Here is a 60948-nt window from a genome sequence, read left to right on the forward strand (position 1 = left end):
CAACATGGTGAAACCCCATCTCTATTAAAAACACAAAAATTAGCCGGGCATGGTGGCGTGCTCCTGTAATCTCAGCTACTGGAGAGGTTGAGGCACAAGAATCACTTGAACCCACGAGATGGAGGTTGCAGTGAGCTGAGATCGTGCCACTGCACTCCAGCCTGGGCAACAGTGACACTCCATCTCAAAATAATAATAATAATAATAACAATTTTTATGTAATTGTAGCTTACTACTCTATTAATTGGGTTTAAGTGAATGCACTGGTTGTGGTAACATTCCTGCCAGTTTTCTTATAAATCTGTCTGCTTAATTCTAGGTGTGTGGACTTGACTTTACAAATGTTAATTTCTGTAGGCCGGGCACAGTGGCTCATGCCTATAATCCCAGCACTTTGGGAGGCCAAGGAGAGAGGATCACCTGAGCCCAGGAGTTGGAGACCAGCCTGGATGACATAATGAGACCCTGTCTCTACAAAATACTTTAAAATTAGCTAAGTATGGTGGCGCATGCCTGTAGTTCTAGCTACTCGGGAGGCTGAGGCAGGAGGATCACTTGAACCTAGGAGCCTGAGGCTGTACTGAGCTGTGATTGAGCCACTGCACTTCAGTCTGGGCAACAAAGCAAGACCCTATCTCTAAAAAAAAAAAAAAATACAAAAATATATGAGGGAAGCTGCTACACCTGGTCAACCAATGGTACATTTAACCTAACATTCTGCATAGAGAGGCAAGTTTTGTTAAACATCTTGACAGGCATCCCTGATATCAACTTTAAATTGTCAGGAAAGTTTTCCAAAATATCCATTCTTTGTGCTCTCATGGCCCTGCGTTTATAGAACCTATCCCTATGGTTTCTACTGTCCTAACTCCCCCACTAGAATCCTGGTCTTTTTCAGTGGGAACCTGTTCATATTTGTATCCCACCACCTTTTGAGCAAAGCATGTTAATTAATAGGCACTCGTTGAATTCCAATTTCAATCAGTTCAGAGAACTTATTAGCATTTGTGAGATCCTGAGCACTGAGCTAAGCATTGTTGAAGAAAACGAGCCATAGTCACTGCCCTCAAGTAACTTATATCCTCGGAGTGACAACATAATTAAACTAGAGACCCAGATACAAACTATGGCAGATTAAATATGGAAGGTTGAATATTCACATTTCTCTTCAAACCCCTTGAAGCTCCACTGACATGTTAGTAAAGAAATACCAGGCCGAGCGCGGTGGCTGAAGCCTAGCCTTTAATCCCAGCAATTTGGAAGGCCAAGGCGGGCAGATCACTTGATGCCAGGAGTTCGAGACTACCCTGGCCAACACAATGAAACCCTGTCTCTACTAAAAATACAAAAATTAGCCAGGCGTGGTGGCATATGCCTGTAATCCAACCTACTCGGGAGGCTGGAACAGGAGAATCGCTTCAGCCTGGGAGGCAGTGGTTGCAGTGGGCCGAGATGGCTCCACTGCACTCCAGCCTGGGTGACACCGTGAGACTGTCTCAAAAAAACAACAACAACAACAACAAAAAAAAAAACCCCAAAAAACCCCAAAAAAACAAAATACCAAAGCCTAAAGCCACGATATAAAGAAAACTTGAAAGAAGACCATCAGCAAACAGGATTTCAACAAAATGTTGGAAATGTGTAACTACCTAAATAGCCTGGAGAAAGCTAAAAACCTAAACTTGCAGGCAGAATGTCAAGAAGTAAGTTAATTCTCTGTATAGAACACCAGACAGCCTCGGGAAATGTAGATACCAGGAGGCTGAGGTGCAGGGTACAGCTGAAAATAGGAGGGTTTAGTTAAAAATGTATATAAAGATCTGTTGGAATGCAATTCCCCCCCCACCAAAAATGCCAGAAGATTGTCCTCTCCCCCAGCACAACAGAAAGAAGGAAGCTCACTCTCTAGAGAAGTTGAACCAGGGAGGCTGTGGACTCAGGGACACCACACACACAAAGATGGGGTGAGTCGCCTTGCTGAAAACAGGGAAATAAAACCTACAAACTGAATGTTAAGATTGCCTAACCCCATCACTTCTGAGAAAACTGGCAGCCAGACTTATGTAAACCTGGCAAAAAATTAGAGAACTCCTTTCTAGGGAAACCAACCAATTCAAAAGAAATGTTATAAAACCACATTGGGTCTACACTACATAAAAAGGTCTATAGATTCAATACAATCTCTATCAAAATATCAATGACATTCTTCATATTAATAGAAATTTTTAAAAATCCAGAAATTCATATGGAACCACAAAAGAATTTAATCTTGAGCAAAGAGAACCAAGCTGGAGGCATCACACTACCTGACTTCAAAATATACTACAAAGTTATAGTAACCAAAACAGCATGGTCCTGGCATAAAAGCAGACACATAGACCGCTGGAACAGAATAAATAGCTCAGAAATAAATCCACACATTTATAGCCAACTGATTTTTGACAATAGTGCCAAGAACACACAATGGGGAAGAGACAGTCTCTTCAATAAAAGGTATTGGGATAACTGAGTATGCACGTGCCAAAGAATGAAATTAGACCCTTATCTCATACTATATTCATAAACCAACTAAAAATGGATTAAAGATTTAAATGTAAGACCCAAAACTATGAAACTACTAGAAGAAAACAGGGGGAAAGCTCCATGACATTGGTAGGGGCAATTTTTTTTTGGATATGGCCCCAAAAGCATAGGCAACAAAAGCAAAACTATTTTTAGATAAATGGCATTATGTCAAACTAAAAAAGTTCTGTACAGCAAAGAAAACAATTAACGGTGGCCAGGCACAGTGGCCCACACCCATAATCCCAGCACTTTGAGAGGCTGAGGTGGGTGGATCACCTGAGGTCAGGAGTTCAAGACCAGCCTGGCCAACATGGCGAAACCCCGTCTCTACTAAACATAACAAAAATTAGCCAGGCCTGGTGGCGGGCACCTGTAATCCCAGCTACTTGAGAGGCTGAGGCAGGAGAATCACTTGAACCTGGGAGGCAGAGGTTACAGTGAGCCAAGATCATTCCACTGCATTCCAGCCTGGGTGATGGAGTAAGACTTTGTCTCAAAATAAAAATAAAAATAAACTAAAAAAGACATTTAGAATTTGCCTAATGAAATGACTAGTTCCTGCCCAATCACACCTTGGTGAAACCCATTGATCTCTAAACCCTACCAACACGCACAAGGTTTTCCAACACGTTTTAGTTTCTCACTCAAGTTGTTAGAATACCAATGCCCACCACTCATGTGAGGAAATCCTCTGACATGAGTGACAGATTCCAGAGAAAATTTGGGAAACAAAAACTAAATAAAAAATAAAACATGCCAGGGGCGGTGGCTCATGCCTGGAATTCCAGCACTTTGGTAGGCCAAAGTGGGTGGATCGCCTGAGGTCGGGAGTTTGAGACCAGCCTGACCAACATGTAGAAACCCTATCTCTACTAAAAATACAAAATTAGCTGAGCGTGGTGGCACATGCCTGTAATCCTAGCTACTTGGGAGGCTGAGGCAAGATAATCGCTTGAACCTGGGAGGCAAAGTTTGCAGTGAGCCGAGATCGCACCATTGCACTCCAGCCTGGGTAATAAGAGGAAAACTCCGTCTCAAAAAACATATATATATAGTATCTGAATAATAAGAGAAGATATTGGTCTGTGAATAGAAATATTTCATGTAAAACATCCATTTGGAGAATTAAAATTCAGAGAGCTTTACACACACACACACACAGACACACACACACACACACACACACACACACACCATAGGGTGGGATCAGCACATCAAAGACCTTTTTTTGTTTGTTTCAGACAGGATCTTTCTCTGTTGCCCAGGCTGGAGTGCAGACACGCAATCACAGCTCACTGCAGTCTTAACCTCCCCAGGCTCAGGCGATTCTCCCACCTCAGCCCTCTGAGTAGCTAGGACTACAGGTGCATACCACCATGCCCAGCTAGTTTTTTTGTATATTTTGTAGAGATGGGGTCTTGCTATGTTGCCCAGGCTGGTCTTGAACTCCTGAGCTGAAGTGATCCTCCTGCCTTGGCCTGTCAAAGTTGTGGGATTACAGTTGTGAGCCATCATGCCCAGTCCATCCAAGAGATATTATCCTCCTAATTACACACACACACACACACACACACACACATACACACACACACACACATCGCCAATAGAAAACAGTTGAAAATAAAGTTAAGAGAATATCTCAAAAAGGAGAACAAGAAAACAAAGAAATGGAAAGCAGGAAAGAAAAGAGGAATATAGACAAAAAGAGACTAAAAGCTGCCTGGAAGAAAAATTCAGATCACATACAAATGATTAGGACTCAGAATCAGACTTAACAAAAGGAGCAATACCTTCAAAATATCAAGAGTAGCTTTATACTGCTGGTGGCTATTTGGAATGTGTTAAGAGTAAACTGGTAGAAAAAGTTAGGAAATTTTTAAATCCAGAAAAAACCAAAAAGTTGTACAAGGTAGGCAATGTAATTATAGTGCAATATATGGCTAAGCTGGGAATAATAATAATGTAGCATGTAAATGCTGTGTATTAATTTAACTAAAAATAGTGATAGAAATATATATTGAGAAGATAAAGAAAACATGTTGATTCAGATGGAGGCTAGTGTAAAGGAGCTATAACCTCATTTAATAACAATAATTCATAAGTCAAGAAGCAGCAATAAAATCATGTTATTTAGAAACATGGAGATAAATACTGGAAGAAATTGCTAAAAGATTTAAAGTAGTTGCCCTGGAGAACAGAAATGGAGGTTGGATTGAACGGAACCAGAACTTCTATTTTTCAGGGTTGTAGTGTAGTTTCCACTTTTTAAACTATGAATGTGTTTCTTTGATAAAATAGAAAAAATACATAGGTTCTAAAGAATTAAATGAAGCTGGATGTGATAGTGTGTGCCTGTAATCCTATCTACTTGGGAGGCTAAGACAGGAGGATCGCTTGAGCCCAGGAATTTGAGACCAGTCTGGGCAACACAAACAGACCTTGTCTCAAAAAATTAAAAATAAGGCCAGGTGCAGTGGCTCACACCTGTAATCCCAGCATTTTGGGAGGCTGAGGTGGGTGGATCACCTGAGGTCAGGAGTTTGAGACCAGCCTGACCAACATGGTGAAATCTCTTCTCTGCTAAAAATACAAAAATTAGCCGGGTGTGGTGGCAGGCACCTGTAGTCCCAGCTACTCAGGAGGCTGAGACAGGAGAATCACTTGAACTTAGGAGTGGAGGTTGCAGTGAGCCGAGATAGCGCCACAGCACTCCGGCCTGGACAACAGAACAAGACTCCATCTCAAAAAAAAATTAAAAATAAATAAATAAATAAATAAATAAACTATGGTATTAAATACCATGTAGGAGTTTTCTCTCTGACCTCTGAAATAATTCTGTGTGGTACAAACCACTCGCAGAAGGCGGGACCTGAGGAAAGATGGATGGGATTTGGACAAGCACAAAAGAGAGAGACATACACAGTGAGATCAGATTGGCTTTGAAATTAACAAATTATAATGAAGGACAGTGAAAAAGACCAGTTTCCAGGAGTTAAGAATGTAAGCTGTGCAGCAGTGGAAAACCCTAGTTATGTAATGGGGAGTCAGTGCTAGAAGAAGGCCTTGGAATCCAAGCAGAGGAATTTGAATTAGTTTGAGTAGGAAAAAGGGGCATTGTTGTAGGTTCTTGAGTAATGAAATGATGTAATAAAGGTAATGCTTTTGGACACTTAATCTGAAAATTGCATGCAAAACAGTGGCTATGGGAGGAATTGTTTAGTCTTTTTCACTATTGTATTCCTACAGTCTATCTCAGCACCTGGCCCATAGTGGGAACTCAACCTATAGTTACTGAATGTTCGAATGGGAAAGAGGCTGAGACCTCCTGTAGTAACCTCGGCCTGAAGTAGTGAAGCCTTGGACCAGGATGGGGCCCTAGAGCTAGAAAAGAGCAGGTTTGTCTCATACAGATTTGAAAAAGAAATGCTATAATTTTCTATTCCAAAAGCCCATTTCTGGTCATTTCAACTGGAAATAGTAAACAAATTTTCTTACAGTAATAATGTTAAAAATAAACATACTTTTATAAATGTACTTATAATAAATAGGTACATTTAATTTTAAACAGTGGTGATGTTCTTAGATTCCCTCCAACCATTTAATTTATAATTAATTTAGAATATAGCCCAATCTAATACATTTATTACATTTTTACAGGATTATTTCCAGGAGAAACATTTTAAGTCCCAAATTTTAGGTTATCATTCCAGGGATCTACTGCTATGTAACAAATGATTCAAAATGGAGCAGCTGAAAACAATAACCATTTTATTATATCTCATGATTTTATGAGTAAGGAATTAGGACAGGCCTTAGCTGGGTGATTTTTCTACTCCAAGCGTGTTAATTGAAATCACTCACTGGTATTCAACTGGTGGGTGTGCTGGCATGGACGGTCCAAGATAGCTTCACTCACAAGTCTGGTCTCTGGATGGAAGGCTGGGATCAGCTGAGACCATTGCTTAGTGCCCACATATGGCCTCCCCAGCATGGTAGTCTCAGGGTGGTTGGTCATCCTAGATGGCAGTTCAGAGCTCCTAGAGTATTCCAAGAAACTAAGGTGGAGGCTGCAAGGCTTCTTCTCACCTAGTCTCAGCATGCGGTGTCATACTTCTGCCACATATATTGGTTGCAAGTGAGTCATAGGGCCAACCATGCAAGATTTAAGGAGAGAGGCTGCACAAAGGTGTGAACCCAGGGAGGCACAGTTCGTCGGAGACTAACTTCCATAGTGGAGTTTGTTTTTTTTTTTTTGAGATGGAATTTCACTCTTCTTGGCCAGGTTGGAGTGCAATGGCAGAATCTCAGCTCACTGCAACCTCTGCCTCCTGGGTTCAAGCGATTCTCCTGACTCAGCCTCCTGAGTAGCTGGGATTACAGGCACCTGCCACCATACCTGGCTAATTTTTGTATTTTTAGTAGAGATGGGGTTTCACCATGTTGGCCAGGCTAGTCTCGAACTCCTGACCTCAAGTGATCCGCCTGCCTTGGCCTCCCAAAGTGCTGGGATTACAGGCGTGAACCACGGAGCCCAGCCCACAGCGGAGGTTTAATGTTCTTAATCTGTATAGGTGAAAGCACCACTTGCATTTCCATAAGAAAAAGTTATGCCAATAAGTCTCAAAATGTGCTCTCAAGGAAACCTGCTGTTTCACTGCTAATGCTGAATAATGGCAGTCTGTTCTATATTCAGAAGAATTACTAGGATTAACTAGGTTTTAAAAAAAATTGATCTTTTGTTTCCCCATGAAAATATTTCTTAAACCCTTATTGCCTGATACCATTATTTCTTAGTAGTGTGACAGGACAATTTTAAGAACGATTTTGTTTTTCCATAGCATTTTTCTCCTTCCTGGTTCTGTGATAACATTCAGGCTTTTTGTGCTCTCTTTCCCAGGAAAAGTATGTATGTTAGGTCTGAAAGCAGAAGGCTCTTGCAGACACTTCCCTTTCTGGCTTTTATTTATTTATTTATTTATTTATTTATTTATTTATTTATGAGACGGAGTCTCACTCTGTTGCCTAGGCCAGAGTGTAGTGGTGCAATCTTGGCTCACTGCAACCTCTGCCTCCTGGGTTCAAGCAATTCTCCTGCCTTGACCTCCCGAGTAGCTGGGACGTCAGGCACACGCCGCCACGCCCAGCTAATTTTTTTGTATTTTAGTAGAGATGAGGATTTCACCGTCTTGCCCAGGCTGGTCTCGAACTCCCGAGGTCAGACAATCCACCTGCCTTGGCCTCCCAAAGTGCTGGGATTACAGGCATGAGCCACTGCGCCCGGCCTCTGGCTTTTATTTTTATGAAGACTGAGCTTCCAGAATCTGTTGTGCAGGTCTGGGACAGGCAGGGGTTGAAAGGCAACAGAAGCTGACCAGTACCTTTGGTAGCAGAGGTTTCCAGAGCTTCACTCCCTTCCTTCTACCTCCTTTCCCTGCCCATACGCATGACATCTCCTCAGTCACCTCTTTGGAACCTCTGTTTCTATGGAGTAGAATTTGAAACTTACTGCTCTGGATCAATCAATCCTCAGGTCTTCTGAGTTGAGGAACATAGGGGAATGGTAGAGTTGAAGTTCAGGAGCTTCAAATACAGACTACCATGTTTCTCTTTTGCAGGTATAGGGATAAAGGTAAGAGTAGAATTACAGGTGATTGGAACTTTCTTAGCCTGGAAGTATAGAAGAATGCTGATACCAGTCATGAATTAATTATTGGCAGGGAGTGGGAGATAATTCATTTCTGGAATGCTAAATTTGAGGTTATGGTACAGCATTCTATACAAGGTGGCCTGTAAGCAGCTGGAGAGATGGCAATGTCAACATAGATGAAAATGTCAGGGTTGTAGATAAGAGACTCCAGCAATTGTTGAAGAAGTGAGCCCAGAGATAACAGAGCCAGGGCTGGGGACAGAGTCCTCACAACATCCTGCTCAAAGATTGCAAACTGGAGGCCCACCTGCCACATCCAGCCCACAGGGATGTTTTACTTAGTTCATGCATTATTTAAATTATTTTTAAATTGATGGCCAATTTAACTTAAAAATGGAGAGTTTTAAGGAAATCTGGATTATGTCTTTCTGGAAAAAGGAAAACTTGGTAGTGTTGGGCCCACAATTCTCCCTTGGTAGAAGCTGCGTAGCCACTGCTGTCTTCGGATGGAACTGCCTCTGAGCAACCACAGACCCTTCTAGTCAATTTCACCCACTAAATGGCAGCAAGAAGTGGCAAAGACTCTCCCCTTGACCAAACTCTAGCCAGGCTCCTCTGAGCCTTTCTTGAATAGGCCTCAACCATGACCTATAAAGACTTGAACAAAACATGAACATAGTTTAACAGCTCAAGGTCACACTCCTGGGATGACCCTTACCTCCTTTAAAGTGGCTTCCTGAGAAAATTCAAGACTACAGAAAAGATACTGTTTGTTTCAGCCAATACCTGAAGATAGGGTCCCTGTCTCCTAGGTTCTGTGGGAGGGCAGGAGCCTAACCTCCATAAGGACCAGTTAGCAAACCCAGATGGGTTCCATGTGGACCAACCCCCACTTCTTGCTTTTTGCAATTTTTCACTTCCCGAGCTCCAGCTAATCCCTCTTTGTATTTCTTTGTGCTCCTTTTAAAACGTCCAGTTACCTCTGTACAAGTCAAAGTTGAGTTCAGTTGACTCTGGCTTATTTTCCCCATTGCAATAGTGTGTTATGCATGAAAATTTGTCAATACCACTTTAGTGTCTGGCTTGTTTTATCATTGACAGAAGGCTACTAGTCAACAGGAACCAATGACGGTGTTAGGTTTCACTGTTGTTTTAAAGATGGGCTGGCTGAGAGTATTTGTTTCCCTTTTTTCTTCAGGGAAGCCAAGAAAAGGGAGAAATCAAAGATGGAAGAAGATGGTGGCCATTGGTATCGGACGAAGTTGGAAAGAATTTTGAATGCAACTGAGAAATTATTTTTGAGAGGGACAGTGCTGACTTTTTCTGCAATTAAAGATGACAGGATATAACTATGATGAAGGAACCAGGTAAAGAATAATAGGACTGAAAGAGTGAGAAAGTAAGACTCTACCTTCATTGATCAGACTGGACTAACAGACAGAGGTAAAGCCAGCTGAAAGGTAAGTAGAAAAGTATTTCTCTCAAGGACATATTACATTTATAAAGTGTCACACAAACTCCTTCTTTGAGTGACCTAATTTCTTTTTTTTTTTTTTTTTTTTTGAGACAGGGTTTTGCTCTGCTACCCAGACTGGAGTGTAGTGGCACGACCATAGCTCAGTGTAACCTTGGCTCCTAGGCTCAAGTGATCCTTCTGCCTCAGCCTCTGTAGTAGCTAGGACTGCAGGCACACACCACCACGCCCGGCTAATTGTATTTTTTTATTATTTTGTAGAGACAAGGTCTCTCTATGTTGCCCAGGCTGGTTTCAAACTCCTGGCCTCAAGCAATCCCCCTTCCTCGGCCTTCCAAAGTTCTGGGATTACAAGCACGAGCCATCATGCCTGGCTTACTGATTTCTTACTGAGAAAACCGATTCTACAAAAATCATAGATTAGAAACTGTTGCTTGAAATTATATCAGTAAGAATAAAAAATTCCACTCTTGCTTGGAGGACCTAAGACACAGAGAAGCAGCCTTGACTTCCAAGGCAGGTGAAGAGTTTTGGAAAAACGGGTTTCTGAAGACAACACTTCCCATCTATCTTAACTGTAGTATTCGCGAAAACAGAACCTGGGGTCCATGGTGGTCCAGACCTGATGTTAATGCCTTTATTTGCAGCTCTGCTTTGCCTGGGGCCTCGCAAAAACACTGCTTCATTTAAATGTTAGCAGAACTCCACACCTCCCAGAAAGCCCTGGGTTAATTCCATCTATTCCTTTGTTTGGTGAGATGCTCCAAGGTTCCTTGAGCGTGAGCTCTTCTTCAAGGCAGTAGATTAATAAACCTGAATCTGTTGAACTCTGAATTTGTTTCTGGAGGTATTAGGATCATTGGGTGAGCACAGGTAGCCCTGGAGGTTTTCATAGTTCAATCCTTCATTTTACAAACAAAAATTGGGGACCAGGGGGAGGAGTTGTTACTGCAGTTCTGCAGCACCTCAGAGCCACTTCCCCGTGGAATTTTATGGTACTCATCTTCTAAAACTAGAAGGCAAAGTCAACTATGGAGTGGTTTTCCTTGGATATGTAACGAGCAAATTTACCTAGGCCTTTTATAAAGACCATCTTTAGGCTCCAGGTCAGTCATTCCTCCAGCATTGGGATTGATGAGTTCCGTATGTTCATTGCCGGGGAAGTGGCGGGAATTCGCTGAACTTCGTGGGGGCGGCGAGGGTGCGGGCTGGATGCAAGGCACTGGGCGGCTGGAGTGACAGAGATGCTGTGTGATGGGGGTTGAGGGCTCTTCCCCCTCCTCACCCTATTGTTCCACATTTCTTCAGCAACCTTCTTCATTCCTTAGGAAAATTTTCCTTTTTCTTTCTTATTTCTGTTTCCCCACATCCCAGTCTCTCAGGAAAGAGCTACCCTTCGTTGAATTCTTACTTTTTTCTGGCAACGCGCTCTAAAAAGGTGGGCCAGGAATGATTCCCCCCCCACCCCCAGACAAAAATGAAAGCAACACTTCCTTTTAGGAATATAGTACTTTATGTTTTTAATTTTAAAGCTAGTCAGGTGACACAGTGCGAGTGGAGAAGAAACAAATCTCTGGCTGTTATCAATTAGTTGCAAACACCACCGCACCCGGACCAGCCTAGTGATTTATTTAAACAAACAACATTAAGTAGTTAAAGCAAACCCCTTCTCCCTCAAAGAAAAGAAAGCTAAGTGCATCTGCCTTAGCTCTGGGGAATTCTTCCGCGGCTTGGGATGGCGGGTGAGAGCTGCCGCCCTGCGTCCCCAGGAACTTCTGCGAGAGGGGCAGTACAGTAAAATTTGAATCTGCGACCCCGGGCCAGGAGTGGCAGTGGAAACGGCAGCCCGGCCGCAGCGCCCGGGTGCGAGCGCGCGCACCGATTGGTCGCCGGGCCGCCCGGCCCACTGCGCCTGCGCAGTCCTCCTCCCGCACCGCCCAGTCGCCCAACAGCGGCCTCAGGAGTGATCGGGCAGTAGCCGGTCAGCCGGCCAGCGGACAGCAGAGCGGGCGGACGGGTAAGCCCGGCCTGCTCTTTGCGAGGAGGAAGAAGGTGGCCACTCTCCTGGTCCCCAGAACATCCCCAGTCCCCGCAGTCCGCCCATACCGTCGAGGGGGACGCTGAGGGGCCGCGGACGCTCTCCCCGGTGCCGCCGCCGCCGCCGCCATGGCTGCCATGATGGATCGGAAGTGAGCATTAGGGTAACGGCTGCCGGCGCCGGCTCTTCGAGTCCCGGCTCCCCGGCCGCCTCCGCCCGGGGAAGTGCAGCGCGGCGCAGCTGACTGCTGCCTCTCACGGCCCTCGCGACCCCAAGCCCTCAGCTCCGGCGCGTTCCCTGCAAGACTGAGCGGCGGGGAGTGGCTCCCGGCCGCCGGCCCCGGCTGCGAGAAAGATGGCGGACCTGGCCGAGTGCAACATCAAAGTGATGTGTCGCTTCAGACCTCTCAACGAGTCTGAAGTGAACCGCGGCGACAAGTACATCGCCAAGTTTCAGGGAGAAGACACGGTCGTGATCGCGGTGAGTGACCCCCGCCGGCACCCCTCATTCCGCTTCTTCGGGCCGGCCTGTGCGGGGAGTTTAGGGAAGTGGCAGGGTGCAGAATTGAAAGGGAGCGGCGGTATCCCCAGCCCTCCCCGGCGGGGTTTGCGGGTTCAGATAACCCAGTGGAGGGAGACTGCGCAGCTTCGCGTGCGTTCCTGGATCGCCCCCACTCCAGTCTTCGGCGCCGGGAGACGGGAGGCGCCCAGCCTCAGCCCTGGACACTCCCCCACCTGGGGCAATGGAGGAACGTCCGGGCAGCAAGTTCAGTGCACGTTTGTCTGCGTTTGTGTGTGTGCAATTACGGATACTGTTGGTGTTTTGGGTTAACCCCACATTTGCCATCAGAAAATATGTAATGCTAATGTAAAGTTCAGCTGGGGACATTGAGCTCTGAGATAAGCCGTAGTATAGTAAAGATACTTAGTCTTATAGAAACATAACCAGTCCTTGAACCGTATTGTTTCCCTCTGGGAGAAGGAAAAAGCACCAAACAGATACAAAAAAAGCACCAAACAGATAACAGATATTATCTATACCTCAAACTTCCACCACTTTTTGAGTGATGAAAGACTTTTCATGTTAACAATTACAAATGGCAAATCGATGATTGTAGAAAGAAATAGTTGAGCTTTTTTTTTTTTTTTTGAATCGGGATGATCAATTTTGTTTAATCTAGCAGACCTAGCCGACTTTGGGTCAGATAAGTGCTCCGAAAGACAAATCGCACTCTTGCTAGGTTTTATGGGATAACAGCGTAGGAAAAAGTATTAATTTTTTGTTTTTATATCAAAGTATTATAAAAACAAGCTTATAAAAAAGATAAAAATTGACCAGTGTTAGATTCATACTTATGCAGTTAAGGTCTGTCTTGAAGAAAATTGATGTTTGGTAATCCCAAGAATAGTGAGATACTGTTTTTTTTTCTAGTTATGAAAAACATAACTAGAGTTGAGTGATCATTGTCAGTGAGACCAGAATGTGAGAGTTTTTTAAGGTCTGATCTCTGGCATTGAAAGGTCTGAGAAAATAGCACTCCTAGTTGAAAGAGATTAAAAATTAATTGTAAAGTATGACATACCAAACAGTGAACTGTGACTAAATTATGTTGCTCTTTGTTGGTAATGCTGTGTAGTACATACAGTGTTACCATGGTATGAAATTTTAATATGTTGATTTTTTCTCTAATGCCATTGTATAGTTAATACTGTATAGGGGCTATTTAATTTGGAAATAGGGCAGAGGTCACAGGAGATAGGACATGGATGATTGAAAGCATTGACACTGAAGACAGACTAAAGTTCTTTAGGGTTTTGATGTGAAAGTTTCTCCAAAGTTCAGCTCCAAAAAAATGAATGTCTTAGCTCCTTGGTAGGCCTTTGGCAAACAAGTCATTAGGCCACTAACAATTGCCAACTATTACTGTGTAAAGACTGTCAGGCCAGTTCTTTGTTAACAAGTCCACTAGAAAAACTCTTGTGTGAATGACATCATAGCCCGGCAGAGGCGGAGTAGTTAAGCCCAGTAATCCTTTTCCTTTGGGATGGTATATTTTACATATAGTCAGGAGGCTTTCAAGGCCTGGATTAGTTGTCAAACTTGGGACTATTAGTTTCTTAAGAGTTTTTGTGATTTACAGTACTCAGCTTCTGCAGTGGTTGGCACATCAAACCTATTTTTCCTTTTACACTTGTTTTAAGAATGTCTTATTTCTTCAGATTTTGTGTTTACACAGATCTGTAGTTATCACTATGATTCTTTTTGTTGGAATGCTAAAATTTAGGATTCATAAAATGTACTAAGATTAGAAGGTAAACTTTGATGAGGCCCAAATATGACATCAACTATGAAGAAAGAACTAAAGGAAAGTGAATAAAGGAAACATACATTTATTCTAGGTTTCCATTGGGAAAAAGTTGCTTATAAGTTCTGTTTCAAAATTTCAGTATTCTATATAAATGATAATATTAGGGATAATGGATAGGTTGTTGGTTTGTGAATCCGTAATGAACAGTTAACCTTTAGGTAAACTGATAAGCGTTTTAGTTGTTTTTTGGTTGGTTGGTTGGTTGTTTTTTTGAGATTTTTTTTTTTTTTTTTTTTGAGTTATTTTTGAGTTTTGCTCTTGTTGCCCAGGCTGGAGTGCAGTGGAGTGATCTTGGCATACTGCAGCCTCCGCCTCCCAGGTTCAAACGATTCTCCTGCCTCAGCCGCCCCAGTAGCTGGGATTACAGGCAGGCGCCACCATGCCCAGCTAATTTTTGTAGTTTTAGTAGAGATGGGGTTTCACCATGTTGGCCAGGGCGGTCTCGAACTCCTGACCTAAGATTATCCACCTGTCTTGGCCTCCCAAAGTGCTGGGATCACAGGCGTGAGCCACCATGCCTGGCCCGTTTTTTTTTTTTTTGTACGTGTAAGCAAAAATACATTACAACTGAATAACATAGCCTTAAAAAATGAAAGGCAACGTGTTTTGGTTCATTGTTTTCAGAAACTAGTTTCTTGCATATAGTAATGACATTAATTACTGAGGTCTCATATTTTTGTTCAATTTTTTAAATGAATTATTTCATTTTGTAAAAGGTTATAAGAGCAGCCAGGAGGAGCGGAATTGGAAAATCTCTGGGTAAAATCTTCTCGGTTTGGTTTTTTCATTTTACTGGTTCCTAATCCTGATTCATAATGAACAGTTTAAGAGAGAATTGCCGCAATGCAGCATTTAAAACTAAATTTTTAAAAACATGATTTAAGAACATTTTGTATACAATCTTCTGTTTAGATCAAAATTGAAAGAATATTTTAGTTTATGATGTTAGAAGCATAATCAGTGCTCATGGAGAAAGTAATTTTTAAGGATTCTGATTTTCTTCTAACTTGAGTTTTTAATACTTTGTCTAAACTTTTTTCCTGCTACTCATGTAATCAGTGATTTTAATATGACACCAGGGCAGGCAAATCTTTCATAGTGTTTCTCTGTATGCTGTACAGCCTTTAATACAGAATTTATTTTTAATTAAGTGCTTGGTTAAGTTCTATAAATGTAACATTGAATGAAATGAATTATTTTATGAAAGTGTTTAAGTGATATAAACTATTTGCTTTAAATTAGGGAACTTGTTACCCGCAAAGCAAGGAGGACAGGGAAACAGTTTATGTCTTTGAAATGAGCTTGCTGAAAACACTAGAAAAAAATCAGTAGAAAAAATTAGGAGCTTGCTAAAAAGACCAGGAAGAAAAATCAATAAAAAAATTACATCTATCTATTTATGAATCATGAAAGTAGAATATGGTTATTTGCATCATTAAGTATCTTTACAAATCATTATTCCTTATATGGTACACCCTAAAGGCTGCCAAAAACAAGCTGTGGTAGTTCCGAGAAATTAGAAGAGAATAAAACTAATTAGATGATCTTGCCCAGTTCCTTGCCTAACCAAAACAAGATTCTCCCTTTTCAAGTGGATGATTTGGTGTTTGAACCTTCTTGATTACCTTAAGAGGGAAAAATGAAGGAGAGGAGGGAACCATCATCACATACCTTTACAGTTGTGGAATGTTAGCCCACTATAGTGTCTAACTAAGGAAAATTTAATATAATACACTCCCAAGTGATCTGAAATGATCCGCTATTCAGAATTCCAGAGAGAGACATATCCCTGCCAGAAGGGTGTCCTTCATAACCAAATTTGGTCTTCAGCCTGGTCGGTGCATACTCAAACAGGAATCACTTCCCTTAAGAAACCTAAGGTATGCAGTTGAGATCAACTTATTCCTTTTTGGTTTGTCCCCTTAAAGCATCAGTCGGATGTGAATGCATCTTGTGACTTGGAGTTATTAGTAAAATTGAAATCTGAAACTTGGAAGATCTTTGAAGATATATGGGATTAAAAGCTGCATAATGTACATTTCGAGGCTAAAAACCAGGTTTGAAAAATACAGATGCCAAGATGAGTTTTTCTTTAATTTATTTGAAAAATAGAGATATGCCTTAATTATAGACCATTAGAAATAATTTTTATGTTTCACAAAGTCTTGATTTTCATTCCAGGAAGCCAGAGTCAGTCAGTAATTTATGGCTAGATATTTAATTAAAACATTTGCCTGGCCGGGTGCGGTGGCTCACGCTTGTAATCCCAGCACTTTGGGAGGCCGAGGTGGGCGGATCACGAGGTCGGGAGATCGAGACCATGGTGAGACCACGGTGAAACCCCGTCTCTACTAAAAATACAAAAAATGGGGGAGGGGGGAGGGACAGCATTAGGAGATATACCTAATGCTACATGACGAGTTAATGGGTGCAGGAAATCAACATGGCACATGGATACATACGTAACAAACCTGCACATTGTACACATGTACCCTAAAACCTAAAGTATAATAAAAAAAAAAAATACAAAAAAATTAGCCGGGCGTGGTGGCTGGCGCCTGTAGTCCCAGCTACTCAGAGAGGCTGAGGCAGGAGAATGGCGTGAACCCGGGAGGCGGAGCTTGCAGTGAGCCGAGACTGCGCCACTGCACTCCAGCCTGGGCGACAGAGCGAGCCTCCGTCTCAAAAAAAAAAAACAAAACATTTGCCTTACTTAGTATTACAAAATCATAATTTGGTTTTGCAATCAAGATAAGAAGACTGTTTTGTCAACTTAATGCTAAGCACTTAATTTTTATTTAACAATAACTTCTAGAAAGATAATCACTCCAGTCTCAATTATTTTTGTTGGTGTGTTACCTTTTAATAGTTGCCATTTATATTATTTTAGTAAGGTTGTAGTGGTAGTTTATATGTTTGCTTTGAGTTGATAACTAGAGTAAGCAGCTTCATAAAGTACTTCTGAAGACAGGCTTCACTATTAAAACTGTTTACTATTATGAAGCTGTTTACATTATTTCTGGCATATCTCTTGGTAAATGGTTTAGGAGCACTATTTTCTGTTGATGTAAAAATTGAGGCCAGGCATGGTGGATCATGCCAGTAATCCCAGCACTTTGGGAGGCTGAAGCAGGTGGATCACTGGAGGTCAGGAGTTTGAGACCAGCCTGGCTAACATGGCAAAACCTCATCTCTACTAAAAATTCAAAAATTAGCCAGGCATGGTGGCACATGCCTGTGGTCCCAGCTACTCAGGAGTATATTTGTAGATACATATAAAATTCTCTTGACATTACTTGATCGCTTACATTAGATCCAAGTATATAACTTATTTTAGTATTCAAGTTTTTACCTGGCCTTATCCTCTATTACTCTTTGAACCCTACAGTCTGTACTAATTATTTCTAAAATTGTGTTACTCATCTACAATATCTCGTATCTTTATAGTCACTAAATGAATGTCTGCTGGATAAATGAGGGAAAATTACTTTCTTTTTGCATAGAAAAACTATTAGTATGGTTCATTTTTGGGTGGCGATTGTTATTTTGATTGTACTTAACATTTGTTTTCAGAATTGTTCACCATGAATATATCTTGTGTCAGCAGTAAAATAATAGATTTCTTTTAGCCACACCTGTAGAATTGAATGTTAATTGTTTCAGCATCTGAGAAAAGGATACGTTCACATGTGTCATAACTAAAGAATAATCAGACATCGATGCCTATTTTAAATTGATGCCAAAGTGAAATCAGCTTCTTATATCTGTCAGTAATGCTTTCAGCTTTAGGGGGAAAACAAACAGCTAATAGTGGCTTAAATAAATAAGAGGATGTTTTTCTCACATAACAAAAAGCCTGGGTATAGGCCCTTCATGGTTCCTCACTCTGTTATACTTTGTCATCCTTAGCTGTTGCTTTTCATCATCCTGTTTGTCATATTTGCAAGATGGATGCTACAGCTCCAGGCATTCATTCCAGGAAGGAGAAAGGGCAGTTTTAGCTGAGATGGTCCTTTTTATCAGGATAACAACACCCTTCTCAGAGACCTCAAACAGACAGCCACTTCATATTCAGAGCTTGGTCATGTGACTACTAGTTGCAGGGAGACTAGGCTAACAGGTATTTGGCTTTCCAGCCTATTTATTGGGAGGTAGCAAGGGAAAGCGGAATTGGAAATGGCTTTAGGAGTGTCTGGTTCATTGTTACTTTTATTTCAGACTTTGAGGTGGGGATGTGGAGGATAGTAGGTCTTTTTCAGCTAAGACTTAGGAAGTATTTTCTAATGTTAAGGGCTTTTTCTGGGGTCATGATTGTTTTGTGTTTTAGGGCCCAGCTTCCTTCCTTTCCTTTAGAAGAAACTAGAGAACAGGCAGATACTTGCAAATACCTAGAACCCCTTGCCTCTTATTTTTGGATACCTACTCTTTCTCCTAGATTATTAAATTGTTCCTGCAAGCATTTAAACTTCCTCAGGTCTTACAAGTCTTAAAAAAAAAATGACTTTTTTAGACATACAGCAGATTTTCTGCACCACTTGGTTACCTCCCATTCTTTTCAATCCATTCCAATCTGACCTTTGTCATTGAGTACTTTTTAGTTTTGTCTTGGCCTCACAACTGTATTTGACATAATCACTCCCTCCTTGAAAATTATTTTTTTTTGACTTGCGTGGACACCACTGATTTTTTTTTTTGTTCAATACCCCTGGCTCCTTCTCAGACTGTATTAGTGGTTCTCTGAGAGTGGTCCATGGAGTCACCAATATCATTTCTGGGGTCCAGAAGATCAAAGCTGTTTTCAGAATAAGATGATGTCTTTTTAACTGTTTTGATATTTGCATTTGATCCTTGCTCCTTGTGCCTCAACTTAACAACTTCCGTTGGTTTCTTGAATGCTACTCTGTTCTTTCTGCCTTAGGATCTTTAAGCATCCTCCCAATGCCTAGACTACTTTCCTACATGAAACCTTTTTCACCCTTCATGACTAATACTGGAGAGAGTGATGATGAGTTAGTTGCCGCTTATTCTTCAGTTCTTAAATATTCTTTCTCCAAGGGTGTTTCCCTGATACTCTGCTTTCCTGTAGACTTAGGTTCTCCTCCTGTATTCTCTCATTGCACTTTCATAGCACTCAATTGCATGAGTCAGAATTCTGGTCACTTAATTGTTTAATGTCTGCCCCACTATTATTTATGCTCCACTAAAGCAGAGAGGGAATCTGTCTTGGTTATCATTCTAGCATGTCATCTCACATTCCATAAGTATTTGTTAAATGAAAGAATGGTTGAAAAGCTGTTGCAGGACAGGCATGGTGGTTCACACCTGTAATCCCAGCACTTGGGGAGGCTGAGGCAGGAGGATCTCTTGAGCCTAGAAGTTCAAGACCAGCCTGGGCAACATAGCATGGTGGCACATGCCCCTAGTCCCAGCTGCTCAGGAGGCTAAGGTGGGAGGATTGCTCGAGCCCAGGAGGTTGAGGCTGCAGTAAGCAGTGATTGTGCCACTGCACTCCAGCCTGGGTGACAGAACCGAGACCCTGTCTCAAAAATAAATAGGTATTTAAAAAAATAAAAATCACTCAGCAATATTTGGCTGCCATAGTAGTGCTAATTATAATTACTGGGAATTATAATTGTAATCACTGGGCCCTGGGATTGCAGCAAAGACTAAAGACCATTCTTGTTTTCCTGGAGTTTATTCTAATGGGTTTGTACATGGTGATCCCTAAGATCCCTTCCACTTCAAAGATTCAATGATATCAAATTATGCATACTAGGTATACTATTTTGAAGATTAAATATATTATATGATGGCATCTGTAATGGTTAGAAATGTCCATTTACCTTTAATTTGTATAGTTGAAACACTTTTTTGTTTTTCAGTCCAAGCCTTATGCATTTGATCGGGTGTTCCAGTCAAGCACATCTCAAGAGCAAGTATATAATGACTGTGCAAAGAAGATTGTTAAAGGTAAATATATTTAACCTGCTGAGTTGTCTCAGCAATAAGTAAATAAGTTTGTGATCTTTTCTACTATTCAGCTTTCTTTTTTCATTTTAATGCCCCTTTCTTCTAAGTTAATTGCAGAAGAAAGTTGTTTAAATAATAAAAAGGTCAAATACAATTAGTAAATATTCTATTGCTCAAATTCCATGATCTAATTATATACAGTACCTAATTAAGGGTATTATGAGAACTATGTTACACACTTACTAAGAGATGCATTTGTATTAGATATTCCCAGGAGAGTTTCCAAGGTGGCAGTTCTAGAAAGAGAACAGTATGAGAATGAAAACAAAATGGCTAGACATATTTCTAAAAAGTAGTGGAAAATGGCAGTCTATCATTCTTCCATTCCATTGTTATTCCTTCCCCAAAGACTTACCTATCCCTTGAGAATTTAACAAGGGTTGCCAAGAGTGAGAAAAGTATGTACATTCCAGTTAATACTATAACTTATACAAGAATATTTATAATTTTATATATTCTAAAACCATTGAATTTTAAAGCTGAGAGAGTGCTCATTTTTATCTGGACTTACTTCCAGTTACTGTAGAAATCTGTTTAATCAAAGGGATGGCTGTTACTTTGTGATATGATTTATTTCATTTTTTGACAGCTGTAGTTGTTACAAAGTGCTTCTTAGATTGAGGCAAAATCTGTGTTGTGGCATTCACCACATTAAAGGATTTGGGATTCAGTATAAAAGTAGGTGGATTAGGATAGCATAGGAGCACAGATGTTCATCCTAGTAACAGGAGATAAAGTGGAGTTTTAGAAGGTTTATAGATGAGGTGAGGGAGGGAAAATGTGGATGTACTCATTATATCAATTCCATATTGTCTAATACAGGGAGCAAAGTCATCATGGAGATGAGGAAGGGGGAAGAGGTTCTAGGAAAAGGCATGAAATGGATGGATTCAGGCAGTGTGAGAGTATTGCCAGGCAGTATTAAGGGCCCACTCAAGGTTAGCTGCTGGAAGAGTTGAATTTTTGCCCATTTGGAGTTTTGCTAGGTGAGTACAAAAGAGGGAAGTGGGGGACAAGAGAATTGAGGATATTGTCAAAGGAGTGATTAGAATGGTGGACCATGGGATCTAAGGTGGTTAAGTTACAGGAAGAAGGATATGAGGGAGGCTGAAGGGCAGTGAAAAAAGGTGGTAACATTAGTGGGTTGTAGATCTCAGTGGGGTCAAAGATTTGTTGGAATCAGGGTACTGGATGGGGTAATAGAAGGTGAATACAGACAGTCCCTGACTTAGAACAACTTAAAATTGTTCGACTTTATGATGGTGCAAAAGCAATACACATTCAATAGAAATATTCAATAGAAATATTTCTAGTACCTGTACAACCATTCCGTTTTTTTTTTTTTTGAGACGGAGTCTTGCTCTGTCGCCCAGGCTGGAGTGCAGTGGCGCAATCTCGGTTCACTGCAAGCTCCGCCTCCTGGGTTCACGCCATTCTCCTGCCTCAGCCTCTCCGAGTAGCTGGAACTACAGGCGCCAGCCACCACGCCCGGCTAATTTTTTGTATTTTTAGTAGAGATGGGGTTTCACCGTGGTCTCGATCTCCTGACCTCGTGATCCGCCCGCCTTGGCCTCCCAAAGTGCTGGGATTACAAGCGTGAGCCACCGCGCCCGGCCAACCATTCCGTTTTCCACTTTCAGTATAGTATTCAATAAATTATATGAAATATTTAACACTTTATTACAAAGTAGGCTTTGTGTTAGATGGTTTTGCTGAACTGTAGGTCAGTGTACGTGTTCTGAGCACATTTAAAGTAGGCTAGGCTAAGCCATGGTGTTTGGTAGGTTAGATGTGTTTGATGCATTTTCAGCTTAGGGTATTTTCAACTTACAGAACATTTATCAGGAAGTAACCCCGTTGTAAGTTGAGTAGTGTCTCTACTTGAAATTGAGATTATGGAAGCAACACAGTTAGTAATGAAAAGGTAAACGTGTTGTCATGGAGTTGACTTCTGAGGTAGTAAAGAAAGGGTAAGGCCAGACATGGTGGGTCACACCTGTAATTCCAGCACTTTGGGAGGCTGAGGTGGGAGGATTGCTTGAGGCCAGGAGTTTGAGACCAGCCTGGGCAACAGCGAGACCGCATCTCTGTTTTTAAAATAAAAATGAAGAAAGAATAAGATCGCAGAAAATTTGGTCAAGGAGCTGAGAGGCAGGGTATTTTAGTGGGATTATCTGCTACAGACTTTGAAACCACCAGTACTGTTTTATTACAACAGTAATGGTATTGGTGAGAGAGAGTGAACTGGGTACTGAAATCTTCATAAAACGAAGGGGAATTAACACTTGTAATTGTGTAAATGACTGCAACAAAGAGGAACAGGGTCATCATGTTGTAAGCGTCATGTGGTTTTCCAGAGGGATCTATCATAGAACACAATTTTATTACATTCTTTGATTGAGACATACTTCTGTCTCATCAGTACATTAGCTTTCTAACTAATAGAAAGTTACTGATTCATGAATTCATGGGCAATTTGAATATACAGGTCTTTTTTGTATCTCTTGCCGCCAGCTTTAAGCCCCATTCCATACTTTCACTTTGGAGAGCAAACCTTTAAAGTGCAGATTCCATTTTGTTCATTTTAGCTCTTAATCATATTTTGAGTTTTATTTTTATAATTATCTTACCGGGGATCTAGTAAGTTGGCTGTCAGCACATTTGATAAGTCTATTAAAGTGTCAAAGGCTTTGAAGTTTGAAAAATATGATTCTAAATCATTTATAAAGTGCTTAATGGGTCATGGTCCCTAGGTTAATCTTCTAAAATGAATAAGGTTGTTGGCAGTTATTTCAATCACGCTGTTTGGGTATTCAGCCGACTTCAGAGCCTCTTACCTATACAATTGGCTAGTCCTTAGTTTGTCAACATACTCACAAGAAAATGATGAAAAACTTGAATCCTTTTATCAAGTGATGGTGCATGACTCTAGTATTTGCCCAAGGTAGCAGTTGAATAACAATATCCAAACAGGAAATGAGGTTAGTTCAACTATAGTCTTTACTTAACACAATTTTGGCATACTTATTTCCATAATCTATCCCTTTTCTCATTTTGAAAATGTAAATAACATTAGTATCTTTTATTACCTTTGTTCTCTTTGGCTTTTAAAACTAACCTACAGTAGCTGTGAGATTTTTATCCCTGGAATGTAATCCTCCTTAGTAACTAGAAACTTGGGCTCATTTGAAGCCATTCTTTTGCTATCATACTATCCACATCAACCTTAAAGTCTCTGTCAACAATGTTTATTCTGTTGTTCTGTTTTGAGGATCATATTTGTGGAAGATGGTAGTAAATAGAAGTACCTCTGTTTTAATATCATCACTTAATATTTTATGGTCTTTCCTAAGCAATGCAGGTTCATTCATTCATTATCTTTTTTCTGAATATGACTTTAAAAGTTCTTTTTAGGGCCATAGTTTTTATTTTGTTTTGGTCTTAAAGTTACTTATCCTGGACTTTTATCTTTCTCATGCTCTTCTTGTGAGTTCTGTCTCTCTTGTATATCCTTAGTTACATAGTCTCTTAATAATAGGCTCATACTCAGGGTTTTTCGAAATCTGTTGTTTTTTAAGTGGTACCTAATCTTAAGGAAAAGAAAAAGATGAAGTCTGTTTTCCTGACGTTTAGGATACATGCATCTATTACTTTTGTTCTGTTTTATTACTATTTGCAGTTCCAAGATGAAATCGTTTGCTTCCTGAAATTTCTTTTCTCAAAATTTCAGTCCCTTCTTCATCCTGCTTTACTGTTTGGAACTGCGTTCAGGATAATAGTTCCCTTCTGTGTAATATGGTAAGAGTATAATCTTTGGAATCAGACAGTCATAGATTGAATTCTAGGCTCTGCCACTTTCTTGCTGTGTGACTTTTAGCAAGTTACCTAACCTTTCCAAGTCTCCATTTCTTCTTGTGCAAAATAGGTACTAGGAGTTGTTAAGCACAATACAGCTATCAACTGCTAATTGTGTCCTCTGCCGTCTTCTTTTTTTTTTTTTTAATTGAGACGGAGTTTCGCTCTTGTTGTCCAGGCTGGACTGCAGTGGCGTCATCTTGGCTCACTGCAACCTACCTCCGCCTCCCGGGTTCAAGCAGTTCTCCTGTCTCAGCCTCCTGAGTGGCTGGGATTACAGGCATGCGCCACCACGCCCTGCTAATTTTTGTGTTATAGTAGAGATGGGGTTTCTCCATGTTGGTCAGGCTGGTCTTGAACTGCCAACCTCAGGTGATCCGCCCACCTTGGCCTCCCAAAGTGCTGGGATCACAGGCGTGAGCCACCATGCCCAGCATGTGTCCTCTGTCTTCTTAGAGGACATTATTAATTCAATCAGTCGTGTTTGGGATAAACTCATAGTCTCAGCTATTTCTACTGTACAAAATTAGACTTCCAGCAAGTGTTAGAATACAAAGTTTCTATCATAATCTCTTCTTCTATGCAGCCTTTGTAATTTATGTCAGTATCACCTGGCCATGATTTCCTTTTATCTTTACCCAAGTGCTGTGTACCATTTTGGAGGAGACTGTATGTGGTAGCTGGTGGGACTTGTCCTGGACAAGGATTTCAATGTGGTAAAGTTACCAATAAATACACGTATTTAAGGAGAAAGATGGCATAGGGGTAGGTGGTGGGTACCTAGGGAGGTGTGAGGACAGGAAAGCAGTTAAATACATGGTAGGTTGTACTTGGGACAATCATTGTTAAACAGATTGGATGAGAAGCCATGGTTAGAAATTGTTGGTAGGCAAAGATCAGCAGAGTGATGGGCCAGCTGGGATTTCTTTTGAGATAGGGATTTGATGAGCAAGTTGCCAGTAATGACCTGAAAGCAGGTAGTACTCTCTGGGTACTCCGACAAGTTCATTGAGAATGCACTGGCTCATAATTATCTGGACAAGTTTATAACTTGATTTTACGTAGGGCTATTACCATTCCCTATTTGTAGATTTGTTAGATACAATTGTTTCTTTTGAATAAGGTTTATCCACTTGTATTCTCTTGAATTCTGAGTCTGAGTGATTTGTTTCCCTTGTGTTAAGTAGCTATTTATTCAGTGCCCACTATAAGCATCTCATCAGGTCTTTGTAGATTTCCTGTTTTTTCCACCATGGCTTCCTGACCTAAACTTTCTGCCGCTGTATTCACCTTTGATTTTTCCAGATGTAGCCTGCCTTGTATTTATTTTGGTTCCTCTGCTCCTTGAGTATATAGTGCAGTGGTTAAGAGCAGGTCTCTGGAGCCAAGTCTATTTGCACTTGCGTCTCAGCTTCATCTTACTAGCTCTGGAGTTACAGGCAAGTTATTTAACCTCTCTGTGTCTCAGTTTTCTCATCTGTAAAATGGGACTAATAATAGTACAGTGCAGACTGGGCGCGGTGGCTCACACCTGTAATCCTAGCACTTTGGGAGGCGGAAGTGGGCGAATCTCCTGAGGTCAGGAGTTGAAGACCAGCCTGGCCAACGTGGTGAAACCCCGTCTCTACTAAAAATACAAAAATTAGCCGGGCGTGGTAGCACACGCCTGTAATCCCAGCTACTTGGGAGGCTGAGGCATGAGAATTGCTTGAACCTGGGAGGCGGAGGTTGCGGTGAGCCGAGGTTGTGCCACTGCACTCCAGCCTGAGTGACAGAGCAAGACTCTGTCTCAAAAACAAAAAGCAAATAGTACAGTGTATGGGGTTTTGTGATGATTAAATACAGTAATATATAAAAAATGGTTAGAACCTGAGTCATTGTAAGCTCTCAGATGTTAACAGTAACTTTATATGATGACTTCTAATTCTCAGAGCTTTTCCCTAAGTAGTCATTTTGCTGGGGAGGCTGAAGTTCGGGGAGATACAAAGCGACTTTCTAAAACGTGATGGGCTGTTAATCTCACTAGCTAAATATGTTTTTTTCTGTTGATAAAGTATGAAAGAAGTAATACTTGTTCAGAGTTCTCCACCTCTGTTTCTCACAGGAATGACAAAAGTATATTTAAAAGGGTGAGGGAGGCTTTAGAAAGATCCTGTACATTGGTGATGGTAATAAATATTCAGCAAGCATTTGCGTTCCTCTGGAGTGCCAGGCACTGTGTTAGGAATTAAACACAGTCCTGACTTTGAGTTGACAGGCTGGTGAGTAAAGCAGACAAGTAAATTGACAGAATACTCATTGGTAAGTATTATGATTAAATGCAGATACTGTAAGAACACATAGGATGAGACTTTTACCCAGATATTTTGGGGGTGGGTTGTGGAATTGGGTTAGAGGAAGAGGTAAATGTGATACATGAAATAATTTTGCTTTCCTTCTCAAAAATGAAAAGATTTTGAAAGAAAGTTTCAAATGTTTGGAGTCTCTTAAAATCTTCCCAGGGAAGTAAGTAATGATGTCTTTTTTTCTCATTAATAAATGTTTCTGTAGGAAATTTGTTATCCAGTTAGTTGTTCCCAATGTTGGGGTTATTTTTTTCTTTTTAAAATAATGAATAAAAACAAGGATCGGCTTGCTTATTGGTTTACTTTTCACTGTTATATGCTGTTTCCAACGAGGCTTCTCTTTTTATTTTGGCTTCCTGTAGAATAGAATGTAATTTCATAGTACCTTTCTTGTCACCAAAAACAAACAACAAACAAAATCCTCGAAAGCCAGAAATCAAAGGATTGCCTTTTTTCCCCCTTTGACCTAATAAAGGAATATATTTAAATGGTAATGTCAGAGGCTAGAAAAAAATTTCATAGGGGGGTCAGGTGCAGGCGCTTACTTAGGCCTGTAATCTTAGCACTTTGTGAGGCTTGAGGCAGGAGGGTTGTTTGAGCCCAGGAGTTTGAGATCAGCCTGGGCAACATAGCAAGACCCTGTCTCTACAAAACTTTTTTTAGAATTAGCCAGGCCTGGTGGCATGTGCCTCTAGTCCTGGCTACTTGAAGCTGAAGCAGGCAGCTTACTACACCCAAGAGGTTGAGGCTGCAGTGACCAGTGAGCTATGATTGTGCCATTGCAGTCTGAACAGAGGGGAGACCCTGTCTCATAACATTTTTTTTCATAGGAACTTCTTGGTAATTGATTTTGGGGTAGGACTGAGTGTTATACTTTGTGGGTAGGATAAAGAGGAAGGTCGGGGTTTGTGAGGATTAGCTACTAATTAACCATCAATCAGTCTTGTTTCTAAAATCTCATCTGTATGTAAATTGGCAGATAATTTTTTTCTTTTTGGTCACATAAAGCTTTGGAGTGTAGATGTGATGACATTTGAGATGTACACTGATAGAAGAGATTCTCTATTATAAGCAGTGGAATTTAAAATTTGTTTCTTAATTGACCACAGAAATAGCAGTCTGGGTCCAGAGAAAATTGCTTAGATGGGTCATCACTAAGAAAATTACTATTGTTGTATATTTCCTTTAATGTCTTTATAAATCCTTTATGTACTAAACTTTGATGGAGTCTTTCATATTAGCATAAAGAAAATCAATCTTTCTTGCCACTCTTTCCACAAATAATTTTGGTATTTTTTTGAGACAGAGTCTCACTCTGTCACCCAGGCTGGAGTGCAGTGGCTCGATCTCAGCTCACTGCAACCTCCTTCTCCTGGGTTCAAGCGATTCTTGTGCCGTAGTCTCTCGAGTAGCTGAAATTACAGGCCACGTACCACCACGTCCAGCTAATTTTATTTTTTTTTATTTTGAGATGGTGTCTTACTCTGCCCAGATTGGAGTGCAGTGGCGTGATCTCGGCTCACTGCAACCCCCGCCTGCCCGGTTCAGGCAATTCTCCTGCCTCAGCCTCCTGAGTAGCCGGGACTACAGGCATGTGCCAGCAAGCCCAGCTAATTTTTTGTATTTTTAGTAGAGACAGGGTTTCACCATGCTGACCAGGCTTGAACTCCTGACCTTGAGATCCGCCTGCCTTGGCCTCCCAAAGTGCTGGGATTATAGGAGTGAGCTACTGCACCCAGCCACTCCTACAAATATTTTATTATACGGAATTTAGTATGCAAGGGTTAGGAAGAGGGCCTGTGTGTGCACGTGTGTGCGTGTGTGTGTGTGTGTGTGTGTGTGTGTGTGGTCTTTTAGGGTGTTTTATACCTCACTAAGAATAAACATCTGACATTTTCCTGTAACATTCTTTAAGTAATTTCTTTTTTTTTTTTTTTTAACCTTTACCCTATCATCCTGTAGTTTAAGTAATTTCTTAGGAATCTTGCTTAAGGAAAAAATCCCCTGAATTATAAAATCTCTTATTTTCTCATAGATGTACTTGAAGGATATAATGGAACAATATTTGCATATGGACAAACATCCTCTGGGAAGACACACACAATGGAGGTAACATTTTATAATCTGTACTTAGATGTAGTTTGCAATACATACAGCATTCATCCATTATTTGTGATATTATTTCATCATGCATAAACATTTTAATTTACTCTTTATTGCCTTTTCTCATACAAATAATACACATGTAACATCATTATTGGAATCTCATCAGTTCCTGAGTTTAAATAGTAAGGGATATCTGTATTTGAGATTATATTTGAGATTGTTTTATCAGTTAGCATAACTATAAAATAATGAACATTTTAGACAAGAATTTTCTGTCACCCTGTTATATGGGAAATTTTGAATGCTTATGTGTTGTTGATTTTATTTAGTATAAATAACGTTTTCCTGTTCTCCTTGGCTCCTCCTGCCTCAAAATAACAGTCACTCTTCTCTGATAAGAATGTTGCCATAATTATCAGTGCTGCTGTTAATAATAGATGTGGACCCACTATAGCTTTGCTTCTAGAAAACAGCCTGTGATTTTCTGCCACTGCTAAAGAGCATCTGTTTTTATCATTTATTTGAGTGTACTATATTAAGTAAATGACTGCTTCTTTTAGTGTGATTCATATTACTGATTTTCATAAAGTCATAGAGAATAAGGACATCCTAGTATTTGCATGAATTTGCCTTGAAGTAGAAGGAACAATGTAGAATTATATGGAAAGAAACTAAAACCTTTTTAATTATGTTCATTTTACAATGAACATTTTACGAGCATGGATAATCTAAATCTAGTGATTAAATGAAGGGTTAAGATCTGTTGGTAACCCGTGTGGTTGATGTGCAATACTATGTGTATGTGTAATAGTTGAATTGGATTTTTTAGATATTTACAGAGCCGTTTCCACAAAAATACAGTTCCTGTCCTTTCTTGACTATAAGTTGTAGATTGAAACTCTTTGTTTTTACTTCATATTTTATAATTTATTTAAGAAGTCTAGTTTTGTTTTTTGTTTAGGGTAAACTTCATGATCCAGAAGGCATGGGAATTATTCCAAGAATAGTGCAAGATATTTTTAATTATATTTACTCCATGGATGAAAATTTGGAATTTCATATTAAGGTAAATTCCTTGAGGAAAGATTATATTTTATTTTACAGCAAGAATAATGTTGTAAAAAAATAGTAAATGTTAGCTTCTTTAAAGTAATTTTAAAAATTGTTTTTATGGAAAGGTATAGTTGAAAGATCATTCAGGTTAGTAAACTTGGATTTTTGTTCATCTGCCATTAGATGAACAGGAATGTTAACTAACGTAAATGATTAAGTCTTTAGCCTCCTCCATAAAATAAAGGAGGTTGCTTTACTGCAGAACTCTAAGGTTTCTACTACATAAAACTATTCTAACTCATTTTAGATGAAGATAATGTAATTTATGTCCAGTGGGAAGACTGCTTAAATAACTAAGCTAATTTGGCTAATTTATGTCTTCCCATTAGAATATGAGCTATGGCTGGTATGTTGATAACTGTCTCTCTAGTCTAACAATGCCTAGCACTCAGACCTCGATACTAATATGCGAATAAGTTATATAATTTTAGTTGATTGATTTTTTTTTTTAAATTTGCCCTTTAGGTTTCATATTTTGAAATATATTTGGATAAGATAAGGGACCTATTAGATGGTAAGTTAAATTCTTGCTAATCAGTTTTAAATAACATCTGTTAATTCCTTTTTAATAGTAGATGTGAGACTATTTCTTTGTAGCCTGTATGAAATTGTCTTAAGTTATTGGAAATAGACAAAATTTTTTTTCTTCTGAAGTTGTAGTTGAATACCTTTAAACAGAATAACTAGTTTAAAGTGATGTTTATGGGTACTTCTTAGTAGTAATCAGAGCATTGGACTGGGAGTTACATAATCTGAGCCCTGAGTTCTAGTCTTCTGTCAACTGTCAATTAGATACATTGTCCTTAGGCAAATCATTGAACCACTCACGGTTAATGTTCTTGTTCATAAAATGTGGGTGGTAGGTTGGAATGGTCCTAAAATTCTGTATTGTTGCATTGGTTTCTGTTTAGATCTCCTGCTATGTCTGTAAGGTCTGCTTTAGAGCAATGTTTTAGTATTTTTTTAGAGTTCAACTATTGCTGTTAGGCTGCTCAGGGAAGCCTATCAGTTATTTCATATCCAGTGTTAAGAGTTTTAGGAGAATGTTGTTAACATTTGTTTTTCTTTTTCAGTTTCAAAGACCAACCTTTCAGTTCATGAAGACAAAAACCGAGTTCCCTATGTAAAGGTATTTATAGTACAGTTGTCTAGAAAAACCCTGTAATACTTTGTTTTTTTTTTTTAAGACAGAGTCTCACTCTGTCGCCCAGGCTGGAGTGCAGTGGTGCAATCTCGGCTCACTGCAACCTCTGCCTCCAGGGTTCAAGCAGTTCTCCTGCCTCAGCCTCCTGAGTAGCTGGGATTACAGGCATGTGCCACCACGCCCAGCTAATTTTTGTATTTTTAGTAGAGATGAGGTTTCACCATGTTGGCCAGGCTGGCCTCCAACTCCTGACCTCGTGATCTGCCCGCCTCTGCCTCCCAAAGTGCTGGGATTACAGGCATGAGCCAATTTATTTAATATATGGAGTCTCAGTCTGTTGCTCAGGCTGGAGTGCATGGCACGGTCTCAGCTCACTGCAACCTCTGCCTCCCAGGCTCAAGCGATTCTCCTGCCTCAGCCTCCCAAGTAGCTAGGATTACAGGCACCCGCCACTGTGCCCAGCTAATTTTTGTGTTTTTATTAGAGACAGGGTTTCATCATGTTGGCCAGACATTAACATATTTTAAAAAATTATTTCACAGGGGTGCACAGAGCGTTTTGTATGTAGTCCAGATGAAGTTATGGATACCATAGATGAAGGAAAATCCAACAGACATGTAGCAGTTACAAGTAAGTAGAAAATAACACTGGTTAGGATTTAAAGCCAGCTTAAAATATCCTTATCCAGGTGATTAATTATAAGATTGCTTCAGGGAAATTGTTAAGGGGAAATCATGTTTATTTATATTTGTTTGTGTAATTTCCTTGCAGATATGAATGAACATAGCTCTAGGAGTCACAGTATATTTCTTATTAACGTAAAACAAGAGAACACACAAACGGAACAAAAGCTGAGTGGGAAACTTTATCTGGTTGATTTAGCTGGTAGTGAAAAGGTAAAGTCTTCATGTATTTTGACAAATATTTAAGCATCTTTGTAAACCTTAGGTTGAGTTGAGAGTTACGCGGGATTCATTGTTGCATCTGACTTACCAAACTGGATTTGGTAACCTGAGATTTGTAACTGCTGATGCCAGTGCTTTATGATGACATCAACTGAATAATCAGTTCCAAGTTACTGTTGTTTGACCATACTCTAGTTCAACCCATAAGTGGTTTCTATGACTTAAGATATGTTCATAGTGAGAACTTGTTCAGCATATGTTGTTATAAACTTTATTAGGTATCCCTTTTCTAATTTTTGATATGTATTTTGTCCATATTGGCAGTGAGGTCCCTATTAAAACTGGTAACTATCCATTAGTCTTTTCTGGTTTGGTTGGACATATTTCTTTCCTTTGGATGATTGTTTCATTATTACAATTCTATACAGTCTGATTCTAGTCTATCTCAAATTAAGTTTAAATGTTGTAATAGGGACTTCTGTGACCATTTTTGCTGTTGTGCTAATTTTGTTTCTTCTGCTTAGAATGATATATCTATTCCGTTATACTCTGAAGTCTTATACACATCTTTCAAAGATTATCTAATCTGAGAAATCTCCTAAGCTATTTCTTCAGCCAACATTGCTAATTTATTGTTCTGACCTATCTTTAACATAGATACTAGCTGGGCGTGGTGGCACATGCCCGTAATACCAGCTACTGGGGAGGCTGAGGCAGGAGAATTGGTTGAACCCAGGAGGCAGAGGTTGCAGTGAGCCGGGGTCAAGCCACTGCACTCCAGCCTGAGTGACAGAGTGAGACTCAGTATCCAAAAAAAAAAAAAAAAACAACAAAAAAACCACAACATAGATATTTAGATGTTTTATGTTTTTTTAAAAGAAGCAGGTTTGCTTATATAATGTGTTTAAACTCAGTCTCTGTTTTCTAACAGTTACAACATCAACATTATGCCTTAGCCAGTTTTAGAAGGTTCCTGTTTTCTTTTTTTTTTTTGAGACGGAGTCTCGCTCTGTCGCCCAGGCTGGAGTGCAGTGGCGCAATCTCGGCTCACTGCAAGCTCCGCCTCCCGGGTTCACGGCATTCTCCTGCCTCAGCCTCTCCGAGTAGCTGGAACTACAGGCGCCAGCCACCACGCCCGGCTAGTTTTCTGTATTTTTAGTAGAGACAGGGTTTCGTCATGGTCTCGATCTCCTGACCTCGTGATCCGCCTGCCTCAGCCTCCCAAAGTGCTGGGATTACAAGTGTGAGCCACCGTGCCCGGCCAAGGTTCCTGTTTTCTAATGTAGCAAAGGGGACTAACAGATTAATGAACTACAAATTTACATTTAAATTGGTTATTTTCAAGAGTACCTACAAACTACAGATAAAATTTGATGTCTCTCTAATCAAACTCTTAAGAGTAGTACTCAAGAAATGGTGGTACCTGAGAGTAAATGCTTGGCAAATAAGATCATGAAGCTTTTCATGTTCTTTTTTCTTTTTTGCTGGTCATTGATGACATATGAACATTTTAGAAAATTTAAAGAAAATTATAAACTTGTAATTTTGTTTCATTCTTTTGAAATCTTACGTATAGGTTAGTAAAACTGGAGCTGAAGGTGCTGTGCTGGATGAAGCTAAAAACATCAACAAGTCACTTTCTGCTCTTGGAAATGTCATTTCTGCTTTGGCTGAGGGTAGTGTGAGTATACATGTCTTCCATCTCCCTGTTACCTTATGGGGCATTATTTAAATATAGGTGTATATGCGTGCATGGCTGTGTATGTGTGAGAGAGAGAGATTGAGATTCAATGTGTTTGAATCAGTTATATGTAAGTTAGTTGTCTTTTGGGAGTTTATTTTATAATAACATTTTATTATACAGAAACCCACTGGTCTTGTTTTCTTTGTTTTTGTATGCAGACATATGTTCCATATAGAGATAGTAAAATGACAAGAATCCTTCAAGATTCATTAGGTGGCAACTGTAGAACCACTATTGTAATTTGCTGCTCTCCATCATCATACAATGAGTCTGAAACAAAATCTACACTCTTATTTGGCCAAAGGTTTGTTGTTAAGAAAGTACAAAACCTAAATTTAGATAGACCTTTTGTTTATAAAATGTAGGAAAATGTGAGCTGTTATTCCAACCTGTACATATTGTTTTGTGCTAGACACACTCAGTTTGAGTTGATGACAGATAATACAAGGTGGGTCTGTTTTTTAGACTGCTTGGTTTAAGTTTTAGTACACATTAAAGTCAGATGTAATTTTAGTCAAATTTGTGTGACAAGCTGTAATTTGGTATTAAAATAAGCATTTGAATCAGATAATGAGGTCAAAGCCTGGCAAACATAATCCTCTGTGAGGCCTGTAGACATGCATGACAGGTTAATATAATCTATATGAGGTGATTAGGAAAATTAGTAATGATGATTCCGTCTTTGACTTTCAACAGTAATTTCTTAATTCAGCCTTGCAAACAAATTGGAAAAATATAGGCCTTTGTCGTTTATTTTTAGTGGTTTGTTGATTTTTTTTTTTTTTTAAGCTATTCACAGATTTTGGAGCAGACTCAAATTTACTTGGGTTGTAAATAACCTCATATGTTGTGGCTTTTAGTATTTAGTCTAAGAGATTACTGGACAAGAATAAGTTTCTTAGCCATATATACATATATTCCATATAGATAAAATTAAAAATAATTTCAGTCTCATCCTTTTTTTCCTCCAATTACATCTCTTAGGGCCAAAACAATTAAGAACACAGTTTGTGTCAATGTGGAGTTAACTGCAGAACAGTGGAAAAAGAAGTATGAAAAAGAAAAAGAAAAAAATAAGATCCTGCGGAACACTATTCAGTGGCTTGAAAATGAACTCAACAGATGGCGTAATGGTAATAACTTAAGAATTTGTCATCTTAAGTTTGTTAAATACAGATTTAGAGCATAGAAACGTAGAAATAGTTCAGCAAAATCAGTGACTAGATCAAGAAATTTAATAGACATCGAAATAATTTTTAAAAAATTAATAGAAATCCTGGAGCTGAAAAATAAAATGAGCAAAACGCAAGAGACCATCAGTAGTAGAATTAATTAAGCAGAAGAAAGAATCTGAACTTGAAGACAGATTATTTGAAAATAACACAGAGAAGAAAAAGTTGAAAAGAACGAGGCTGGGTGCAGTGGCTCATGCCTGTAATCCTAGCACTTTGAGAGGCCGAGGTGGGCAGATCCCTTGAGGTCAGGAGTTACAGACCAGCCTGGCCAACATGTTGAAACCCCATCTCTACTGAAAATACCAAAATTAGCCTGGCATGGTGCTGAGCGCCTGTAATCCCAGCTAATCAGAAGTCTGAGGCAGTAGAATTGCTTGAACCTTGGAGGCAGAGGTTGCAGTGAGCCTAGATTGCACCACTGCACTCCAGCCAGGGTGACATATTGAGACTCTGTCTCAAAAAAAAAAATTTTTTTTCTTAAAGGAATGAAATTGAAATTAGCTTTAGACATGTCATTTTTTATTAACCACTTTATTGTCTTATTTTAGGGGAGACAGTGCCTATTGATGAACAGTTTGACAAAGAGAAAGCCAACTTGGAAGCTTTCACAGTGGATAAAGATATTACTATTACCAATGATAAACCAGCAACCACAATTGGAGTTATGGGAAATTTTACTGATGCTGAAAGAAGAAAGTGTGAAGAAGAAATTGCTAAATTATACAAACAGCTTGATGACAAGGTAGGTATTGTATTGTTTGATTTAGGTCTGTTTTATCTTAGGATACTATGGACATGGGTGTTTTTATTTTCTGACTTTTCTGATTTCAGTGCTGTGGGCACTTAGGATCTTTATACGTCTTCCTTGATTTCTGTTAATCTTGTAAAAATTATTGTATTAACAAAATAAAAAGTCATAATTTCAGTTTCTGTGTGGAAACTGTATGAGGGTGTATCTTTTTTTCCCCCTCTTTTTAAGCTAAAAGAACCTTATAAGGCAGCAGTCCCCAACCTTTTTGGCACCAGGGACTAGTTTCAGGGAAGATAGTTTTTCCATGGATCAGGGTGGGGGAGATGGTTTTCGGATGAAACCCTCACCTTGGATTATCAGGCATTAGATTCTCATAAGGATCCTCTAACCTAGGTCTTTTGCATGCACAGTTCATAATAGAGTTCGTGCTCTTAATGATATTCTAATGCCGCTGATCTGACAGAAGGCGGAGCTCAAGTGGTAATGCTTGCTGCTCACCTCCTGCTGTGCTTCCTGGTTCCTAACAGGCTTCCAGTACTGCTTTGTGGCCTGGGGGCTTGGGGACCCCTGTTCTAATGAAAATTTGGCATTGGGTCATTGGGAGCCTCAATTACACTAACTGTTAGAATCAGGGCTCTGAAGACTCCAATAAAAGATAATGTAAGAGATTAAGGGAAACACAATAGAGCGGAAATAATATCTTCCTGCTTTGCATATAGAAGTAATGTCAATAGTATGAATAATAGCAAATTAAGAATGTAATAGAATGGAAGGCAAGAACAAGAGCAGTAAAGAGATTAGAAGAAAATATTTTCTTAAGTTGATATTTTTAATGTATTTTAAGCAGAGATGGCAGGTTCGAAGTACATGACCATTGTAAGTATTGATAATTGAAAGAAATTCCTTTTGTTTTGCCATTTTCTTAAAAGAGATTAAAATAAGCAATGTTGAATTTGGAGAAATGGTTTTGAAATATTTCTGGGGGAGTAGTAATCTTATAACATGTATTGGGAAACAACTAGAACCAGGTTGTTAGCTACTGGTTAACTGGATACTTCAAAATTCTAGGATGAAGAAATAAACCAGCAAAGTCAACTGGTAGAGAAACTGAAGACGCAAATGTTGGATCAGGAGGAGGTGAGTTGAATACCTTTTATGTTGCTTCCAGAAAAGCTTTATAGTTTTGGTTTCTGAATCCCATTAACTTTGTCTTTAATAGTTGTATAATTTTGGGTATGACTCTCTTAGTGGGAATAAGAATGTCACATGGATAAAAATGAATTTATCTACCCACATACAATTGTTGTTCATTTCTGCCATCTTTTTTTTCATCCTGGTTCTTGACATTGCTCTTCTTGTCACTTACTTTGGATCCTCATTTTATCTTCTCACCCAGCAGAGCAGGAGGATAATTGAAAAGCAGTCCTTTAAATTTTTTTGTGGGGGTAGTGGGCAGGGTGAAGACAAAGACTGCTTTGGTAAGAGATACTCTCCATCAGTGAACTTAATCCTGGTCAGATCATCTTTCAACTATAGCATTTCATATTTCAACTATAGCATCATTCCTCAAAGGGGCACTATTGACATTTTGCATTGGATAATTTATGTTATTCTGTCCTTTGCATTACAGGACATTAAACATTCCTGGTCCCTACTCCTAAATGCCATTAGCATTCTACCCTATTATTAACACTCCCACAGATTTCCAGATATCCCTACAGGAGAGCCACTAATGTGGATGATTATGGTGTTCTCCTAACCAGTCTCTTGGCATCCCTGCAGTTCAGATTTTATGTGCTGATACCAGGTTTTGTTTTTGTTTTTGAGACGAAGTCTCGCTCTTGTCCCCCAGGCTGGAGTGCAGTGGCGTGATCTCAGCTCACTGCAGCCTCCACCTCCCAGGTTCAAGCGATTCTCCTGCCTCAGCCTCCCGAGTAGCTGGGATTACAGGCGCCCGCCACCATGCCTTGCTAAATTTTTTGTATTTTTAGTAGAGATGGGGTTTCCCCATGTTGGTCAGGCTGGTCTCAAACTCCTGACCTCATGATCCGCCCGCCTTAGCCTGCCAAAATGCTGGGATTACAGGCGTGAGCCACCCCACCCAGCCCAAATCTAAATTTTTAAGCAACTCTTGTAGAATGCCATTTTCCTTTATTACATTAATTTGCATGTGACTGCAATCGATCTCTCCTAGCCAACTTCTCCATGAATGAATACCCTTTCCTGTATTACTAATACTAAGCACTTTATCTGTCCTGTCCCTCTCTTATGGTTCTGACCTTCTGTCTTGTATTGCGCTTATTCATGTGCCTATCTTCTCTTCTACTGTGTTCCTTAAACACACAGTCTTTGATTTTCTTTCTGCCTTGCAGCATCCAGCACAGTGCCGGCACATAGTTGACATTTAGTAAATCTGTTTAATGAATAAATGTTGCCACACTCAATACCATCCATATTTCACTCCATTTGTTCTTGACAAACGGTGAAGCTTCATGGGTGTTTTTTGAAAATAAATTATTTTCTGTCCTGTAGCTTTTGGCATCTACCAGAAGGGATCAAGACAATATGCAAGCTGAGCTGAATCGCCTTCAAGCAGAAAATGATGCCTCTAAAGAAGAAGTGAAAGAAGTTTTACAGGCCCTAGAAGAACTTGCTGTCAATTATGATCAGAAGTCTCAGGAAGTTGAAGACAAAACTAAGGAATATGAATTGCTTAGTGATGAACTGAATCAGAAATCGGTAGGATATAGTTTTATTTTCTTTTTTAATGCTTTAGTACAAGTATTCTTAACCTAAAAACTACTTAAATAACTTATTTTTCTATGTAAGTCAAATATCAATAACATCAACTTTCAAGGACTCGGGTTTCAACTTCATTTCTTTCTGTATATGAAGCCTTAGAGGTGGAGGAAGACAGTTATCTTAGTTCCTAAAGGTCTGTTAATAGCTAATTTAAATGCTGTTTTAAAGGATGTTTGCTACTCCTTATGTTTTTTTATTTTTTTAATTTAGTATATAGTATATAGAATCTAATGTTACTACTAATGTTAAAGGAAAAATAATTTAAAGCTCCTAGTTGCCCAATAAAGCTATTAGATGATTGTTCAAACAATAAATTAAATATGCAGTACAAATTAAAATGCTATTTAATCAACTATGTGAATTATTTGGAATAGATGTAAGGATATGTAACTTAATACAATTTATGTTTTACTTACTGTTACATTTCCACTACCTGGAGCAGTGCCTTCTTAGCACAGTGTAGTGGTTCCCCAATAGATGGAGATTTTTTTTTTTTTTTTTTTTTTTGAGGTGGAGTTTCACTCTGGTTGCCCAGGCTGGAGTGCAATGGCACAATCTCGGCTCACTGCATCCTCTCCCTCCTGGGTTCAAGCGATTCTCCTGCCTCAGTCTCCCGAGTAGCTGGGATTACAGGCGCCCGCCACCACGCCCGGCTCATTTTGTATTTTTAGTAGCAACAGGGTTTCACCATGTTGGCCAGGCTGGTCTCGAGCTCCTGACCTCAGGTGAACCACCCACCTCAGCCTCCCAAAGTGTTGGAATTACAGGCGTGAGCCACCGCGCCTGGCGACTAGATGGAGATTTTTACTTGCTGAAAATTGATACAGGACAGACATCGCCAACCTCCAACAGTGATGACAGAAATAATACATAGCTGTGAATGTTTCAACATCATCATGGAGGAGCTATTTTGTGGTTTTGTTGTGGTTAATGCTAGCTTCTTGTTTAGAAATCAGCGTCTAGAGTTGCACTCAGGACCCGTGTCCACCACTTATTTCCCTGCTGCCATTAACTTGTCTAAAAGAAAGCAGTCAACAGTACAAAATAATGCTTTTAAAAGGTTTCCTGCCCCTATGAGTTCCTTTTCTTTTTTAATCTACAAAGTTACAGTTAGCTTGAAGTTAACATTCAGTACCGTACAGATCTAAGACACCATTATAACTAACTCTTACTGAATTGCATTACTAACAAAGCTAATTGTTGTATGAAAGAATAACAGGAGTTTTTTACGACTCTGAAAGGTGGTCCTTGGCCGCTGATTTTAGTCTTTAAGACAGTTATATTTATGTTTCACTTGTGGAGCTGAAATCTATCAGCATGACATTGATAATAGGAGTTAGAAATCCCTAGTGTTTAGCATCTGTTTATATGCTTAGACAGTGTTCCTGTTCAGTTAAGAGAAAGTGACTGGTAATTTAAACAATTATGGTAGAAGCATGCTATATTATGAGACTTGAAGATAATTGGTATCATATTGTAGATTAACCTGGGTGGATACACACTCTACTGATACTCAGAAACTTAAGGAAATGAACAACTACCATAAGAAGTAAGCAGTTGGAATGATGGCATCTTTACTAAAAGATATTGATGAAAAGTCAATAAATGGCATTACAAATACAGTATAGTACAGGCATTACAAATACAGAAGCCCCAAGCATTTCAGATTTTGGAATGTTTGCATTATGCTTACCAGTTGAGCATTTCTAATTGGCAAGTCCAAAATGCTTCAGTGAGCATTTTCTTTGAGCATCATGTAAGCACTCAAAAAGTCCCAGATTTTGGAGCACTTCGGAGTGGGGATGCTCACCTTGTATCTGATCTGCCATATGAGTTATTTTAAAGTGGGCACCAAACTGGGTTGGATTTTTCAAAATTTGGTGATTTTGTAGCTGTTAAGCTCTCTATGATTTGAGATTTATAATGACAGTCAATAAACAGATAATATTACTTTAACACTAGCTCCTGGATAATTGTCTGTATCATAGTATTATCACATGGATTCTTTCCAGTGAGTAAGTATATAGAAAGTAGATGAAGAAAGCATCTAGAAAACAGTGTCATTGTAATGTTAATTTGCTGACTCACTTTCTAAAGATAAGACATAATATAGTAATAAATGATAAATCTAGTTAAATTTGAGGCTTCCCATTTTTAGACAGAAAATATTATTCAATCTCAGGAATTTAGTGAAATAACAGAAACTGCCTGCTCTTAATTGAAAACCATGTGGCTACTTTTACCATAGCCTATTAGGTCTAAAATATTTTTTAAGTTTGAGCTGGGAGCCCAGAACCTGGTAGATAGTTCAAGAAAAATGAAAGCAGAAAAGGCATGGTTTTGTAAGGGCTTGGTGTAAGACTTGAAACACCTATGAGTATTTGATTTGAATTTTCATGTAGTAGATTTAACTATACTTTTTGTTTTGGGTTCTCTTAGGCAACTTTAGCGAGTATAGATGCTGAGCTTCAGAAACTTAAGGAAATGACCAACCACCAGAAAAAACGAGCAGCTGAGATGATGGCATCTTTACTAAAAGACCTTGCAGAAATAGGAATTGCCGTGGGAAATAATGATGTAAAGGTAAATATAATAACTAAATATTAAGGACAATTATCTATATACACTTGCACTTTTGTTTACTACTAATACTTTGTAAAGTTTTTTGTATTCGTGATCTCATCCTCACAGTCTTGTGTAGTAGATGTTATTAACTGTATTTTAAATAGATCAGGAGAGAGCAAGAGAATAAGGGCACCTAAATAGATAAATTCAGTAGGCGGCATTTATTGGACCTCATGTTTGATTCTTTACTATAACATTTTCCCCAACCTGGGCAATGTGGCGAAACCCTGTCTCTACAAAAAATACAAAAATGAGCCTGGCATGGTGGTGTGTGCCTGTAGTCCCAGCTACTGGGGTGGGAGGATTGCTTGAGCCCGGGAGGTCAAGGCCGCAGTGAGCTGCGATCGTGCAGCTGCACTCCAGCCTGCGCAACAGATCAAGATGCTGTCTCCAGAAAAAAAAAAATTCACTCTTAAAAATTACGTTAATAAATTCCCATAAGTGAAATGATTGGAACAACAATTAAGATTAGTTCAGGGACCAGACATAGTGGCTCAAGCCTGTAATCCCAGCACTTTGGGAGGCCAAGGTAGGAGGATCAGTTGAGCCCAGGAGTTCGAGACCAGCCTGGGCAACGTGGCGAGACCCTATCCCTACAAAAAATTTAAGAATTAGCCGAGCATGTAGGCATGGTGATAACGTGCCTGTAGTCCCTGCTATTTTAAGAGACCGAGGCAGGAGGTTAAAGATGCTGTGAACCATGTTTGTGCCATGGCACTCCAGCCTGAGCAACAGTGAGACCCTATCTCAAAAAAAAAAAAAAAAAAAAAGATTAGCTCAGGGAATAAATTTATAATGAATGGGCTTGTGGTTGCTTTAAATATTTAAAGAAAAGTTAAAGATGAGCACTGCTTTCTTAATTTTTTATTTTAGTGTGAAAAATTTCAAACATATAATAGAGAGAATAATACAATGAACTCTATAGAGTTTTCAGTTTTCAAAATATGGCCATATTTTCTTTATACCTCTTTGTCCTAATCTTTTTGAGGATACTAATATTGGTTGTTAGCATTAGGCATGTGACTTGGTGGTAGATTTAAAAACTAAGACCAAAGAACCAAACTAAGACTCTTAACTGAAAAACCATGCATATAACGTGAAAGATTTGTATGTTGCAGTAGCTGTTTAGACTTTACCTTTTTGATTAAAGCCTAATTACAATAACAAAGAGAGCATATACACTTGGGTTTATATTGAGAGCCTACTAAAAAGCCCAGTCTTTTAACCAGAGTTGGAACTGACATAAAAGTTTTCAATATGGAGTACACATTTCTGTCTGTTGTATTGTTTAATGTTGCTGTTTGCTGTTAACTGATTCGTCAGTTTAAAAATGAAGAAAAAGAAAATATTTTTTAAAAATACAAAAAGAATAAAAGATAAAATCAACAAAATGAAAGTTAGTGTTTGTTGATGGAGGCAAGGATTCTCATGACTCTTCTCTTCATATGTTATTTCTTCAGTGGACTCACTATCGGGCCACTTGACTTGCTTTCCCTTCACCATCAGTCTGAACATTTCTGCCCTATTCTGTTTATGGTGAAGTAATGTGAGATTAGAGTAATGTGAGATGTAGAGAAATCTCTAGGATGGAAAAGTACATTTATTTCATATCGCAGAACACCAGAGAGATGCTGTTCAAAATTTGCTTTGTAGATTTGCAATGTTTTAGAAAAATCTTATATTTTATGTTCAAATAATTATGATTTAAGTTAAAAAGTGTAAAAAGAGAGAGTAGAAATGGCTTATGTTTAGTGGCAGAGGGATGAAATCCAGGTTCCATGACTACTAGACTTTTTTTTCCACTATACCATAGCATTTTGAAAATAAGTCGTCATTGCAAATAGCTATTCTAATTAAAAAAAAAAAAAAAAGGATCCTCAGTATTTTTGTCATTAACAAGTAATTCTTTTCCTCTCATCATATATAAGCTCTGTTAGAGTGCTACTTTTTTTTTTTTTTTTTTTTTTTGAGATGGAATCTCGCTGTGTCTCCCAGGCTGGAGTGCAGTAGTGCGATCTTGACTCATTGCAGGCTCCGCCTCCCGGGTTCACGCCATTCTCCCACCTCAGCCTCCCAAGTAGCTAGGATTACAGGCGTGTGCCACCACGCCTGGATAATTTTGTTTTTGTATTTTTAGTAGAGATGGAGTTTCACCATGTTAGCCAGGATGGTCTTGATCTCCTGACCTCCTGATCTGCCCACCTCGGCCTCCCAAAGTGCTGGGATTACAGGCATGAGCCACTGCACCCAGGTTGTTGTTGTTCTTAAGTTACAGTTTACAGTTTTATGTTACAGTTTACAATGATTGTTGTACTCATTGTATTCTATAGTTGGGTGGATTTTAAGGAGTGCATAATATTATAGGTCCAGTATTTAGAATAGTTCCCACACCACCCTAACAAATTCCGAGTGTTTTTGCCATTCACCTCTACTTCTTGAATTTCTGGCAACCACTGATGTTTTTACTATCTCTATAGTATTGCTGTTTCCAAAATGTTATATAGTTGGAATCATACAGTATATATATGTAGCCCTTTCAGCTAGCTTCTTTCACTTACCAGTATGCATTTAAGATTCTTCATGGCTTTTCATGGCTTGATCATTTTTTTAAATCACTAAATTATATTCCATGATACGAATGTACCACAGTTTGTTTATCCATTCACCTATGTGGTTACTTTGAGATTTTGGCAATTAATGAATAAAGCTGCTATAAACATTCATGCGTAGGCTGAGCATGGTGGCTCATGCCTGTAATCCCAGCACTTTGGGAGGCCGAGGAGGGCAGATCACTTGAGGCCAGGAGTTTGAGACCAGCCTAGCCAATGTAGTGAAGTCCCGTCTCTGCAAAAAATAAAAAAACTAGCCAGGCATAGTGGTGCACGCCTATAGTCCCAGCTATTCGGGAGGCTAAGGCACAAGAATCGCTTGAGCCCAGGAAGTGGAGGTTGCAGTGAGCCAAGATGGTACCACTGCACTCCTTCCTGGGTGACAGAGTGAGACTCTGTCTCCAAAAAAAAATAACAATAATAATTCATATGTAAGTTATTCTGTGGACATAAGTTTTCAATTCAGTTGAGTAAAAATGCCTAGAAGTGCTAGGTTGTATGTTATGACTATGTTAGCTTTGTAAGGAACTCCCAAAAGGTCTTCCAAAGTGGTGGAAACATTTTGCATTCCTATCAGCCATGAATGAGAGTCTGCTGTTCCACATCATTGCCAGTGTTTGCTCTTGTCAGTTTCTTGGGATTTTACTAATGTATGGTGTTATTTTATTGTCATTTTAATTTGCAGTTGTGTCTCCCAGGCTGGAGTGCAGTGGCCTGATTTTGACCCACCACAACCTCTGTCTCCTGGGTTCAAGTGATTCTTCTGCCTCAGCCTCCCAAATAGCTGGGACTACAGGCGCATACCACCACGCCTGGCTAATTTTTGTATTTTTAGTAGAGACAGGATTTCACCATATTGTCCAGGCTGGTTTCAAACTCCTGACTACAGGTGGTCTGCCTGCCTCAGCCTCCCAAAGTGCCGGGACTACAGGCGTGAGCCACTGCGCCTGGCCCTATCATTGAGTTTTGTTTTGTTTTTTTGTTTTGTTTTGAGACGGAGTCTTGCTCTGTCGCCTAGGTTGGAGTGCAGTGGCATGATCTCGGCTCACTGCGACCTCCTCTTCCTGGGTTCAAGCGATTCTCCTGCCTCAGCCTCCCGAGTAGCTGGGATTACAGGCTCCCACTACCACACCTGGCTAATTTTTTGTATTTTTAGTAGTGACAGGGTTTCACCATATTGGCCAGGCTGGTCTTGAACTCCTGACCTCAGGTGATCCGCCCGCCTTAGCCTCCCAAAGTGCTGGGATTACAGGCGTGAGCCACCATACCTGGCCTCCTATTGTTGAGTTTTAAGAGTTCTTCATATGTTTTGGATATAAGTCTTTTATCAGATAGTGTTTTGCATTATTTCTCAGTTTGTGGCTTGTTTTTTTTTTTTTTTTTAACTCTCAACGTCATTTTTTGAGACTAAAAATTTTTAATTTTAATGAGGTCCAACTTACCAAGTTTTTCATTAATAGATTGTGTTTTTGGTATCGTATTTAAAAACTAATCACCAAACCCAATATCACCTAGATTTTCTCCTATGTTAAAAGTTTTTTTTTAGTTTTGCATTTACATTTAGATCTGTGATCCATTTGGAGTTAATTTTTCTGAAAGGGGTAAAGTCTGTACCAGGATTCATTGTTTCACATCTGGATGTCCAGTTGAAGAGACTGTCCTCTCTCCATCAAATTGCCTTTGCACCTTTGTCAGAGATCAGTTGACTGTATTTTGTGGTTTTATTCCTGGGCTCTGTATTCTGTTCTGTTAACCTATTTATCTGTTCTTTGCCGGCACTGTACTGTTTTGATTATTATAGCTTTACGGTAAGTTGCATAGTGTCAAGTCCTGTGACTTTGTTCGTCCTTAGTGTTGTGCTAGCTATTCAGGGTCTTTTGACTTTACATGTAAACTTCATCAATCATGTCATCTGCACAGTTTTATTTCTTCCTGAAAGTTAAGCAATATACAGTGACCACAATTCCTTCTGGTTGAGCTTAAAGGTCATCCTTTCCCTGCCACCTAAACATCCTCTTGTTAAATTTTAAGCTGAACATGTACATGATTAACAATGAATTTACTGAAGAGGTCCTGTAAAGAGGAAGTGAAAAAATTGAAAGAGGCAGAATTTATTAATTTGGTTGTATTTTTGTGTTTTCTTTAGGTTTACATTTTTTTTTTTGTTGGCATGTATTAACATTATTTTCAGTTTTAAAAAAAAGGAAGGCAAAAAGTAAGCTGTATTTATTTACCTTTCGTTGAAAACAGTAGTAAAAGAAAAAAAATAAGATCCAGACTTTGTATGAATACTGAGTAATACTAAAATATATTTTATAAAAAGATTTTACAGCCTAATTGGGAAAACACACATTGAATATTTTTGGCTTTAATTTTTTATTTTACTTTTTCCTCACAGCAGCCTGAGGGAACTGGCATGATAGATGAAGAGTTCACTGTTGCAAGACTCTACATTAGCAAAATGAAGTCAGAAGTAAAAACCATGGTGAAACGTTGCAAGCAGTTAGAAAGCACACAAACTGAGAGCAACAAAAAAATGGAAGAAAATGAAAAGGAGTTAGCAGCATGTCAGCTTCGTATCTCTCAAGTATGTTGTAGAACAAAGTTTTTTCATTTGAAACAACCACATAGAAGTTTTATTATACAAGTTTTCAGAAAAATGTGTCTGTAGGTGAAATTTAGTTGTTTTTTTCCTAGTCTAGCTGCAGTAAATTTGAATGATTTAACTGAGTTATATTTGCCTAACATAAATACGGGTTATGTATAGAAATTTACCAGAAAGATGTGACTGGTGGTAACTTGTTAAAGACTCCAGAATTCCAGGGTGGGCAAAACTGCAGGGAACCAGTTTCCTGGCTTGGCAACTGAATGAATGGTGCCATTCACCACTATCAGAATTTCACAAGGAGGGAAGATGGTAACGTTAGATGGCGGCATCTGTAAAATTAGTATTTCATATTTGAGTCTTCAGTGCCTTAGTTTGCAAGTTATGATCACCATTGAATTAATTGATCACATTCTTTTAACATTTCAAAATTGGCTCCTGAACATTTTAGTTTTAAATATTCCCAAATTTATCATGTATAGATAATAAAATGTTTACTGTCAAATATTCTTAAAGTGTATGCATGAGATATGTTTTCCACTTCATATCACTATATTTTTTCCAAAAGCATGAAGCCAAAATCAAGTCATTGACTGAATACCTTCAAAATGTGGAACAAAAGAAAAGACAGCTGGAGGAATCTGTTGATTCCCTCAATGAAGAACTAGTCCAGCTTCGAGCACAAGGTATAGCTTCCAACTGTTTATGAGTTACATCTGTGTTCTTATTTTAGTATAACTGTAAACTTAATATTCACACTGAAAGAAATAGTAGGAATATGGCTGACTTGGAATGGTAAACAAATCATATATATTAATATTGCTTTGAAACATATTTGTTTTGTTGTTTTGAGACGGAGTCTTCACTCTGTTGCCCAGGCTGGAGTGCAGTGGCACTATCTTGACTCACTGCAACCTCCACCTCCTGGGTTCAAGTGATTCTCCTGCTGCAGCCTCCCTAGTAGCTGGGACTGCAGGCGCATGCCACCACGCCCGGCTAATTTTTTACATTTTTAGTAGAGATGGGGCTTCACCGTGTTACCCAGGATGGTCTCGATCTCCTGACCTTGTGATCTGCCCGCCTTGGCCTCCCAACGTGCTGGGATTACAGGCATGAGCCACTGTGCCTGTCAAAACATTTTTTTTTTTTTTTTTTAAGATTTTGTTTGAATATGGAAATGGTCAGTCTGGGGATTTCCCACAGTTATGAAGGGGTGTGTGTGTGTCTTAACATAGGGGACTTAGGAGTTATCTCATTTCTTTACCATTCCCTTAACTAATCTGTTCTGGATTAGGCAAAAAAAAAAACCATAAAGGAATACATAATACCAACACAATGGATATAACTTGTATACTAGTCTACATGTCATTGAACTTGGAGAGCAGGTGACATTTGGGTAATTTGAAGTTGAATATTGCTAAGGAAAATGCTTATTGTAAAATCCATTTGCTCCTTGGTTTATATGAGGAACTTTAAAGGCTTATTTCACTCTTCTATTTTCTCTCTATTCAAACAGAGAAAGTCCATGAAATGGAAAAGGAGCACTTAAATAAGGTTCAGACTGCAAATGAAGTTAAGGCAAGTTTGATGTCACATTTCTAACGGCTTTACAGTATTAATTTTGATTAGTCTGACTTTAACATCCTTTTCCCCCTCAAAATTTTAGCAAGCTGTTGAACAGCAGATCCAAAGCCATAGAGAAACTCATCAAAAACAGATCAGTAGTTTGAGAGATGAAGTAGAAGCAAAAGAAAAACTTATTACTGATCTTCAAGAGTAAGTATTATACTTCTCTAGTTAGGAGGAAAGAATCGGTTACTCATAGACATGGTATATATTCTTACTAGAAAGCTACAGTTTTCATCAAAATTACATTTTTATCTTGGAAAATAAAGAATTTTCTCATTTATGAGTAAAACTTCTAAATTCCAGGTGAAATTTTTGAGGCTTTTTTTAGGTCTTTTGATCTAAATTATTCAGTAAAAAGTAAGAAAAAAATCCCCAACCTAAGTTCATTATTGCATACCACAGTCTCCTCCAAATCCTTTATTTAATTTCCTTTTTTAAAAAAATTCTTGGCTGGGTTGCAGTGGCTGATGGCCTGTGACCCCAGTGTTTTGGGAGGCTGGGGCGGGAGGATCACTAGAGGCCAGGAGTTCAAGACCAGCCTGGGCAACATAGTGAGACTCCATCTCTACAAAAAATAATTTTTTAAATTAGCTAAGCTTGGTGGCACATGCCTGTAGTCCCAGTGACCCAGGAGGCTGTGACATGAGGATTGCTTGAGTGTTGGGAGTCTGAGGCTGAAGTGAGCTATGATTGTACTATAGCCTGGGTGACAGAGCGAGACCCTGACTCAAAATTCTTAACTGGGAAAAACTTTTCTGGAAATTCTATGGATTTTCAAAGGTTTTTTTTTTTTTTTTTTAAGTTGTCGTCTTAGTTTATCTAGAAGCAATTTCCCTGCCTCCATAACCATGTGCACATACATAGAGTTTATGGAAGTCAGAGTTTGCAACAATTTGAGTAGGAACCAAGAAGAGAATAACACAACAAAATAATGATGAGGTTTGGGGCATAGGTCTTACTGTGAATACCTGATGGAAGTAGGCATAAGGATTCAGGAAGATGAAAGACAGAGGAGAACAAAATCATGATTTCAAACCAAAAGATGAAAAATTTTGTATGTCCCCCAGTAGCCAGGTCCCTTCCCCCTTTTCCTCCATGGAGGATAGGATAACAGAAAATTCCTTGATGAGATTATAGAATTTAAAAGTTTGGAAATTTTAATGATGACATTGAGAAAACTGTGATACTGATACTGTGTTTTTTTTTCTTTTGTCAGCCAAAACCAGAAAATGATGTTAGAGCAGGAACGTCTAAGAGTAGAACATGAGAAGTTGAAAGCCACAGATCAGGAAAAGAGCAGAAAACTACATGAACTTACGTGAGTAATTGTTTTTAATTAAAGTTTAAAAATAAAAGCTAAATTAGAGGATTATAGGCATTACCTTTGGATATAGCCAGTGGATACATATTTTACTTTGTATGGGCTAAAGGATTTTTTCTTAAATACACTGAGTTGGTTTGATTTATATCTAAATACTTGGAATATATACTTGTATTTTGGTGAAAGCAAGGTCTTATATTTCATTATGGTTAAGATTAAGATTTCTGTTTATCAATCTGCTTGCTGTTTCTTTATCTCCATATTAGTTCAGGATCCAGTATAAAAATGAACCTAAAACAATATATTAAGTAACTTAGAAGATTTTAAGATCTAACACAAAAACTGAGTTTTTGTTAAATTTTCTCTTGCATAAAAGAGCAGTGTGGTTTTTAACCTTGCCATTTTGAACAGAGGTTTTCATGGTTTACCTTTTCTCATTTTCTGAAAACTCAGTTTTCTAGAATCTTAGCAGGTAGAAAATGCATGATTATAATTTTTCACATACCTTGAGTTTGTGAGACAATTTGCAAATCAGCTGATATTGTTAGGATAGTTAGAACATCAGGACCAGTTCAGAGTGGATTTTATGAAGATTCTACTAACTTGCAGCTGTAATTTTGTTTAGAATACTTTTAATGTAAAGTATTTTAGTCTTTAATAGTTTATAATCAGTATCATTTTGGATAAATAGCAGTATAATACATGTGGCATATTTTAAAATACAAATTATAGAACCATTCCTTATTCTTTGAATTCTGCCACATTTTATTTCATCTCTTCCATTGCTATATATGGAATGTATAACAATAGACTGTTGTTTTAGAAGGCATATGAAAATTTTTTGAAATTGCAAAGCTGCAGTGGCTCACACCCATAATCTCAGCACTTTGGGAGGCCAAGGCAGGAGAATCAATTGAGCCCAGTGTTTGAGAATCAGTCTAGGCAATGTAGCAAGACCCCGTCTCTACAAAAAATTTTTTAGACAGGCCTGGTTGTACATGTCTATAGTCCCAGCTATTTGGGAGACTGAGGTGAGGAGGGTCACTTGAACCCAGGAGGTCGAGGTTGCAGTGAGCAGTGTTTGGGACAGAAACTCTGTGTCAAAAAAAAAAAAAAATTTTTTTTTGAAAGACAGCATGGATAAATTGTTTAAAATAGGCATCTTGTATTTATTTAAATTTAAGAATTTATCCTTTCAGATACAAAATATTCAACTCTCATGCTAAGTACAATTTTACAGAATAAAATTTGAAAATACATGTTTGTTCTTCGACTGTTAGGGTTATGCAAGATAGACGAGAACAAGCAAGACAAGACTTGAAGGGTTTGGAAGAGACAGTGGTAAGAAAAACATGAAAATAAATAGGATTGGGGAATATTTTGTGGGTTTTTTCTACTATGATTATTCTAAATTTAAAGTCTGAGCTCCAAAAATATCGCTGTTCTTAATCCAAGGCAAAAGAACTTCAGACTTTACACAACCTGCGCAAACTCTTTGTTCAGGACCTGGCTACAAGAGTTAAAAAGGTAATGTAACTATGCCGAGGTGGGCGTTTGCATAAATGGTGCTTACTTCTAGGTAATTCTTTGTATTCAAAGTGAAATAACTTTACAGTCACGTCAATTTTTGTATAGTTAAGCTTAGTTTTTTTTATTTTTTTTATTTTTTTGTAATACTTACCTTCTTTCCTCAGAGTGCTGAGATTGATTCTGATGACACCGGAGGCAGCGCTGCTCAGAAGCAAAAAATCTCCTTTCTTGAAAATAATCTTGAACAGCTCACTAAAGTGCACAAACAGGTACTAAAGAGTATATTTTCTGGTAGCTGCAAGATAGTAAAAATCAAAAATTGAGGATTGGCAAGTGAGTATTTCAATCTTTCAGAGTCCTCAGGAATTTTTATACCCTGAGCCATTTTATCAGAAATTATATAAAGAAACCACAAGTAACTTTTAGAGGAGTTAATATTTTTAACAACCTTATTATCAAAAGAGGCAGTGAAAACATGTATTCTCATTTTCTCTTTAGGATTTTAAGACTGTGCATTTTCATAATTTATTCATGGTAATTTTGAAATCTCTACTACACAAGACTGCAGTTAAAATACTGCAAAGTCTTTAGGGGAGAGTAGTCTTTTTATACCTAATACCCTAGTGTGTCAAACATAATGACGCAGTTTTCATTTAATCAGATTAGTTGTCTTATTGAAGAAACATAGCACTATCTTGTAATGTATTGTCTTTGCCTAGTAGAGGGAAAGAACAATTCTCCGCCTAAAAAATTAAAGGAAACTACACCTTTGTGAATAAATACATGTGTGTATGCTGTGTAGAGATGGATGTATTCCTTGCGTGTTTCTGCCTAAATTAGATAAATGGGAAACAATATACAATGCAGTTTTACTTTTCTAAAGAGCAATTACGAGATGCTCATACTTTTTCAAATCATCCTGTTAAATCTGGAATCCTTGTTTTCTTTGTGTACGTTTAGTTGGTACGTGATAATGCAGATCTCCGCTGTGAACTTCCTAAGTTGGAAAAGCGACTTCGAGCTACAGCTGAGAGAGTGAAAGCTTTGGAATCAGCACTGAAAGAAGCTAAAGAAAATGCATCTCGTGATCGCAAACGCTATCAGCAAGAAGTAGATCGCATAAAGGAAGCAGTCAGGTCAAAGAATATGGCCAGAAGAGGGCATTCTGCACAGATTGGTTAGTAGAACACATTAAAACCTTTAAACCTTGCTCAGTTTGAATGCTTTCATTTAGTGGAAAACATAATCCGAATTTTACGTGTTGTCATGGTGCATCTGTCTCTATTTTCTAACTTAGCAGAGTGGCACTGTTGGGAAAGAGGAATAACCACATTAGCAGAACAAGAAGATAAATGAGAACTAGAGAAGCAAGCAAGAATGGTCATGGAATGGAGAAACTATATAGAGCAATATTATTAAAGCCAAGAGAATTACAAGAAAATAAGCCATCAGCAATGATTTAATGTTTAAGAATAATCATTGGTGGCTGGGCACAGTGGCTCACGCCTGTAATCCCAACACTTTGGGAGGTTGAGGTGGGTGGATCACCTGAGGTCAGAAGTTTGAGACCAGCCTAACATGGTGAAACCCTGTCTCCACTAAATACAAAAAAATTAGCCAGGCATGGTGGTGAACACCTGTAACCCAGCAACTTGGGAGGCTGAGGCAGGAGAATTGCTGGAACCTGGGAAGTGGAGATTGCAATGAGCCAAGATTGCACCATTGCACTCCGGCCTGGGTGAGATTCCATCTCAGAAAAAAAAAAAAAAAAAAAAAAAATTGGTGCAGGAAGTGTTTTTTTGTTGTTTTTTATTTTTATTTTTTTGTTTGTTTTTTCAGACGGAGTTTCACTCTTGTTGCACAGGCTGGAGTACAATGGCGTGATCTTGGCTCGCTGCAACCTCTGCCTCCTGGGTTCAAGCGATTCTCCTGCCTCAGCCTCCCTAGTAGCTGGGATTGCAGGTGCAAGCCACCATGCCGAGCTAATTTTGTATTTTTAGTAGAGACAGGGTTTCTCCTTGTTGGTCAGGCTGGTCTCGAACTCCTGACCTCAGATGATCCACCTGCCTTGGCCTCCCAAAGTGCTGGGATTATAGGCGTGAGCCACTGCGCCCAGCCGTTTTTTTTTTTTTTTTTTTTTTTTTAAATGACACAGGGTCTCGCTTGTCACCCATGCTAGACTGCAGTGGTGCAGTTATGGCTCACTGCAGCCCCAACCTCCCAGGCTCATGCAATCCTCCCACCTCAGCCTTCCAAGTAGCCAGGACTACAGGTGCACGCCACCACACCCAGCTAATTTTTTTATATTCTGTAGAGACAGGGTTTTGCCTTATTGCCCAGTCTGGTCTTGAATTCCTGGACCCAAGTGATCCACCCAACTCAGGCTCTCAAAGTGCTGGGATTACACAGGCATGAGCCACTACGCCTGGCCAGGAAGATTTTTAAAGGCTAAGAATTGTATAGGTCCTAGAGAAAAGGATGCTACAGAAAAGAAAAAGTGATGGAGAAACAAAAAGGCAAAGAAAAACAAAACATTTGGGAATTTGTTGTGAATAAGAGAAGAAACCTTAACAGTCATTGCAGTCACATCTTAAACTTTATTCTAAAGTCTGTCTTTATTTTTCATATTAGCTAAACCTATTCGTCCCGGGCAACATCCAGCAGCTTCTCCAACTCACCCAAGTGCAATTCGTGGAGGAGGTGCATTTGTTCAGAACAGCCAGCCAGTGGCAGTGCGAGGTGGAGGAGGCAAACAAGTGTAATCCTTTATACATATCCACAGGTTTGTTACTTATATCTGGCTTTTCATATCTGTTTGTGGAAAATTGGTTGTTAAATAGGATTTTTGATTTTAAAAAATTCTCACATTAGTGTTATGATTTTTTTTAACTTAAGCATTATAAAAGTAATTTAGCTCGATCTTTTTGTGTAGTTTAGATCATACTATATATTCAAATTCGTGGTCTTGTTTTGAAATCTAGCATTGGACCACTTGTAATAGCTCTTGATACTGTCTAATGGATGTACCATGGTTTATAAACATTCCTTTCCTTTTTGCTAGACATGTAATTATATTAATTTTTTCCATAATTGAAATTTTCAAAAACCAAAATTTTCACATATGAAATTTGAAACATCTTTTTTTTTTTTTTTTTTCATTTTTGAGATGGAATCTCACTCTTGTCGCCCAGCCTGGAGTGCAATGGCATGATCTCAGCTCACTGCAAGCTCTGGCTCCTGGGTTCAAGCAATCCCCCTCCCTCAGCCTCCCAAATAGCTGGGATTACAGGCGCCTGCCACCATGCCTGGTTAATTTTTGTGTTTTTAGTAGAGACAAGGGTTTCACCATGTTGGCCAGGCTGGTCTCAACTCCTGACTTCAGGTGATCTGCCTGCCTCGGCCTCCCGAAGTGCTGGAATTACAGGCATGAGCCACCGTGCCCAGCCTGAAACATCTTGTATTCCCTAACCTGTTAGAGATTATTTCCAGAAGGTTCCCAGAAATGCAATTATAAGGAAATATGAACATTTTTAAGGCTCTTGCTACATATTAACACATTGGTTTCTAGAAAGACTGCACCAAATTGCATATGAGCCCAGCTTACTAACAGATTTCTGAGTTTTATTTGTAAGTAATATCTGTTCTTTGTAGGGCATAAAACAGTCACAAATTAGAAAAAAAAACCTAGAGATACTACACAATATACTATCTCTCTCTTTCTGGAGCTTTCTGTATTAGTTGTTAAATTTAAAAGTTTAAACTGTTGATAACTATTCTAATAGACTCCACTTATTCTACTACATATGCTGCTTTGGAGCCTGCTTTTCTTTCCAGCCCCCTGCCCCCACACACCCCACACACCCCACACACCCCACACACCCCTGCCCCACTCCGAGACGGAGCCTCGTTCTTGTTGCCCAGGCTGACGTGCAATGGCTTGATCTTGGCTCACCGCAACCTCCGCTTCCCAGGTTCAAGCGATTCTCCTGCCTCAGCTTCCCAAGCAGCTGGGATTACAGGCGTGTGTCACCACGCCCGGCTAATTTTGTATTTCGTAGCCTGCTTTTTAAACTTAGCAATATATTCGGAACACTTTTCTTCTACAGCGTGATTGGTTAGTGGTTGCCTAATAATTCGTCATATAGTAGCAACTCTGATTGTAACTAACTCTTCAAGAAGTCCCTGATGTGTGTATATGCTTTGGAAATAAAAAATACTAGATAGTTATGAAATGATTAGCTGTTTCTGACAAATACTAAAGCTAGTTTATTTTAATGTTGCTTGTTTATACTTTGACATTTTGCATAATACTGGCTCTAAATTGAGTAGAGAATTAAGAAGTATTCTGAAGGATTCACATTTCTAGCAATTTTAAACATTTTGTTCACACAATGTAGGATTTAAAACAGTGGCAGATTGAAAAGAACATGGACTATGGAGTTCCATCCAAGTTGAAATCCTGACTACTTTAATAGTTTCTTTCTCATTCTGACTTGTTCTACAGTACTTCATAAAAATTACGGATTTATTGCTTAACTATTTAATGAATCTCTAAAACAACATTTTTCTACATAGCCACAATATTATCACACCCAGTAAGATTATATTTTTAATATTATTTAGTATCATTCCATATTCAGATTTTTCCAATTTTTTTTACTATCCTGTACAGCTGGTTTGTCTAAACCAGAGTACAATTCAGGACTACTGTTTGCGTTTGGTTTTATCCCTTAAATCTCTTCTGATCTTGAATGAGCACCCTCTTTAGTGATACTGACTTACTGAGTAGTCCCAGGTATCTTGAGGGTATAACACCTGTGTGTTGTGTCTGATTGTTTTTATGTGTAGTCACCTTGTTCTTTCTCCATTTCTATGCAAAAGCATTGATTAGACTCAGCATAAACATTTTTGACAAAGTTATGTCATAGATAATATGTACTTAATATCAGTAGACATACAATAGCTGGTTTTCCTGATAGAGATAACTCCTGTGTTTTTCCCCTTCGGACTAATAACTCTGTTTTATTAGTAAAATGGAAGTCATTCTTAAGAATTACATGAGTTGGCCGGGCACAGTGGCTCACATCTGTAATCCCAGCACTTGGGAGGCTGAGGTGGGTGGGTCACCTGAGGTCGGGAGTTTGAGACCAGCCTGACCAACACGGAGAAACCCTGCCTCTACTAAAAATACAAAATTAGCAGGGCGTGGTGGCTCATGCCTGTAATCCCAGCTACTCGGGAGGCTGAGGCAGGAGAATCGCTTGAACCCAGGAGGCGGAGTTTGCGGTGATCCGAGATCGTGGCATTGCACTCCAGCCTGGGCAACAAGAGCAAAACTCTGTCTCAAAAAAAAAAAAAAAAAAAATTACATGAGTTAAGATGTTACCCAGCACACAGTATTCAGTAGATGCAAGCCTTTTCCTACCTTTCTGGAAGTGGGAGCTGGGCAAGGGGATTTTCAAAGCATAGATAGAAAGTTTATCCTTTTTGGATATTGTCCTCACATTAAAATTCATATGTCAACTTTAAACTTACCTCATTGTAGAGAGAGGACAGACCATACTTTTGTTAACTATTGCTGATCGCAGTATAGTGACACCAGGTTAGCACATAAGGGAGATAGCTAACCCAGCCAAACTAGGTTTTCAAGACTTGAAAGTTGTGATGTAAAAATATAATTATTTACAGGTTTGTTTTGATGCTGGTCCAAAGATAGTGGTTCTTAGTTTTTCAAACTCTTGTAATCTGTCTTAAACCATGACTGGGGAGTGTATGATTCACTTAAGTGATAAATTGTTTAAATGTTAAATAATTTGTACTGGAGTGCAGTGGCAGGATCTCGGCTTACTGCAACCTCTGCTTCCCGAGTTCAAGCCGTTCTCCCTGCCTCACCCTCCTGAGTAGCTGGGATTACAGGCGCCCACTACTACGCCCGCCTAAGTTTTTTGTATTTTTACTAGAGACGGGGTTTTGCCATGTTGGCCAGGCTGGTATTGAACTCCTGACCTCAGGTGATCTGCCCCTGTCAGCCTCCCAAAGTGCTCAGATAACAGGCGTGAGCCACTGTGCCAGTGAGAAATTTTTTTAATGTTAAGAAAAACATTTCAAGTCACTGTGTTTATTTTTGGAAAGGATGACATTTATAATACTGATACTTTTAGTTCCCAGTTTTACATGGCTAGTCTTCTGCCTTGCTTAGTACTTTAAATAGATTGTTTTTCTAAATGCATAGGTAAGTAGGCAGTTTAATACAAAGATGTTTAAAATACTACTAGAATTATTTATTTCCCTGTTACTTTTCCTACTGTATACACCTCTTGTTTATCCCTATTCCTCTCCCTCTCTCTCTTTTTTTTTTAAAGCTTCTATGTATATAACTAGTAGTTGCTGGTTAGTGTTCCTTGGTTTAAGAATGTCACTGACCACTGTCTGCTGGTTAAAAGATTAGCCGCCTTTTTCTTTTTTAAACAAATATAATTCATAAATCAGCTTACCCATAGCTTTATTTGGGAGAATAAAAACAAAGGGAGGGCTGACCTCCCTTTAAACACTACTGCTACTAAACAGTTCTACTTAGGCAGTATAGAAAAGGAAACCAAATCATTTAATATTGCCATCCTTCTAATTTTGGGGAAAATAGCCACAGATGTTGGCTAAAATGTTTATAAACTGTTGGCATATTTTATTTGCTTGTTTTATTCTTCATGATTATCTCAAACACCAATTTTGTAAAACTAAACATATTTACTCTATGCTTTCTCCCATTTTTAGGTGTTAAAAAGTAATCGAAGTATGAAGAGGACATGGTATCAAGCAGTCATTCAATGATTATAACCTCTACTCCCTTGGGATTGTAGAATTATAACTTTTTAAAAAATGTATAAATTATACCTGGCCTGTACAGCTGTTTCCTACCTACTCTTCTTGTAAACTCTGCTGCTTCCCAACACAACTAGAGTGCAATTTTGGCATCTTAGGAGGGAAAAAGGACAGTTTACAACTGTGGCCCTATTTATTACACAGTTTGTCTATCGTGTCTTAAATTTAGTCTTTACTGTGCCAAGCTAACTATACCTTATAGGACTGTACTTTTTGTATTTTTTGTGTATGTTTATTTTTTAATCTCAGTTTAAATTACATAGCTGCTACTGCTTCTTGTTTTTCTTTTCCTATTAAAACGTCTTCCTTTTTTTTTCTTAAGAGAAAATGGAACATTTAGGTTAAATGTCTTTAAATTTTACCACTTAACAACACTGCATGCCCATAAAATATATCCAGTCAGTACTGTATTTTAAAATCCCTTGAAATGATATTATCGGGGTTAAAATGACTTGTATTGTTTCTGAAATTCGCTCCTGAAAACTACTGTTTGAGCACTGAAACCTTACAAATGCCTAACTAGGCATTTGAGACTGAGCAAGGCTACTTGTTATCTCATGAAATGCCTGTTGCCGAGTTATTTTGAATAGAAATATTTTAAAGTATCAAAAGCAGATCTTAGTTTAAGAGAGTTTGGAAAAGGAATTATCTTTCTCTTTTTCCTGATTCTGTACTCAACAAGTCTTGATGGAATGAAAATACTCTGCTTTATTCTGGTGAGCCTGCTAGCTAATATAAGTATTGGACAGGTAATAATTTGTCATCTTTAATATTAGTAAAATGAATTAAGATATTGTAGGATTAAACATAATTTTATACGGTTAGTACTTTATTGGCTGACCTAAATTTATAGCGTGTGGAAATTGAGAAGAATGAAGAAACAGGACAGATATATGATGAATTAAAAATATATATAGGTCAATTTTGGTCTGAAATTCCTGAGATGTTTTTAACCTGCTACACTAATTTGTACACTAATTTATTTCTTGTTTAGTCTAGAAATAGTAAATTGTTTGCAAGTCACTAATAATCATTAGATAAATTATTTTCTTGGCCATAGCCCATAATTTTGTAATCAGTACTAAGTGTATACGTATTTTTGCCACTTTTTCCTCAGATGATTAAGTCAACAGCTTATTTTAGGAAACTATAAAAGTAATGGGGAAAGAGATTTCACTATTGCTTCATCAGTGGTGGGGGGCAGTGACTGCAACTGTGTTAGCAGAAATTCACAGAGAATGGGGATTTAAGGTTAGTCAGTAGAGAAACTTGGAAAGTTCTGTGTTAGGATCTGGCTGGCAGAATTAACTTTTTGCAAAAGTTTTATACACAGATATTTGTATTAAATTTGGAGCCATAGTCAGAAGACTCAGATCATAATTGGCTTATTTTTCTATTTCCTTAACTATTGTAATTTCCACTTTTGTAATAATTTTGATTTAAAATATAAATTTATTTATTTATTTTTTTAATAGTCAAAAATCTTTGCTGTTGTAGTCTGCAACCTCTAAAATGATTGCATTGCTTTTAGGATTGATCAGAAGAAACACTCCAAAAATTGAGATGAAATGTTGGTGCAGCCAGATATAAGTAATATAGTTAACAAGCAAAAAAAGTGCTGCCACCTCTTTATGATCGTTTTCTAAATGGAGAAACATTTGGCTGCGTTCACATAGACCTTTATGTTTTGTTTTCAGTTGAAAACTTGCCTCCTTTGGCAACATTCGTAAATGAAGCAGAATTTTTTTTTCTCTTTTTTCCGAATATGTTAGTTTTGTTCTTGTAAGATGTATCATGGGTATTGGTGCTGTGTAACGAACAACGAATTTTAATTAGCATGTGGTTCAGAATATACAATGTTAGGTTTTTAAAAAGTATCTTGATGGTTCTTTTCTATTTATAATTTCAGACTTTCATAAAGTGTACCAAGAATTTCATAAATTTGTTTTCAGTGACTGCTTTTTGCTACGGTAGGTCATTAAACACAGCACTTATTCTTAAAAATGAAAATTTCTGATCATCTAGGATATTGACACGTTTCAATTTGCAGTGTCTTTTTGACTGGATATATTAACGTTCCTCTGAATGGCATTGATAGATGGTTCAGAAGAGAAACTCAATGAAATAAAGAGAATATTTATTCATGGCGATTAATTAAATTATTTGCCTAACTTAAGAAAACTACTGTGCATAACTGTCAGTTTGTGCTTAACTCCATTTGACATGAGGTGACAGAAGACAGTCTGAGTCTACCTGTGGAATATGTTGGTTTATTTTCAGTGCTTGAAGATACATTCACAAATACTTGGTTTGGGAAGACATCATTTAATTTTAAGTTAACTTGCATGCTGTAAATGCGTTTTATGTTTAAATAAAGAGGAAAATTTTTTGAAATGTAATGACTTTCTTAAAACAAGTGTTAGGTTGATTTTACATGACTGAGTTCAGGCCTTCTGTCTTGACAGAATAGTGACTGATATGTCATTATATTTATGTATATTTTGTTTCCTAATGTCTTGCAGCCCTTTGGACAGCAGATATTAAATGTGTAGGCTAAAGAGCTAGAAATGAATGACCAGTCTCACACATAAAACTTTTTTATTTTTTTTTTTGAGATAGAGTCTTGCTCTGTCGCCCAGGCTGGAGTGCAGTGGTGTGATCTCGGCTCACTGCAACTCTTACCGCCTGGATTCTAGTGATTCTCCTGCCTTAGCCTCCCAAGTAACTGGGATTACAGGCATATGCCACCATGCCCAGCTAATTTTTGTATTTTTTAGTAGAGATGGGGTTTCACCATGTTGGCCAGGCTGGTCTCGAACTCCTGACCTCATGTGATCCTCCTGCCTCGGCCTCCAGAAGTGCTGGGATTACAGGCGCGAGCCACTGCGCCCGGCCGGTGTCACCTACATTTTACTTTGTATAGTCCCCATTGTTCATCTGAGTCTGGTTGTTTCATTAACCAGGATAAGAACACCTGTTAACGTTTATGTTTTAGATACTTCCTCAATGATCATTCAGGTCTAGCTGAAGAATAACTTTAAAAAGACTTCCTAAATTCAGGTTGGTATTTGTTTTTGCTTGTTTTGGGGGGCATTGGGCTTTATATGTTTTTATACTGTTGTGGAAAATTTTAATCAGATATGAAATCAGACAGAATAATAATGAAACCCGAAGTACCAGTTACTTAGTCTCAACAGTTATCAACTTACAGCTAATCTTGTTTCATCGGTAATCTACTCATCTTCTCCCAACAACCCCCTGTATTATTTTGAAGCAATCCTAGAAAACATGTTTTTTTTTTTTTTTTTTTGAGACGGAGTCTCGTTCTGTCGCCCAGGCTGGAGTGCAGTGGCACCATCTCAGCTCACTGCAAGCTCCGCCTCCTGGGTTCAAGCCATTCTCCTGCCTCAGCCTCCTGAGTAGATGGGACTACAGGCACCTGCACCATGCCCGGCTAATTTTTTGTATTTTTTTTTTTTAGTAGAGATGGGGTTTCACCGTTTAGGCAGGATGGTCTCGATCTCCTGACCTCGAGATCCGCCCACCTCGGCCCCCGAAAGTGCTGGGTTTACAGGCGTGAGCCACCGGGATAAGTACTTCAGTATGTATTTTTAAAAGATAAGGACTC

General features: G+C 38.8%; 1 protein-coding gene across 1 annotated transcript; it reads left to right on the plus strand.

The window, feature by feature from the left end:
• The first annotated feature begins 11614 nt into the window (after positions 1-11614).
• On the plus strand, positions 11615-59719 carry KIF5B (kinesin family member 5B). Its single transcript, XM_003276004.3, has 26 exons — positions 11615-12204; positions 19975-20062; positions 28358-28431; positions 29390-29494; positions 30007-30055; positions 30615-30670; positions 31228-31315; positions 31457-31581; positions 33167-33271; positions 33493-33638; positions 34319-34467; positions 35118-35311; positions 36389-36457; positions 37853-38059; positions 40562-40705; positions 45755-45943; positions 46530-46647; positions 47478-47539; positions 47628-47737; positions 48807-48908; positions 50192-50252; positions 50367-50438; positions 50606-50710; positions 51402-51618; positions 53073-53223; positions 57213-59719. The coding sequence occupies exons 1-25, from the start codon at positions 12079-12081 to the stop codon at positions 53201-53203; spliced, it is 2892 nt and encodes a 963-aa protein (XP_003276052.1). The 5' UTR covers positions 11615-12078; the 3' UTR covers positions 53204-53223; positions 57213-59719.
• Positions 59720-60948: the final 1229 nt, after the last annotated feature.

This window comes from Nomascus leucogenys, chromosome 18 (genome assembly GCF_006542625.1).
Source record: "Nomascus leucogenys isolate Asia chromosome 18, Asia_NLE_v1, whole genome shotgun sequence".
NCBI classification, from domain to species: domain Eukaryota; kingdom Metazoa; phylum Chordata; class Mammalia; order Primates; family Hylobatidae; genus Nomascus; species Nomascus leucogenys.

What these genes read in the sequence shown, in the direction of transcription:
- KIF5B (XM_003276004.3), top strand. Translation starts at nt 12,079, where the DNA reads ATGGCGGACCTGGCCGAGTGCAACATCAAAGTGATGTGTCGCTTCAGA. An exon ending in TGCAAAGAAGATTGTTAAAG is followed by an intron (nt 20,063 to 28,357) that starts GTAAATATATTT and finishes ATTTTCTCATAG; the next exon opens with ATGTACTTGAAGGATATAAT. An exon ending in ACTCAACAGATGGCGTAATG is followed by an intron (nt 34,468 to 35,117) that starts GTAATAACTTAA and finishes GTCTTATTTTAG; the next exon opens with GGGAGACAGTGCCTATTGAT.